Consider the following 72,089-nt stretch of genomic DNA (forward strand, 5'->3'; position numbering starts at 1 on the left):
AGTTCACCACTTCTCTGAACCTCCATCTGTTACAAATATCTCAGGACCCACTCTATTGGCAGTGACTGCACATATCCATCATCCAGCAGGACCTTCAGATCCTCACTGACAAAACAGTGTGACAATTTCCCTTCATTTAACATGCCTGGAGCAAATAACAGGAACCTTGCACAGCAGATGTAGACTATCAGCGTTTGACTGGGTGCACACTGAGGCTTTAAGGAGGATGCCGGTGCCAGATGTCTTGAGAGATCCGGGCAGGAGTCAATGCCTCCACTTGCAGGGAATGGGAAAACACAATGTCAAGCGACACTAAAGAAGCATGACAAATTGGGGAGAAAGCAATTTTGAGAAGATAGCATAAGAAAATTTGTTTGGGCTCATGGACGGAAACCATCCCTGAAATTCCAGAATTTTATTGAATTCAAATTCCACCACCTTCCATGACAGGTTTTACACCCAGAATGGGAAAACAGGGTCTGAACATAGAAAATTACAGCACAGTACAGGCCCTTCCACCCTCGATGTTAGAACATAGATCAATACAGCACGGTACAGGCCCTTCCACCCTCGATGTTAGAACACAGATCAATACAGCGCAGAACAGGCCCTTCGGCCCTCGATGTTAGAATATAGAACATAGAACAATACAGCACAGAACAGGCCCTTCCGCCCTTGATGTTAGAACATAGAACATAGAACAATACAGCGCAGAACAGGCCCTTCGGCCCTCGATGTTAGAACATAGATCAATACAGCGCAGAACAGGCCCTTCCGCCCTTGATGTTAGAACATAGATCAATACAGCGCAGAACAGACCCTTCGGCCCTCGATGTTAGAACATAGAACATAGAACAATACAGCGCAGAACAGGCCCTTCGGCCCTCGATGTTGTGCCGACCTTTGAACTATTCTCAGCTCGTCCCCCTACACTATCCCAAAATGTTGCGCCAACCTGTGAAATTAATTAGATGCCCATCCAACCTACATCATTCCATTATTATCCATATGTACATCCAACACCCATTTAAATGCCCTTAACTTCAGCAAATCTACTACTGTTGCAGTCAAACCGTTCCACATCCCTACTACTCTCTGAGTGAATAAACTACCCCTGATATCTGTCTTAAATGTATCACCCCTCAATTTAAAGCTAGGCATTCCTGATGAAGGGCCTTTGCCCAAAACATCAATTTTCCTGCTCCTCGGATGCTGCCTGACTTGTTGTGCTTTTCCAGCACCACTCTAATCTAGACTCTGATTTCCAGCACCTGCAGTCCTCACTTTTGCCCCTCAGTTTAGCCATCACCATCCGAGGAAAAAGGCTTTCACTGTCCCCCCTATCTAAACCACTCGTTATTTTATAAGTCTCGATTAAGTCACGTCTCAACCTTCTTCTCTCCAATGAAAACAGCCTCAGTTCCCTCAGCCTTTCCTCATAAGACCTTCCTTCCATACCAGGCAACATTTTAATAAATCTCCTCTGAACCCTTTTCAAAGCTTCAACATTCTTCCTATAATGCGGTGACCAGAACCGTATGCAATACTCTAGGTGCAACCTTGCCAGTGTCTTGTACAGTTGAAGCATGACCTTGTGGCTCTGAAACTCAATCCCCACACCAATAAACACCAACTCACCATATGCCTTCTTAACATCCCTATCAACCTGGGTAGCAACTTTCAGGGATTTATGCACCTGGATGCCAAGATCTCTTTGTTCATCCACACTGCCAAGAATTTTACCATTAGCCCAGTACTCTGCAATCCTGTTATTTCTCCTGAAGTGAACTAACTCACTTTTCTGCCTTAAATTCCATTTGCCACTTCTCCGCCCAGCTCTGCAGCTTTTCTATGTCCCACTGTAACCCACAGCATCCTTTGGCACTGTTTACAACTCTGCTTACCTTACTTTCATCTACAAATTTACCAACCTATCCTTCTACACCCACATCCAGGTCATTTATAAAATTGACAAACAGCAATGGCCGCAAAACAGATCCTTGCGGCACACTGCTGGTAACTGAGCTCCAGGATGAATATTTCCCATCAACCACCACCCTCTATCTTCTTTCCGCTAGCCAATTTCTGATCCAATTTGCTAAATCACCTTCAATCCCGAAACTCCATATTTTGTGCAATAACCTACCGTTTGTCAATTTTATAAATGACCTGGATGTGGATGTAGAAGGATAGGTTGGTAAATTTGCAGATGAAAGTAAGGTAGGCAGAGTTGTAAACAGTGCCAAAGGATGCTGTGGGTTACAGAGGGACATAGAAAAGCTGCAGAGCTGGGCGAAGAAGTGGCAAATGGAATTTAAGGCAGAGAAGTGTGAGTTAGTTCACTTCGGGAGAAATAACCTACCGTGTGGAACCTTATAAAAAGCCTTACTGAAGTCCATATACACCACATCAACCACTTTACCTTCATCCACCTGTTTTGTCACCTTTACGAAGAACTCAACAAGATTAGTTAGGCATGACCTACCCTTCACAAGACCATGTTGACTATCTCTAAGCAAATTATTCCTTTCCAGACTATTATAAATCCTATCTCTTATTACTTTTTCCAACACCTTACCTACAAGTAAGGCTCACTGGCCTATAATTACCAGGGTTATCTCGACTCCCCTTCTTCAACAAGGGGACAACATTTGCTATCCTCCAATCTTCTGGCACTACTCCTGTTGACAATGATGACATAAAGATCAGAGCCAATGGTTCTGCAATCTCCTCCCTGGCTACCCAGAGAATATGAGGATAAATCCTATCTGGCCAAAGAGTCATCTATTTTCAGGTCTTCCAAAATTGCTAAAACCTCCTCATTGTCAAACTCAATCCCATCTAATCTTGTAGCCTGTACCTCCATATTCTCACGAACGTTGCCCTTTTCCAATGTGAATACTGATGAAAAGTATTCATTAAGCACTTCCCCGATGTCCTCAGATTCCACACACAACTTTCCACTAAGATTGGCCCTAATCTCACTCGTCATTCTTTTATTCCTGATAATCCTATAGAAGGCCTTAGGGTTTCCCTTGATCCTATTCACCAACAAATTCTCATGTCGTCTCCTGACTCTTCTTAGCCCTCTCTTTAGATCTTTTCTGGCTAATTTATAACTCTCAAGCCTCCTGAGCCTTTATGCCTCATCCTCATATAAGCCTTCTTCTTCCTCTTGACAAGAGCTTCAACTTCTTTAGTAAACCATGGCTCCCTCTCTCGACAACTGCCTCCCTTATATACTTCTCAAGGACCCGCAGTAGCTGTTTCTTCAATAAGCTCCAAATTTCAAGTGTATCCATCCCCTGCAGTTTCCTTCCCCATCCTATGCATCCTATGCATCAGGGGCAGCATGGTGGCACAGTGGTTAGCACTGCTGCCTCACAGCGCCTGAGACCCGGGTTCAATTCCCGACTCAGGCGACTGACTGTGTGGAGTTTGCACGTTCTCCCCGTGTCTGCGTGGGTTTCCTCCGGGTGCTCCGGTTTCCTCCCACAGTCCAAAGATGTGCGGGTCAGGTGAATTGGCCATGCTAAATTGCCCGTAGTGTTAGGTAAGGGGTAAATATAGGGGTATGGGTGGGTTGCGCTTCGGCGGGTCGGTGTGGACTTGTTGGGCCGAAGGGCCTGTTTCCACACTGTAAGTAATCTAATCTAATCTAATCTAATCTAAAATCTTGGCTAATTGCATCGTTATTGTCTTTCCCCCATGTGGATTAATCATCTGGCCATAATCCCACTAGGCCATTGTCTCCCCTTACACACAATATTCCAGCTGACATTTGACATAACCTTCCTTCACATATACTCAATGACCCAATTAACAGAGCCTGGGATACTGTGTGTTCTATTAACTGCACTCTCCAACTGTCCTGCATCTTTAACAGCTAATAGACATATAAACACAGGTCTTTCTGCTCCTGCACATCCTTAGGATAGTATCCTTTAGTTCATAGTTTCTTCACATTATTTCTAGTAAAATCAATCACTTCACTTTTCTCTGCATTGAGCCTTACTTGCCATTTATCTACCCCCTCCACTGACCTGTCAGTGTCATTTTGAAATTTTAGACTGACTTTTTCGTAGTTTCATCATCTGCAAACTTTGAAATTGTGACTATTAATCCTGTTCTGAAATATTTTTACGAGAGGTTTCATTACAATGGAAGTCTTCAATTGCAGTTCTTATTCTTACAACCATTTTTGAACAAGAGTACAATGCTTGCAAATCCTCAGTCAGTTTGAACCAGCCATCAGGAAACATCATGACCAGTGCCTCTCAATTTCCATTGTCACTAGCTGTAATATTCTTGGTTGCCACTTGTCCAATCCAGGTATCTTATCAACTTTAATTCTCCTTATCAATTTTGAAGCATTTTAGAGTCAGAATGTCCTTCTCTATGAACAAAGACTGGGTAAGATCAATTCAACATATCCTTGCTTCCATGTGTTATTTTCCTTTTTGCCCCAATTCCTCCAAATATCCACAATTATTTTTTGCTAGTCATTCATGGAAAGTAGGCATTGCTTGCTAACATTTATTGTGCTTCCATAGTTGCCCTTGAGAAGTTTGTGGGTTTGGAAAAAGTGCTGTCTAAGGATTTTTGATGTATTTCTGCATTGCATCTTGTAGATAGTACACACTACTGCTACTGAGCAATGGCGGTGAATGGAGTGGATGTTTGTGCATGAAGTGCCAATCAAATAGACTGCTTTATCCTAGATAATGTCAAGTTTCTTGAGTATTGTTAGTGCTGCATCTATCCAGGCAAGTGGGAAATATTCCACCGCACTCTTTGCTGAAAGTGGACAGGTTTTGGGGAGACAGAAGGTGAATTACCACAATACTCCTAGCTTCTGACCTGCTCTTGGAGACACTGTGTTTATGTAGCTGTGTTTCTGATAAATGGTAACCCAAGGGATGTTCGTAGTGTGGCATTCAGAGATGGTAATACCATTGAATGTTAAGAGGCTATGGTTAAATTGATTCTTATTGGAGATGGACATTGCCTGCCACTTGTTAGCCCCAGCTTGGATATTGTCCATATCTTCTTGCATTTGAATGTGAACTGCTTCACTATCTCAGAAGATGCAAATGGTGCTGAACATTGTGCAATCATCAGCAAACATCAGCACTTCTGACCTTATGAATAAGGGAAGGTCATTGATGAAGCAATTGAAGATGGTTGGGCCTAAGACATTACCCTGAGGAACTCCTTCAGAGATGACTTAGGCCACAACAACCACAATCATTTTAGGTACAACAATAAATCAAATCAAATTTTTAAAAATTTCTTCCTATGTGCCAGGTATGACTCCAACCAGTGGAGAGTTTGTCTCTTGAATACCCAATGATTCAGATTTTGCTACTTGTTCACATGCAGCTTTGATGCCAAGTGCTGTCACTCTCACCTTATCTCTGGAATTCAGCTCTTTTGTCCATGTTTGAACCAAGGCTGTAATGAGGTCAGGAATTGAATGGCTCTGGTGGAACCCAAACTGGGTGTCACTGAGCACGTTATTGCTGAGCAGGTGCTGCTTGATAGCCCTGTTGATGACACCTTCCATCACTTTACTGATGATCGAGAGTAGACTGATGGGGCTGTTACTAGCCGAGTTGGATTTGTCATGCTTTCCATATACAGGACATACCAGGGCAATTTTTCACATTGTCGGGTAGATACCAGTATTGTAATTGTACTGGAATGGCTTGGCTATGGGAGTGGAAATTTCTACAGCACAAGTCATCAACTAGGGCTAATAAGTGGCAAGTACCATAAAAATGCCAAGCAATGACCATCTCTAGCATGAGGCAATTTAACCATTCTTGACATTCAATGGTGTTACCATCACTGAATGTCCACTACCAACATGCTTTGGGTTACCATTTACCAGAAACTCAACTACATAAAGTCAATGCAACAAGAGCAGGTCAGAGGCTGGGAAAATTGTGGTAACTCAACTTCTGACTCCCCAAAATCTGGCCACTGTCAACAAAGAGTGTGATGGAATACTTCCCACTTGCCAGGATAGATGCAGCTCTAACAGATTGTGCTGGAGTACAATTCTGCTGCAGTTGATGGCCCACAGCACCTGATGGGTGCCCAATCTTTGGTTGCTAGATCTGTTCAAAGTCTGTCCCATTTAGGACTGTGATAATGCCAGTACGATGGAGGGACTTTGTCTCCACAAGGACTGTGCAACGGTCACTCTTCCTGATCATGTAATGGACAGATGCATCTGAAACCAGAAGACTGGTAAGGATGAGGTCAAGTATGTCTTTCTCTCTAGCAGTTACAGAATTAGTTCAGACCAGTTACTTAATTAGCTTACCTCAAACTCTCCCAACAGAAACCTTGATTTGGCCCACACAACTGAAAGCCAACTTAACATTTATAGGCTGTAAAATTCAGTAACTTACTAATTGCAAGCAAGCAGAAATAGATTTTATAGAAAGAGATTGCTCCTTAAGTTTAAAAATAAAGCATATCTTTACCCATTAAACTTAGAGTAATTCACTCTGGCCAACTGCACTTCCAAACTTGAAGTTCCAACTCTGCAACTCCTCAAATGCTGTTCTGTCACTGACTTTCTCAAAAACTGTTCATATCCTGGTCATTCAACCTCATCCCCTGAGATTGCATTCTGCAGCACTTACTCATGGATACGATTCAAGCTGGTTTCTCCAAGCTGACCCTGACCTGGGTGTCTCCAAGGTGCAATAGTTCTCAGCTCCATGAAGGAAACATCGCTTGTGCTTGAGCACGCTCAGTTGCTGTGAACTAGAAAAAGTTGTGGGGATTCTTCTGAGGGTTCTTGATGAAGGGCTTATGCCCAAAATGTCAATTCTCCTGCTCCTCGAATGCTGCCTGACCTGCTGTGTTTTTCCAGAACCCCACTCTCGACTTTGATCTCCAGCATCTGCTGTCCTCACTTTCTCCTAAGGCTTCTTCTGAGCCTGTAAATACGATCTAGTCACCTTCGTAGTTTCTGAGGACTTCTCCTAAACCCTCATTGCCTGGAGATCGGTAACATTAGCATCTCTGCTGCCTGGATCCTCATGTGCCAATTCTGAACTTTTGGCTATCCAACAGATCGAACATAACAATGTTCCACTTCTACCAGCTCTGACAAACAAAATCACCTTTGTTTCCTTGATTAAAAATCTGACTCTGACCCTTGAACTGCTGTTTGATGATCCTCAAATTGATATGAGTGACTGACCAATACTCTCCAAGTGCATCCTGATCTTGTTAGCATGCAGACACATATAGTTTAAGCATTGAAGTCCTTGTGCTTAAAGATTACAATCTCCACAGGTTGCTAGCCCACACTGCACAAATGGATACTGTAGGGAGACAATAACAGAAGGTAATATTAAATTGTATGCATTTGCGACACGCAGAACAGAATGTCCCAGAAACATGGTGCCAGGTGACTAATGAATCCTGAAATTGTGAAACTATGTCACATGTGATATAAATGTGAGATGCACATTCTGTGGAGTTGAGTCAGGCTCTCAGACTCAAAAGATTTTATGTTGCATATCTGCTTAAATAAAACTCTTTGCTTATTTACTTCAGTCCCACAGATTCAAGGGTGGTTTTTATTTACTAAAACAGATGCAAACATAATATGGATTTAACAAGTGGAAACTAAAGGAGCTTTGAAAAGTTTTAAAAAGTTGTTTTGCCTCAAATGGATTATTGTAATATATTATTGGTGCCATACGAGAAAGGATGTGAAAAAATTCATAAGAATGGTTCTAAAAATGAGAGGATAGTGTTCTGTAAATGGATTGGAGAATTATGGTTAATTTTCAGACAATAAATGGTTTAAAATATTTAATCGTTTTCTGGTGTGGGATTTGGACATTGCTGGCTGGGCCAGGTGAGAGAAATTTAGCTAAATGTGATTTAATTCAAAATCATGTGAGGTCTACTTAAAGAAAATAGACAAAAGTTTCCCATTGGTGAAATGGCTGAAGGACCAGCCAGTACCAAATTAAGGTTAATTTGCAAAGACAAGAGACAACCTGAGGAAAAGCCGTTGCACGTAATGATTTAGAATGCACCTGGAGAGGCAAGATGACTGGGGCTTAGAAAAGGGAATTAAATAAGCATCTGAAGAGTTTGAAATATGAGGAAAGGACTGAGGAGTGAGACTAATTGAGCTAGTTTTGTCACAAGCCAGATAACATGACAGACTGAGTGATCTCTTTCTGACCTATAACCATTCTGTGATATAAAAGTTCATTGTCCTCTCTAGCAAACAGAAATACAGTGAAGCTACTTTCAAATTGCATACTTTATTTGAAAGTACCATTTCCACATAATGACATTTTTAAGCAACTTGTTTGTCAAGAAATGTTTCACTCTTAACTGTACTGGAGGCTGACTTTCCTTAGGCTTATGAGTCCATGAATCCTTAACACTGTCTAAGCAACCTCTAAATTCTGTGCAATTCTTAAGAGTTGGATTCATTGCCTGTGAATTCTTAGATAAAATTGATTCATTTACTTTCATGACAGCAACATTTATAAATAAATGATTTTGTTTGTAAACTGGATCTTGAAGAGACCTTTAAATGGCATCTATTGAACAGTTAGACCAAGAATGCAATAGATCTCACTTGTTCACTCATTTATTTTACTGTTACTTTTGACATCACAGTAGATAAAATGGCTGCACATTTAACATAACAGAGTAATCTGTATATCATGAGATGAGGGGTATCAGACACAGCAAGCTACATTGTTCCTGTATATTACATTGGTTTATTGACTTTTAAAAAAGAGCAGAACTTAATATATTGTGAGGATGTTTATTTCTAAATCAGTAGAGCTAGAAAAACTGATTCTTTTAAGAAAAGGTCTGTTGCCATCTCTAACTGATTTTAAGAATATTCGATGGGGAATTTTAAGAGTTTGTGAAAGTGGTATCAGAATCAATTATAATTTTATTGCCCAATGATAAATACTAATCTTTGATCTGGTACCGTCTCAGACTCATCCCTCCCCTTCCTAGACCTCTCCATTTCTATCTTGGGCGACCGAATCAACACGGACATTTACTATAAACCGACCTACTCCCACAGCTACCTAGACTACACCTCCTCTCACCCTGCCCCCTGTAAAAACGCCATCCCATATTCCCAATTCTTTCGTCTCCGCCGCATCTGCTCCCAGGAGGACCAGTTCCAACACTGAACAACCCAGAAGGCCTCTTTCTTCAAAGACCGCAATTTCCCCCCAGACGTGGTCGATGATGCTCTCCACCACATCTCCTCCACTTCCCGCTCCTCCACCCTTGAGCCCCGCCCCTCCAATCGCCACCAGGACAGAACCCCACTTGTCCTCACCTACCATCCCACCAACCTCCATATACATCGTATCATCCGTCGTCATTTCCGCCACCTCCAAACGGACCCCACCACCATGGATATATTTCCCTCCTGTCCCCTATCAGCATTCTGAAAAGACCACTCCATGACACCCCCCACCAACCCAACCTCCACTCCCGGCACCTTCCCCTGCATCCGCAAGAAATGCAAAACTTGCGCCCACACCTCCTCCCTCACTTCCCTCCAAGGCCCCAAGGGATCCTTCCATATCCCCCAGAAATTCACTTGCACCTCCACACACATCATTTACTGCATCCGCTGCACCCAATGTGGCCTCCTATATATTGGGGCGACGGGTCGCCTACTTGCAGAACATTTCAGAGAACACTTCTGGGACACCCAGACCAACCAACCTAACCACCCCGTGGCTCAACACTTCAACTCCCCCTCCCACTCCACCAAGGACATGCAGGACCTTGGACTCCTCCATCACCAGACCATAGCAACATGACGGCTGGAGGAAGAGCGCCTCATCTTCCGCCTAGGAACCCTCCAACCACAAGGGATGAACTCAGACTTCTACAGTTTCCTCACTTCCCCTCCCCCCACCTTGTCTCAGTCTCAACCCTCGAACTCAGCACCACCTTCCTAACCTGCAATCTTCTTCCTGACCTCTCCGCACCCATCCCCACTCCGGCCTATCACCCTCACCTTATCACCCTCACCTTAATCTCCTTCCACCTATCGCATTTCCAACACCCCTCCCCTAAGTCCCTCCTCCCTACTTTTTATCTTAGCCTGCTTGGCACACTTTCCTCATTCCTGAAGAAGGGCTCATGCCCGAAATGTCGATTCCCCTGCTCCTTGGATGCTGCCTAACCTGCTGCGCTTTTCCAGCAAAACATTTTCAGCTTTGATCTGGTGACAGTTGACCTGGAAGCAGTACCAACAACAAGTGATTTAAGATACAGAAACCATATGGCCGGAAAACACAGAAGAGTCATATGTAATGGAGCTGCAGACTAAAGCCAACCTGCCACAGCAGTCACAAACAGAGAGAAGATAGAACCAGAAAGAGGAACTCTCAGAATCCTTGTGAGAAAAATTAAATCTTTGTCAGGTTGAGGTCAATTTTTTTTACTGTGGAAAAGAAGACATGAGCTGAATGAACTGAATGACAAGGCCTAAAACCTGGAAAACTGTGTGTATCTTCATGCTCATGTTGCAGAGCCGGTTTCTCATATGGTCCTGGGACACATTTTAAAGTAGGTCCCTTTTTGTAAAAGGTGGTTCACCCTGGGAGAGATCAGTGCAGTTAGGGAATAGTCAGATGCTCCAAGGTAAGTGTGTCCTCTAGCCTCCTTCAGTGTTCAGTGCTCAGTCTGAGTGTGCACTTTTATCCCTGTGCCTGTGGTGAACAACATAATCGGTATATTCCCAACAAAGGTCGGGGCTGACAGCGGCAGCAGCGGTAAAGCTCCTCCTGCCATCAGAGGTGGCAGCAGCAGTGGGAGTGGCAATGGCAGTTACATCTCAGAGGAGGGTTGCTGGCATAAGACTCTTGATGAGGCGGCGGCCTGGCCTGGCAGTGGAGCTAGGGTCTTCTGGTTTCAGAAGACACAGAGCAGGGACTCCCCATCATTGAGAGGCAGCATGGTATACCAAGAATGGAGTCTCTTGGCATGATCGAGGTGTCAGCAGAGCCAGAGACACCTGGTTATTGATGAGGCAGCAGTGGCAGCTCCTGGTTGTGGTAGGCCAAGAGCCAGAGACTCCTGGTTATTGGCGAGGTAAGGGTGGCTTCAGAGCTGGGGCCTCCTGGTTATGGAGTGAACGTGGGTTTAGCAATTAGCATGGCATCAGTGATGGTGAAGAGGTGGGCTCAGTAGCAAAGGGATGGTGTCCAAAAATTGGCAACCCCTACACTGGTGGGTCCACCACAGGCAGCAGCAAGGAGGTGGAGGAGGAGTGGAGGCATAGGTGTCACTGGTGATCTGACTCAGGACTAACGGTGGAAGTGGCTGAACGAAAATAGACTATTTTTCAGTTATGTCTTTTTATTATTTTTATTCTTAAACTATTAAAAATTGTACCAGAATGTGGCAACATTTGGAGCTGTTCACTGTATTTTGCTGCTATTCACAGTAAAATGCAAGTGACAATAAATCATTCAAATCCATCTTGTGGACTCTAAAGAGTATTGTCCCTTCTCATAAGTGTCCAAGCTATTAATTGGGCTAATATATAAACAAAAAGCTCATAATGACTTGCGTGTAGGTTTTAGCACAATGCCCATTAATGTTGTTGCTGGGCCTGCAATCAAATTTCAGTACAAGTCAAGATCCATTTCCTTGCATCTAAACACACACTGTACTTACTGTCTTAATGTATCTTGAATTCCTACATTTCTAGTTGTTTAAGTCAATTAAATCATGACATAATTCTAGCACAGCCATGTGGAAAAGAAGGAGATTTTCTGTTCTGTTTCTCTCCATTTGAATCCCAAATGTTTGTATATGATTTTCTCCCTGATAGGTATGTTGGTTTCAACTTTAAATTTAATCTTTCTAGTTAAGGTTTTCTCTTTTGATATCGAATATCAACATACCAGTTTCCTTTTGGATTTCCAAATTGTTCTAATTGTCTCCATTGTCTCTGAGCCCTCTCTTATTTCATTTGACCAGACATTTACTCCTCCTCATGGGCTTAATTCATTCGTAATGTCTTTGGACAGAATTCTATATGGTGATCATGTGGTAAGAGCAGCTTTCTTCTTTAAAATTGAGGGTATCTTTCAAAGAGAGACTGCACAAAATAATTGGTGCAATGTAAGTTCTTGCCAGCTGGGCAGGCAAATAGTTTAGTTTATTCTTTTAAGGGATTTGAATGTCACTAACACTTGTTGCCTATCCTTTGCTGTCTTTGACAAGGTAGTGGTGAGCTGGTTTCTTAAATCATAGAAGTCCATCTGTGTAGGTACGTGCACTCTGTTGTTAGGTTTTTGAATCAATTGTAGTGCAGGAACAGTGATAGTTCTGAGTAGTTTGAGTTCTGAGGAAGGGTCACTTGACCTGAAACGGTAACTCTGATTTCTCTCCACAGATGCTGCCAGCATTGCTGGCAGACCTGCTAAGCTTTGCTAGCAGTTTCTGTTTTGCTTCTGTTTTGAAAGCATATTGGAATTAAAATTTATTATAATTCATAGATAATCCAGGGTTTATGATCTTTGATTGTTACAACTCCCACCATCACGCTTGTCGTACAATCTTTTGACACTAACCCCTTCCACTCTCTGTCACCCACAAGACCTTTCAGAGCTGCCACCTGTCTCCCTCTGACAGACATGCCCTTTTCCCCTTTGATTGCTACCATCCTACCTCAGTTATCAATGTCTGCTTTTCAGTTGTTGAGCAAAATTCCTCATAGAAGAAAAACCATCTACTCATTTTAAACTGAACAAAGAGACTACTTTGTTTGCTGCATGTCATATTTAAACATCATGAGTCTGAGGCACACATTTCTCAGCTGCTGACTGCTTAATTGGAAAGGTACCCGTAATTACATTGAGGTTGCTTTCTCATTAGCATGCCTAACATGCAAATATATTAAAAGTGGGTTTCTGATACTTGCTTTTGACAAATTTGAGTCTCATCAGTCCATCACCATTGAGTTCCATAGTTTCACCTGCACTGATATCATGAGCAGTTTCTGGGATCCTTAGATAGACAAGTACTGGACACCATACTGGAGCAATCTAGTGAACAGGTATTCATTATTTACATTGTACAGAGGCATAGTTCAACAGGATGCCACTAGAAACATCTTCTCTTGGTCACAATACCATATGATCTAACATCAGCTGAAATCACTGATGATGTGTCTGAAACTTAGCATATAGTCATTCATAACATTTAGATTAGATTACTTACAGTGTGGAAACAGGCCCTTCGGCCCAACAAGTCCACACCGACCCGCCAAAGCACAACCCACCCATACCCCTACATATACCCCTTACCCAACACTACGGGCAATTTAGCATGGCCAATTCACCTGACCCGCACATCTTTGGACTGTGGGAGGAAACCGGAATACCCGGAGGAAACCCACGCAGACACGGGGAGAACGTGCAAACACCACACAGTCAGTCGCCTGAGGCGGGAATTGAACATATAGCATATCATCAAGGATTTGACTTTTGGTCTCCTGTACAATTAAATGCCCTACCAGCCTCATTTTCCTGAGTAGCACAAGATTTTTTTTTTTGTCTGTGCTCTATCCTCTGAAACCTGCTTGAACACCAAGATCCATTTGCAGGTGGACAAACAGAAAACTATTCCATTTGTGAAGAACCCTGCTTTTTTCACAAATTTTCGATGTGTTCTGAATTGACAAACAGAAAACATTGACTGACCCAACCAGTGTAGTGATCTTTATGTTTTCCCTTTTGCTTCTTAGTTGGTTATTGCCATTTCGACATCAGGTTGCATGGACATTTCTTGGAACCTAATGATAGATTTAGATTTGGATTTAGATTTAGACATAATGATGTCATCATCAAGAAATTCTCATTCAGTAATCTCATAGCTCACTTTGGTTTCAAAGAGACATTACACAAAATAAAACTTTCTAACATATTAGTCACCATGCTTTCTGGAAAAGTATTTCCAGTGGGTTCTAAGGAAGATCAATATATCAAGTACTGTACTATTTTCTGAACAATACTTTATAGATGCTGTTATTTTATTTAACACTTCAGATCAAAATCTTCAATTACAAAGTCTGAATGTCACTGCAGAATGTATTATTTCAGATGTGCATCGTCATTATTGCAAAGTATCTTTTTTCAATTATTTCCTGAGCCAAAGCAATTATTGAACTTTTGAAATTGTTGAATGTTTCTCTGCAGTCAGAAGAAAAGCACTAGAGCTTGAAGGTTAGATGGGGAAGAAGTGGGTACATTCAATTCAATGAGAGTAGGCTTAAATTTAAAGTTACACGTGCTATTCCTACAGCAAATGTAAATTGATTGTAACATTGAAAAGTAAAGGACAGAAGACTTGTATCTAATAAAGGATAATTGGCCTCTGAACAACACAAGACTATGGAAAGTTCTGTAAGATCCAGGCCAATAAATTACTTGGTATAATTTATATAGATCACAGAGGAAAATGAAAATCTTACACACTTCAAACAATTAAAGTGCGAGAGAGAATGAGGCTAATTATTGTAGGCAATTTTAATTGCTCCTAAATTCATGATAATAATAAAAAGTATATTTTTAAAACCATTTTTTTAATGAGGCTGATGCTGGACTATTCTTTGACACCATACGTAATAAAGACAATAATTAATCAGGTTTTTCGATGTATCTGAGAAACCTTCACATGTGCAGGTTTTGGAAGAATGACTGAGGCCATTCAGTTGTGATAGTTATGGGGAACAGATAGTTACATATGTAAACATTTCCATAATTCTGACGAACAGTAACAGAATTTGACATAAAGGAGCCTTAATTATGAGATGGCAAAATAATGGAATCTGGTCTCCAAATGCCAAAATATATTTCTGAATCTCACAAAATAGAAATAGTCATCATAAACTATAGCCCCACAACAGGTAGGGAAGGTAACATCCTTCCCTAAAGGGTATTAGTCACAGATATAGATCTTTGTGACAACTGATTACCTTTTACTGAGATTAGCTCTCGATTCCAAATTAGCAATTGAATTGGAACCCTTGCCCTAGACCATTAGCCTTGGCATCTGGATTGTTAGTCAGTGACTCTACCATTATGTCACCATCTCCATAATAGGAAGATCAACATAAGAAATAGGAGTGGAATTAGGCCTTTTGGCCCAGTGAGTCTGTTTCATCATTTGATCATGGCTGATATGTTTCTCAACCCAAATCTCCTGCCTTCTTCCCATTTTATGGTGCTCACACTGCTATATATTCAATATGAATGATTGCTGTAAACTGTTCTTAATCACGAGTAGAAATGGGATGGTGACACAGAAGAGTACTCTGTGTCATAGAGTACAAAGAAGAGTTTTCAAAAGAGTGAATGTCTTTTTTTCACTGACTGAGGTAAAATCAAAATTGATTGTTCGGGAAAAATAACCTCTTATATTGACCATCCTTAAATTTAAAGATTGGATTCAAATCTTATGAGCGATATGGGACAATTACAAAACCTCTTAATGTGTGTTTATATTGTACAAATATACTTCCTCAGGTGGTAGCTCAGTATAGTCATTCTTATATTAATATTGGTTCAGTTCACTTTCTGGGTGAGGTACTGACAGTGTGCTAATTGTGCATGGAAAAAGATTAGTCTTGAGATGCTACAGCAGAGTTGAGTCATAAGTATCTTGCCTTAGTGTCACTTTCCAAGTCTGAGACTTCCATCATCCAGAAGGTTGGGTTAGCAGATTCATAGAATTCCACAATATGCATGTACCCCCCAACTCCCACACATCCTGACTAAGAACAATAATGCTGCTTCTTCATTGTTACTGAATCAAGATCCTGGAACTCTCTTCCTAACAACATTGTGAGTGTCCCCAGTAGCTTAAGATTACAACTCATCACAAACTTCTCCAGTGTAAGTAAATATCGGCAAGAAAACAGGCCTACTCAGCAATGCCCAAATTGCAGAAAAAATATTTTTAAAGCATCTGAAGGCTCCCTCCAGTACCTGAGGGCCCACTTCTGCCAGTTAATATCCCATATCTTGAGGACACAGTAGAAGATGTGCAGACATGCAGCAAATGCAGGAAAATTAACTGCTTGAAAAAGTTGGGAAAAGCAGACTTTTTTTGGCTAATAGGCACATTCAGACTGCACTGATGCAGGTTATCCTTTGATAAGAACATCTGGAGCAATAATCCTCTGCAAGTGTTTCTACTCTTCAACCATTACTCTGTCATAGTTTTCCTGTTAAATGATCGAAACCATTTCCAAAAATTATGATAAATAATAGCCCAATATTATTACTCTCCCTGAATCAAATTGTTTATTGGAGGTAGTGATTACCCACTTCTTTTCTGCCACATTCTGCAAGGACACCTGCCTCAAACTGAAGTCTCTCTTTAAATATGTTGACTGGGCATTTGCAATGCAATTGGCACTCGATCTGTCAGTTGAAGTGGAACTTTGAGGAGAACTAGGGCGAAATCATGATTTTTTTTAGTAATGGTAGTAATCCCAATCTCAGGAAGTTGAGAGAAATATGATTCTAGATAATGTACAAAGGACAGATTCATGATTCTGAACTTATGAACAGAAGTAACTATTTTGCTGTAAGAATTTGAAACACCTCAGGGATATAGGTGAAGATTTAAAAAGAATATTTGTCATGAAAAATTGTTTTTATTGAAACTTTTTCAATTTGATACAAGACTAGTATGTAATTCGAAAAGGAAACTAATCGATAACAACTCTACACATAAGCTGCCCTGAAAAAAAAATCATCTGGTTAGGATTTATGAAATATTGTATATATTCTAGCCTGTTTATATTCCCAGCTGGTGCTGATGGGAGAAAAAGTTTTAAAAATCAAATTCTGTACAACATTGAACCACAATGTACGGATGTAGAGCATTAGTCACGGATTGTTTAACAATTGTTAAAATCAGATTCTTTGATTTTCTGCAAGCATGCTATCCCAATTACAATGACCATTTTATTTCTGTCATTTCTGCTGCTAACAACCAGAGGTGAAATCTGAGAAATTACCTTGTCTAAAGAGTTCTGTAAGGTGATATTTTGAAAGTATTAGTGCTGGACATTGTACTTGGTTCTTCTCAATCTAATGCTGTCGATGATGATCTGAGAGTAGACAGTTTAGCATGAACCCCAGTGGAGTCAGAAGTGCCATTTCCATCTCCTGATCTTCTTTGTAATTGTGCTTGACTTATCAATTATATCTGTTGCTATCACACAATAGACTAATCCTTATCAAGTGCTTCTTGTTGTTAAGACTCAATAATTGTTTATCCTCTACCATTGCTTATTAAAAATGTGCTTCAACTCAACACAGAAATGAGTATTGGTGGTTGAATCCTAGAAGCTGTTAGTAGTTTTTACAGTAACATAGTGATCAGTGGTAGGGGACATTGCATAAATACTTCAAAGTAACAACTTTAGAAAAATGCCTGTTTGACAGGGGTGGGGGAGGGGGAATGTCAGAGTAAAGGGAATTTGCCGTTTTAAGTACAATTCCACTTTATGAAGACTCAGTTCAGCTGCCAGTACTTCAATTGGGTATCAGTCAGCAGCACTCATGGAAGCAGTAGGGCACATCAATACTTAGAATTGTTAAGAGGTATCAAAATCTGAAAGACAGTATAATATTTTTTCTAACCTTTTCAAATAGTTCTGCATTATCTAATGTGATTTTTGGATGGTGGCTCAGTGGTTGGCACTGCTGCCTCACAGCACCAGGCTCCCAGTTTCAATTCCAGCCTCGGGCAACTATCTGTGTGGAGTTTGCACATTCTCCCTGTGTCTGTGTGGGTTTCCTCTGGGTGCTCCGGTTTCCTCCCACAGTCCAAAGATGTGCAGGTCAGGTGAATTGGCCATGCTAAATCGCCCATAGTGTTAGGGGCTTTAGTCAGATGGAAATGGGCCTGGGTGGGTTATTCTTCGGAGGGTTGGTGTGGACTGGTTGGGCCAAATGGCCTGTTTCCATGCTGTAGGGAATCAAATCTAATTTCTGTTTTTTTTTTGAGTATTCGAGTGTTGCATTTCTATTAAAGAAGCTAAAATTGGGCTAAACATGGGAATCTCATTCTCTTTGCCTTCAACATTTTCAATTAAACTTTCAAAATAGTGTTAGATAACAGAATTTCTCTGTTCCTGTTTTATAAACATCTCTCCCTTCCTTGTAGTCTCTGAGGGAACACACTGCACTTGTACTACTACTATATTTTTTTGAGACCCATTCTCTTTCCTGATGCACATTTTTCTGAGGAATTCTTAAAGTGTTCCTATTTCTGCAATGGGTCTCCTATTTAACTTCCAATAATTGTCTTTACTGTGTCCAGTATTATTACAATGAAGCATATTATTTTCTTTATATCACCTTTTAGGTTCTAGCTTTTTGGCCTTTATGATTTTGGCATTTTTATGATTACTTTCTAAAGCTAATATCTTTTCCAACACAGATTTTCAATGTTTCCAAATTGCTTGTTGATTTCCATGTGACTATTTCCCTACATATCAATGTCTGTGTGTAATATCATAGTTATCTACCAGAACTGTCACTTCTTTAAATTTTGATAGAAACATAGAAATTAAGAGTAGGAATAGGCTATTTAGCTCCTTGAGCCTTGCTGTGCCATTTAGTATGATCATGGCTCAATGTTTTACCTGCTTTCTCCCTTGACTGCTTTAAAATCTAAAAATGTATTTACATCTTTCTTGAATATATTCAATGAATTGACCTGGAGATTTCCACAGGTTTACTTACCTCTGAATGAAGAGCTTTTTCCTCATCTCTGTCCTAAAGATCCTACCCTTTAGTAGAACCTTAGTTCCAACAAAGAAGAAGTCCCCCTGTAACTCGTCTATCCAGCCGTATTTGAATTTTACATGTTTTATTCATATCCCCTCATTCTTTTAAATTCTAGTAAATATAGGCCCAGTCAAACCAACCTCTTCTTATAAGAAGTCCTGCCATTCCTAGTATCAGCCCAGGGAATCTCCCCTGCATTTCCCTCATGGAAAGTATTATCCTTAGGTAGGGAGGTCAAACTGCACACAGTACTCCAGGACTTGTAGAATGGCAGTAAGATATCTGTACTTCTGAACTCAAATCCTCTTGAATTGAACATCATGAATAGCTGGAGCCTAAGCACTGATTCATGCAGGACACCACTAATCACTGCTTGTCATTCAGAGAAAGACACATTTATTTCCACTCTCTGTTTTCTGTCTGTTAGTCAATGCTGAATCTATGCCAATATATTATTCAATTTATGCACCATTAATTAATTTTGCACTCTAACCTCTTATGAAATACTTTACCAAAAACCTTCTGAAATTCAAAATAAACCATATCCCTGATTCTTCCTGATTTATTCTACTCTTTACAGCCTCAAAAAAAATGCCAGTAGAATTTTTAAGCATGATTTGCCTTTTATAAGCCCATGCTGGCTTCATCCAATTCTCTTAATAGTCTCTTAATAGAGAGGTCCGTTGGTGAAATACCTTTCAAATGTGGCCTCCATAAATTCAGGCAATCAAACACAGATTTCTAGTTCAATCAAATAGCTCATTGGAATCAGACTGACAGTGAAGGAAAGAGGTCTACGGGATCCAAGGAAATCTAGCTTGCATCCAGAATTAGCTGCATTGCAGGAAGCAGACATGATGGTCAGAGTGTTTTTGTGACAGGATGTCTGTGTCCAGGAGGGTCCTGTAGGGATCAGTGTTGGAGCCTTTGCTATTTATGGTGTACGCAATTTAGACTTGCATCTGTGGGGGTTGATCAGCAAGTTCATAGATAATATGAAAATTGGTTGGATGGTAAATAGTGAGGAGGATAACCTTAGTTTATTGGAATATATAGATGGGCTGGTCAGATAGACTGATAGAATTCAATCCAAAGGAGTCTGAGGTGATGCACGAGCACAGGACAAACAAGTCAAGGGAATACATGATGAATAATAGGACCCTGAGAAGCATTGAGGATCAGAGGAACCTTGGTATAAATGTGACTAGTCCCTTAAGTTAGCAGGACATGTGGATAAAGTGTTTTGGAGACTATTGGGATATTTGCTTTTATTAGCCAAGGCATAGAGTTTAAGAGCAAGGCGGTAATGCTGGAACTGTATACAATATTAGTTAGGTCACAGCTAGAAGAATATTGTGTGCAGCTCTGGAATGAACATTATAGGAGGGATGTGATTGCACTGGAGAGGGTGCAGAGGAGATTTAGCAGGATTTGCTTGGGCTGGAGAGCCTTAGTTATGAAGAGAGATTGGATTGAGTGGAATTGTTTTCCTTGGATCAGAGAAGACTGAGGGGCACAGGATTAAGATGTATAAAATTGAGAGGGTGGGCAGGTGTGATGATGCTGCTCCTTTAAGAAGGTTATGGTGTTCTTGGTATTTTTTTCGGAGAGGTTGTAAAAAACAGTTTCTGAAAAGATTGGGTTTCAATGGATTTTAGGGCCTGTTTGATTATAGCTAACAGTTACTGCCTCAGGCAAAAGGCTGGGAGTTGAATTTGGTTAGTTTAAACAGTGCTTGGGATAGCAATGGTTCTTTCAGTCACCAAGTTTTCTTGGGGTGGACGAAGTGACTTTGGGGGTTTTTACAAAAGGTGATTAAGGCCAAGCTGCTGAAATTCAGCTGAAGCTGTCTCCTTCTGTGATGAAAGGAGCATTTAAATTTGTTAGAAATGTCATCAGACTCTTTAGAGACAGCTAAAATTCAATTGAAAGTAAAGCAGCTTGAGTTACAGGCAAAAGAGAAGAGAAGGGCAACAGAAATGTAACAGTCGTCTGAATTGTGATTAAAAGCAATGGAAAGAGAAAAAGAGAATTGCTTTAGTGGAACAAAAAGAAAGAGAGAGAAAAGGAAGAAGAGGGTGTTTGAACTTCAGAAATTGGCACTTCGACGGGACAGTCAGCTCAAAAGGATGGAGATGAAAGCTGAAAGTAACCCGAGCGAGGATGAGCAAACCCAAGGTAGTGCAAGGCCTGGTGGGGATCTGTTGAAATACATTCAAATATTGCCTAAATTTGATGAGAAGGATGGCGAAGCCTTTTTCATCTCATTTGAAAAGGTGGCTAAATAGATGTGGTGACTAGTGACCATGTGGGTTTTGTTGGTCCAAAATCCTCATGTGAAAAGGGAAAGGTAGATGTTGATGAAGATCATAACTTACCACAGGGTAAAAAGGAAACCCTTGAAAGGGGAAGAGAAGTTAAAAAAGCTCCAGTGTTTTCACTGCAATAAAGTAGGCCACATGAACTCACAATGTCAGTGGGTTAGGAAAAGCACTGGGAAGCCAGATGAAGGAAAACAGGATAAGCCAGTGAATTTTGTTGGAGTGGTAATGGAAAACACAGTGGAGGCTAGAAAGCTGAACCAGCAAGTTGGTTAAGGAGGAAGTGCCAGATCTCCTTAAACCATTTTTCTGCGAAAGTATGGTTTACTCTCATAGGCCAGGAGCAGCAGGTAAAGAGGTTTCAATATTGAGAGGATCTTGTGTCTCTTAATTTATGATGTTGAAAGATGAGGAGATATGTACTTCTGAACGACTTTTGCAGAAAAAGTGCTGGTAATAGGCATTCACAGTGAGACAAGAAGCATTCAATTATGTAAAGTGAAGTTATAGTGTCTAGTGAAGAGTGAAGAAGTCATGATAGGACAACTGGACAAACTCTCAGCTCCAGGATTACAATTTGTCCTTGCGAATGATATAGTTGGTTCACAGATAGGAGTGCTGCTTACTGAGGTTGAAAAGCCAGTCAGACAATTGCAGGACATTTACCCCGGATTTTGACTGTGTGGTAACAAGGTCCCAAAGTCACCAGTTGAAACAGGAGATTTCAAAGAGCACAGATATGAAAATTGAAGTGGAATTAGCAGATTCTGTTTGATCAAGTTGTTGAGAAAAATTAGGAGCAAACATCTTTAGCTCAGATAAATTAACTGAGTTATAGCAGAATGATGAAAATTTAGGGTGATTGTATCAAAAGGCAGACACAAAAAAACGATCTGAATGTATCCCTGAATGTTATTATCTTAAAAATGATGTCCTAATGTGGAAGTGGAGACCATCACATATTCAGACAGATGAGAAGTGGGCAAACGTTCATCAAGTCGTATCTCTAGCGGGTTATAGAAAGGAAGTATTGCAAGTGACACATGTGCTATCTCTAGAGGGTGATTGAGGAATGAGGAAAACTGAAGCTAAAATATAAAAACATTTTTACTGGCCTGGACTGCACAAGGATGCTGCCTGACCTGCTGTGCTTTTCCAGCACCACTCTAACCTAGACTGTAGTTGGATTTTGCCAGACATGTCGGACATATCAGGTAATTGGAAAACCACAGGCAGTAATAAAACCTGTACCTTTAATACCTGTTCCTGCAATTGAGGAACTTTTTACAAGAGCTTAATTGATTGCATAGGACTCCTACCTAAAACAAAAAGTGGGAATCAGTATTTGTTAACAGTAATGGATGTGTCCATTAGATTCACAGAGGCCATTCCATTACACAATATCTTAGCTAAAAGGATTGTCAAGGAATTATTCACTTAGTTTTTCACTTAATACAGACTACCCTCAGACATATATTCAGATCAAGGGTCAAACTTCACATCAAAATTATTCAAGGAAGTTTTGGATAGTTTAGGAATAAAACAATTCAAATCTACTGTGTACTATCCAGAATTGCTGGGAGCCCTGGAAAGGTGGCATTGGACATTAAAGACCATGTTCAGGGCTTATAGTCAGGACTATCCAGATGATTGTGATGAGGGAATTTCATTTGTGCTTTTTGCGATCTGAGATACACCAAATGCATCGACCAAATTTAATCCATTTGAATTAGTTTTTGGGCATGAAGTGAGAGGAATGCTAAAATTGATTGAGAAATTAGTAAGTCAGAATTCAGAGATGAAGGGCTTATGCTCAAAACGTCGAATTCTCTATTCCTGAGATGCTGCCTGGCCTGCTGTGCTTTGACCAGCAACGCATTTTCAGCATTTAAAAGTATCACAGCATACAATGAAACACTAAGCAGACAAGAAATCAAAAACTCACAATTTTGCTATCGGGATTTGATTTTAGTGTTACTTCCGTGAATGGTAATCCTTTTAAAGCTAAGGTATAATGGACCTTATCAGGTCGAAAGGAAATTGAGTGAGGTGAACTATTTGATAAGGATTCCAGACAGAAAGAAATTTCAGAGTGTGTTAAGTGAATACACTCAAAAGGTATTTTGGCAGGGAAGGAAATCAAGAGGAGAAGGTGTTAATGTTTACAATGCAGAAGGAAGAGCCAGGTTCAGTGGATTCTGAACTGGATGTTCCTCAAATTAAATTGGACAATGAGGAAGTTTTCAAAAATTGGAATAAATTATTGAGTTACCTTCCAGAGGAAAATTGAAATGACCTGAAAGAGTTATTACTATCACGTGGGAAGTGGTAATCTAATAAACTGGGAAGTAGTAATCTAATTACGCATGATGTAGATATAGGGAATGCTGTTCCGATTAAGTAGCATCCTTATAGGCCTAACCTCTAAAGTTGGCACAGATTCAAAAGGAGATTGAATACATGCTCCAAGATGACATAATCGAAATGAGTTACAATGACTGGAGCTCACCTATGGTAATGGTGCCAAAACCAGATGGTACCCAATGATTATGTATGGATGATCGCAAAGTCAATGCAATTATAAAGACTGATTCATATCTGATTCTATGTTTGAAAAACTGTGTTGAATAGGTCAGATGAGCAACTTACATTTCTAAGTTGGACTTGCTCAGAAAGAGCGAAGGTACCTTCTGACAGAAATAGTGAAGACAATTTCGGCTTTTGTAACACTGAATTGACTGTATCAATTTAATGTTATGTCATTTGATATGAAAAATGTGGCAGCAACATTTTAGAGACTAACCAATAAGGTCATTGCTGGATCACCCAATTGTGTCATATATATAGATTATTTTCAGTCACACGTGAAAGGAACATTTGCAACATTTATCAGACTTGTTTGATCAACTTTGGAAGGCAGGCTTGGTGATAAAGCTGGCTAAAAGTGAATTTGCCAAAGCCCAAATCACCTTCCTGGGCCACGTCGTTGGACATGGACAAATGGCCCCATGGAATGCAAAAACAAAGATAACTGGGGAGTTTCCCAAACCATCAACAAAAAGAGCAGCACTACGATTCCTGACATTGAGTGGATTTTGTCAAAAATTCGTACCATATTTTAGTAGTATGGCTATCCACACACTGAATTGCTAAAGAAAAGCAAGAAGTTTCAGTGGACAGCAGACTGTCAGAAGGCATTTGACAGCCTGAAAGCTATGTTAACCACTGCCCCAGTATTAACTGTACCTTTTTATGCAAGGCCATTCAGAGTGGCTATCGGTGCGAGTGATCTGGGTGTCAGTGTTGTGGTCTTGCAGGAAGACAGCGAGAAGTTAGAAAGACCTATTGGGTTTTTCTCCAGGAAATTGAACATTCATCAGCAGAAATATTCGACAGTTGAGAAGGTAGCTTTGAGCTTGGTGTTGGCGTTACAACATTTCGAGTAACATGCCTGGGACAATCATAGACACTGATCATTACCCATTGAGGTTTGTGGAAAAATTTAAGGACAAAAATGCCCGTCTGTTTAGATGGAGCTACTTGTTTCAGCCATTCAATTTGAAAATTGTGCACGTGGCAGGTCGAGAAAACATGAGTGCCAATTCATTGTTGAGACTTGAATGAGGAACAGAGGCGTTTGGTAGTAGGAGTAAAATGGACTGAAACAAATTGTAGTACTACATGTTTGGATGATTATTGTCAATGTAATATAAGTCTGTTGTAGAATACTAACAATTTAGGTTAAAGCCATCTTTGGGTATTGATGGTTCATTTTTGTTTTTGAGAGTGGAGGCAGGTGTGATGCTGCTGCTCCTTTTAATAAGATTGTGTTTTCCTTGGTATTTTTTAAAGAGAGGTTATAAAAAAACATAGGTTCTAAAAAGTTTCTGTTTCAATGGATTTTAGGGCCAATATGATTATAACTAACAGATACTGCCTTGAGCATAAGGCTTTCAAGTTTTCCTTAAAAAAGTATAATGAAAGGGGAATGACCAGTTCTCCTGCTCAGTTTTTCCCTGGTTTGATTTGGTTTTAGTGTCTGGCTATTCACTGAAAGGAGTTCAGACAGTTTTGAAGCTGTTGGACCCAAAGAGGCAAGTCTATGCTTGTACTGTCTCTCCGACTTCTCCCCTGTAAAACTCTGTGTTTGATTTTACCTTTTGTACCAAGGATGTTTAGGGGGATTTTTGTAAGTATTTGGAACAGCATCATTAAGTTGGTATAATTCCTTGGAAGTTCAAATGGTTAAAGCTATTCTGTACTCTCTTCTCTGTTGTTTGTATTTCATTTTGTAATCTTGTAAATAAATTCTGTTTGTTTAAAACTAAGTGGCTTCACCAACTGCATCCCTCTGGGAATATCCACATTACACCTCTTTTAAACAACTCGCAAAGTTAGGGCCTTAGGCCATTTTCCTGAAATGATTTGAGGGGGTCTGGCCTGGTTCATAACACAGGGGATACTGGAAGATACCTTTCCCCTTGGTGGAGAGACCAGTGACAGAGTTGACAGGGATATTTTCATCAAGGAGGTGGGAATCTGAAACTCCTATCTATTAAGATTATAAAGGCAGACACCACCAAACGTTTAGGAAGCATTTAAAGGTGCACTTGTAATACAAAGGGCCAGAAAATAACATTAGAATAATTAAGTGGTTGTTTTTGACCAATGCAAATCCAAAAGGCCTTTTTCTGTGCTGTAAACCTCTGTCTGTGTCACTACATGATCTTTCAAAGAGATGGCTAACTGAAGTTTTTTGCGTTGTAACTAATTATTGATCCAATGAGGAAATTGGTTAAGCCATCAGAGATAGAGTACAATACATATCTTTTTCTATCTCACTCTGTCTTCATGTCCCATGTCCTAAGAATGCATTGACAACCTTAGACCTCTATTTCATATGCGAAGGTCCATGGTTATACTCAGCAGAGTATGTAGAACTGCCATTGCTTTTTGCAGGATGGCTGACCAGGATACTCTCCCACCATCGGACATATGGGAAGGATTTGCAGATCGACAGTCAACCTATTTGGTCATATTAATGATGCACCTTTCATGGCCATCAAATTCTGGAATCGACCTCAAAGCTCATGGCTCAGACACAGGACACAGAAACAGACACAGGCACAGCCCATTGCAAATCAACACACTCCTCCTTAGAATAGCTGCTATAATTGGCAAAATGGGACTTGGGGTGTCCTGCAAGATCCATGTTAGGTCTTCACCTTTTCATTGTATTTATGAGTGACTAATGGTGAGATAGAAAATTACATATCCTAGTTTGTCAAATTACATAAAAATAGGCAGTATTATAGTAAGTGTAGATGGAAGAATAAAATTACAAAGAGATATTAAATGATGAAGTGAATTGGCCAATTTGAGCCAAATTGATTTCAGTGTAAGGAAATGTGAGATCATCCACTTTTTTTAACCCAAAAAGGATCGAATAGACTACTGTCTAAATTGTGAAAAGCTGGAAGCAGTGATTTTCAGAAATAAAAGTTAATTTAAAATGTTTAGTGGTGACTTAATTGAAGTTTTCAAGGTATGATGGAAACTGATAAGGTAGTTATAGGTGACCAATTGCTGCTGGTTGAGGAAGCTAAGACGAAAGATTTGAACCAGCCTTGCAGAAGTGACATGAGGAAAAGCTCTATAGAATTGGAATTCTCTCCTTCTAATGACAATTCATATGAAGTCAATTCTTATTTCTTAATTTAGAATTGATAAGTTTTCATTAAACAAATGCATTTAAAAATGTGGGACAAATATATTAGAGTTAATGTGATGAGTTAAATTGCAGGAGAAAGTGAGGACTGCAGATGCTGGAGATCAGAGCTGAAAAATGTGTTGCTGGAAAAGCGCAGCAGGTCAGGCAGCATCCAAGAAACAGGAGAATTGACGTTTCGGGCATAAGCCCAATTTCACTGAATGCTGCAATAGTCATTTGGGCTCATTAACTTACTCCTGTTCTAAGTTTATGTTTCCTATGCTCCTTTGTTACTACTTGGATTTGAAGCAATTTCAATAAGTAACTAATAGTTACTTGTAGGATCAAAATTCTCCACATCTCTTTCCCACCTCCAGTTTTCTTTGACTTCCTGCCAATGAATAACTGGCTGGATCTTTGAACTTCATGGTTAATAACAATTGGAACGGAACTATGAACTAATGTACTTACTATAGCCTCTGTGGAATCATTAAGATATTCATTTTTAGTGAATCCAAATCTTCAAAATCAATTTTCTGAATTTAAGGTGCTTAGACGGCCACTCAATCTATACAAGAACTATGTCTCATTTAGTCATAGTATAGAGATGTACAGCATGGAAACACACCCTTCAGTCCAACCCGTCCATGCCAACCAGATATCCCAACCCAATCTAGTCCCACCCGCCAGCACCTGGCCCATATCCCTCCAAAACCTTATCATATACCCATCCAAATGCCTCTTAAATGTTGCTATTATATCAGCCTCCACCACTTCCTCTGGCAGCTCATTCCATAAATGTACCACCCTCTGTGTGAAAAGGTTGACCCTTAGGTCTTTCTTATATCTTTCCCCACTCAGCCTAAACCTATGCCCTCTAGTTCTGGACTTCCTGACCCCAGGGAAGAGACTTTGTCTATTTATCCTATCCACGTCCCTCACAATTTTGTAAACCTCTATAAGGTCATCCCTCTGTCTCTGACGCTCCAGGGAAAAAAGCCCCAGCCTGCTCAGCCTCTCCCTGAACAGCGCAGATCCTCCAAACCTCGAAACATCCTTGTAAATCAATTACATGCAGCATGTTAGAGTCTTTCCAAAATTGCTTTCACAGTTTGTATTCAGGCACTAGCAATGGGTTTGGTTGCACAGGGGCCTTGGTTTGTCCAGAATCTGTTTAGCAAGGATCACTCTCATTGTGATACTTTAACACCAACCATAAGATAGGTGGGGTTTGTCACAAGGAACTTACTTATGATTCCATGTTCCATGATCCATAAGATGTCTGTAGGAAATTGCTCCATATGGGGATCTGGGATGAAAGACAAGCATTAGATGGTTTGAACAGATCATTGTGGAGTAGAAAGTGTAGCATAGATAGTTATGCCAACTAGCAGATTTGTATTAATTGGTAGATGTGTGGATGTGGTATTTGGGAAGACAGAATGATTGGAAGAGGTGTTCAGTGGAGGCTTCCAATTATAATGGACATTGTTGTATTCAATCAATGTCCACAATCTGTGCTGAGCTGTGCCAAACTAGTGGACAATATTCTGCTGTGGAGAATATTAGAGCAAGTGCTGAGATTTGGAGTGTTGTGACAGCAGCAGCCCATATAGATCAGGTAATGTTGGCTAATAGGTTGTTTCTGCCTTTGACCTTTGCTGTTTTCTTTAGAATGAGTATCTCAAATTCATTCCAGAGTATATTGAATTGAGATCAATCTTTAGTTTCTCTTACCTATGTAAAGCAAACTTTTTTTTGGCACTGGCTTTGTGCAGGTGAAGAACAGTGCAAGTGAAGTACAGTGCATATAGTTTTGGAGGGACCATTTTTTTGCACCAGTTGTCAACTTTTGTTTAAGAATGACAATGCAGAAGGATAAACTTTGGATGGCATGTATCATGAGCAAAGGTAAATGGACAGGAAGAGTTTGTTGGCAGGTCAATTGTAATATAGTTGAATTGGTGTTCGCACCTAGCTTCATGGTAATCTATTTTCTTGCCATGGAACATTATAGTGCAGTACAGGTCCTTTGGCCCTCGATGGTTTCACAGGTCAGTGCATCAATCTGAAGCTGATCCAACCTAAACTATTCAATTTTCATCCATATGTTTATCCAATGACTATTTAAATGCCCTAAATGTTGGCGAGTCTACTACAGTTGCAGGCAAGGCATTCCACGCCCCTACTACTCTCTGAGTAAAGAAACTACCTCTGACATTTGTCCATATGTATCACCCTCCCAATATAAAGCTATGTCACCTCGTGCTAGCTATCACCATCCAAGAAAAAACGCTGTCACTGTCCACCCTATCTAACTCTCTGATTATTTTGTAAGTCTCAACTATGTAACTTCTCAACTTTCTTGAGAAGCTAATGAAAACAGCCTCAAGTCCATCAGCCTTTCCTCATAAGACTTCCCTACATACCAGGAAACATCCCAGTAAATCTTCTCTGAACCCTTTCCGAAGCTTCCACCTCCCTCCTATAATTTGGTGACCAGAACTGTCCGCAATACTCCAAGTGCAGCTGCACCAGAGTTCTGTACAGCTGCAGCATGACATCATGGCTCCAAAATTCAATCCCTCTACTAACAAAAGCCAATGCACCACATGCATTCTTAACAACCCTATCAAACTGGGTGGCAGCTTTCAGGGGATCTATGGACACGGACACCAAGATCTCTCTGCTCATCTACACTACCAAGAATCTTACCATTTAGCCCAGTACTCTTTATTCCTGTTGCTTCTTCCAAAGTGAATCACCTCACACTTTTACACATTAAACTCCATTTACCATCTCTCTATGCACTCATCCAGGTCTTTTATAAAAATGACAAACAGCAGTGGCCCCAAACAGATTCTTGCAGTAAACCACTAGTAACTGAACTCCAGAATGAGCATTTCCCATCAATCACCACCCTCCATCTTCTTTCAGCTAGCCAATTTCTGATCCAAACTGCTACATCACCCTCAATCCCATGTGTCTGTATTTTGTGCAATAGTCTGCCATGTGGAACCTTATCAAACACCTTACTGACATCCATATGCACCACATCAACCATTTTATCCTCACCCACCTGTTTGGTCACCTTCTCAAAGGACTCTTAGGTTTGTAAGGCACAACCTACCCTTCACAAAACTGTGTTGACTATCCCTAATCAACTTATTCCTTTCCATTTGTTCATAGCCTTCTCCATGTACTTCTCCTTTACCCAATGTTGACTCTGAAACATCCATTGAAACGGAGTTTTTGCCATATTCATGACTCAAGTTTGAAACATTCTGAACATCTTTAGGAGCAGGCCAACATGCCACATTATCAGAAGCGGCTGTGGGGTCCATTAGTAATATGCTTGTGATGACATGTAAATGCAAAAATATTGGCAGGCATCACATTGCCAGAATGTCATAGGGCAAATTTCCAGCAATGTCTCCATCTACAGCTGACAACTCCCACTGGAATCATTCTTGATTTCTCTTTGTTTTAGATGATGGCTGTTCCTTGTGATCATCTGAGCCAGCCATCGGATGTATGCTCTAGTGTGATTGAGGCGCCTGATTGCAGGTCTGTCTGAAGTGTATGATTTAGGAGGGACTGCATGTATTATCTAGCTTGTCTTTTGTCCTTAGCTGCCTGTAATGTTTGTTGTTCAAAGGAAGTAATGCTATTTCTTGAAACACAAACAGAAATTGCTGGAGAAAATCAGGTCTGGCAGCATCTGTGGAGGGAAAGCAGAGCTAACTTTAGGGTCCAGTGACACTTCTCCAGAAGTGATTGTAGCTCGGAAAAGGTATTTATGCTGAAGACAGAGACGTGGTTGTTACTGACCTGAGGTATCAAACTTGCAACAAAACCTTGTGTACAAAGCAGTACCTATTTCCACCTAATTGTTTATCCAAGACTTTTGTACCATGTTTATATTCCTTCTTAAAACACCTCTAGTTATATTGTTATTCCTTTGTTACCGATTAATAGTTATCTTGAAACAGATGTAATATGACTGACTTTTTTTTTACTCAAAATTGTGTTGTTACAGGGCTCCGATTCCTATTTACAACTCAAGGCTATTGAATCGTCCTCTCGTTATCAACGCTACACCATAAACCTGGTCCTCTCCAATACCGGTTAAGCTGCTCAGAGCCTTTGGCTCCTTTCCATTGTAAAGCAACAATCCTATTGCAGGCGTGTTCGAAACACGCAATGTTTGTCAAACCCTCATATTTGTAAGCACTTTTTCCTGGAGAGGGTCTCTTTAAAGTGCTGAATTCCAACTTCCTGTCGACGGGGCACAGGATGCACAAGTCATAAATATAATTCTCAGACTTCCCTTAGAGCTGGGGCGTGTTTGAGTTTGATCCCTTACAGTCGGGAAGCAGGAGTCAAGTGGAGACAAAGCTAACCAACTTGAGTGCCTCCCAGTCTGAGAAAGCTACACTAACGCAAATACCCTTGTTGGGGGACTCTTAACATGCTTCGTTCAGTGTTCATTGCACTTTGGTTACAGAACTATTTACAAAATGCAGGGGTTCGGTCCCAGGTAACACCACCAAACTTTTGCAATGCTGGAATGTGTTACAGTTTGCATTTGGATAGACGTTCCTTTCCACACGCAAAGAAACTATGCGAGGACAAGAGGGGAATCCTGAGCACCATGGAAAGTCCAGGTGAAGCCAAGAACATTCGGCGGCTATTGGAAAATAACGTGCCAGCCAAAGCACAACGGTATCACCTGTGGATAGGACTCCACAGGAAGGTGAAACAGTGTTACTATCGTGACAAACCGCTCCGTGGATTCTACTGGGTTAATGGGAATGACCATTCCACTTACAGCCCCTGGATTAGGGAACCTCAGCGTACCTGCACACACGAGAGATGTGTGCAACTTCAGGCGAATCTCCCAAACCAACTTCAATGGAAAACTTCCGCGTGCGACAAAGAAAACGATGGTTTCATCTGCAAGTACCAAATGTGCGAGCATCTCAATTTTGAATTTGGAGAGGTGGTGTATCAAAACCCCCAGCAGAGTGGGAGTGAGCTCTGGCCCGCTGTACCCGCAGGTTCAGTGGCTATCATCAGCTGCCCCAACGGCAAGTCTGTCCTTTTGAAATGTGACCGCGAGAACGGGGAAATCAAATGGTCATCTTCCAGGAGCCAGGCATCCATGTGCAACAGCTGCTGGAATGAGACAACTGGAAGCTCGTGTCAAAATCGCTGTTTTCAGATCGCCGGAGACTACTTCTGTTACTGTAACAAGGATTTTTCCATGGACCCTCTGCAAGGAAAATGCGTTCCAAAGGGAAATATGGAAACTGGCTTCAATGAATCGTCTAGAAACGGGTTCATAGGCACAGAAAGTGTAGCTGCCAATAGCTCAGCTTTCCCTGCATCGACATTAGCCACTAAATCTCCAACAAGACCATTCTCTCAAGCTGCTGAAAGTTTAACAGTTACATTTCCCCCATCTTTCACGGATGCAGAACAAGGAAAGCAGGAAGCGCATTCAAACGCACCCTTTCTAATATATCAGGTCATCATCGGCGTCCTGGTTCTGGTGCTGCTGGTCATGATTGTGGGAATAATTATTCGGGAACGGAGAAGAGGAGGCACCCACAAAGCAGCAGCCAGCGAGGATGGCCTGGCGCTGAAAAGCACAGACTCGGTTCCTCAGGTGAACGCCAAAGACTCGGTGGAAACTGTGAATGTTACAAACGAAAACCATTATGTTGAAACCACGTCAGCGAGTGAAAATGAAGTTAATGTTCCCAAGGAAAACGGTGAAATAAGTCGCTAGCACACTGAGGAGCCACGAGGAGGCGCTCACTCTACAATTGCAATCTTGCACCAACGTATGTGTTAACTTACAGGAGGCGAATATAACTATCCTATAACTGGGGTAATGCATAATTTATCTGGTTTAACGTGAAGGAAGCGTGGATTTTTATAATGGTTGTTTAGAAGGCTGGTGTGTATACTTTACTGAACAGGAAACACGAATAATGTCCCCAAGAGATAGGTGATGCCCTTGTATACCATTGACTGTACAATAAAGAATATCAAGTTAAACTGACTTTTGCCAAGTTGTTGCTGTGAGTTACTTAGCAACTTTAAGTAAATGATGCGATAGAAAAAAAATCTAAGTAATTTGTGCAAGAAAAAAGATTGCAATGACTTAGAAATAAAAGACACATGATCATAGAGTTGTTGACCATGCAAATATGCTAATAACCAAAGTCATTCACCAGAACGTGCAGTTAGTATTGTTGCAACTATCGAGACTGGGCTTATATTGACATTGATCAGATGAGTAAATGTCGTTTCCAGGAAACGTCAGTTTGGACGGATGCCATTAAAACGCTGCCGCTGTTTACAAAAGAATACAGCTGAAATCAATTGTGGCTTTGATTAAAATATTTTACTCTTAAAATACGAACAATGTTTAACACAGACTTGATCTCTAATATGTTAAAAAGTTAAATAATACTCGGTTCAAATAATATAACGGACATGGTCACCCCCCTATTTGAAGTGTCGCACTGAACAAAAGAGCTGAGTAGATAAATGTCAATAGACAACATCCCAATATATTGTAGCCACTTGTAAACCAAGCATGTATTCTTTCAACTCATCTTTTCATACCGCGTAATTTCACTTCTCCTGTGAGTAAATACACTGACCCCATTCGTTCATTTCTCAACAAAGAAAAGCTATGGAATCTGTGGACTTTTGAGCTTTGATTTGAGTCAGTAGTATACCCAGTGCTGGAAAGGTGAACTGAGATGATATTGAATACTCGGCTTCCTGTAATATGTTAACCGGTAAACTGTCCGAACGATTTCACTGGGCCTTTTAAACATCAAATGTGGCTGTTAAAGATTGAGTGTTCAAAATGGCAGCTCCTGCCAATCAGAAAGTCTAAAAGAGCTGAGAATGGGCCATCCACTTGGCTGAGTTCCAACAATAAAACCAGATTGTCACGTTGGTTAATGTTAATTTATATTTTAAAATGCGCGTGTTTCTTTGTGATTGCCTAAGCGCTGTCCAGTAAGGCAGATCTATATCATCACTGTCAATAGCAAAGCCTCTTAATTCTGCAGATTGTACGTTAACATGATTTGTTCTTAGTTCAAGTAGACTTGCTGTGTTTTTGTTTCTGATTCGGCAGTTCTTTCGGTTTTACTACCGGTGTTTGGCAATGTACAGATTAATGTCGAAAAGTTTGAAAGATACACCTCTCTCCCCCGTGAATAATACAACTTTAAAATTAGATTTTAAAAGGCATGAAGAGTATCTAGTTCGAAAAGAAAGGCCGCCTACAGGGCACGGACTGAATGAAGCTATAACCTTCTATAAGTCACTTATCATTCCATTACAAAGCTGAACAGAACCACCCTCTAAAAAGGTGTGATCATTCATTCACAATCAGCTTAGATTCTCGTACATCAAAACGATTTTCCCTCAAATTGGACTTGTCGAAAGACGCAATACAAATCCATTTTATTTAAAGACGGTACATTCCAGAATTGCTGTAATAATAATACTTCATTTCTGAGCGGAAGCGAAGGATAATCCGGAAGTGGTAATCTGCTGTTTCTTTCAGTACCTGTGCAGTTAAAATCACAAACTGGCCCTCAGCAGCCAGCCACTTTTCAAACTCGCCACAAGCCCCAAGGTGATACTGCACTAACTTGTGCAGTTCAATGGGAACGGGGTGCGGTGGAGTATTGGGGTTTCAAACGGTTACGAAGTGGCCCAGAGAGACATCTTTTGGAGAAAGCGGAATCCTTGTCCACAAAACAACCTTGGATCCCACTTGCCATTTTACCAGGAGCATCCCAGCGGCTTTCCGGCGCGACAATATTTGAGTTTGAATTGAGATACTAACAGTGATAGCTGACGGATAGGAAGGGAAACGGCGCTTACATCGAGGCCTTGATTAAACAGCAAATGTCAGTGCTCAGGCTTTCACAGCTTCAAACAACAGAAGGGAACAATTCAGCAAACTGCAGCAGAAAGCTGTTGAACAACTTTAGCCTCAGGGAGTGGTTTCCCCGGAGTTAAGGGGACTGTTTTGATTTGCCGTACAACTGCCTTCCTTGTGCTGACTCACAGGGTGGTGGTCCGAGAGGTACAGGTACCATTGCGGTACATGCTATTGGATTCCAACGGGTCCTGTTGAAAGTCTTCCACACTGTACGCCCTGCTCTTGAGAGCTGTGGCATAGTAATCTATGGGCTCCTCTGCAACACTGTCCATCCAGCGCAGGCACAGGATCCTCTGGAAGGATCTCTTGAAGTTGTCCGAGAGAAAGCCGTAGAGGATGGGGTTGGCGCAACTGTTGGCGTAGCCCAGGATGACGGCGAGCTGACTGACGGTGGGCTCCTGCTGGTCGACAAAGACATTGACCAGCTGCACAATGTAAAAGGGCATCCAGCACATCACAAACACCGTCACCACCATCATCACCATCAAGGTGATCTTCCTCTCGGACCTTTTGCGCTGCTGCCAGCCTGCTTTTAGCGCCACCACTCTCAGCTTGACAATGATGAGGATGTAACACAGGCAGATCGCCACCACCGGGATGAGGAAGCCCATTAAAAACGCGTAGACCACGAAGCCGGCCAGCCACCGCTTGGTGGGTTTCGGCATCTGTATGTTGCAGGAGACCGAGCCATCCGAGTTGCTGGCTGTGCCCGCAAAGATAATGATGGGCACGATGACCATGATTGAGAGCAGCCAGACGGCCAGGTTGACCAGCTTGGCTATGGTGGGTCTCCTGTAACTGGCAGCTTTGATAGGGTGCACCACCGCAATGTACCTGTCCATACTGAGCACAGTCAGGCAGTAGATGCTGGTGAACATATTGATGGCATCTACGCTGAGGACCAGGCGGCAGAGCAGAGACCCAAAAGGCCAGTGCCCGAGCAAGGTCGAGGTCACCAGGAAGGGCACGCTGAGCATAAGCAACTCATCGGCGATGGCCAAGTTCAAGATGTATATATTCGTGGCTGTCTTCATTTTGGCATATCTGAGGATCACATATATAACCAAGGAGTTCCCACAGAGTCCCACAAAACAGACCACTGAATAGATGAAGGAGATAAGGATGGCACTGCACTGGCTATCGCTTGAAGTCCCATTCCAAGTAAAATTGGCAGCATCCATGGCAGTATCCAGAATGGCCAGATGCCTGGCAGAATCATTGGGAAACATCTTGCCCGGTGCTAGCGTGAGCTTGCTCCTTGTCGGGTCGGTGCTCCGCCGGAGCGCACTGCCAAGCCCAGCCGCGCCTCCTGCAGCTCCCTTCGGTTTCCCTCTCCCCTCTGAGTCCTTGGAGTCGGCAGCCGCGCCATCCACCAGCCTTCCCTCACAGACAAGCTGCCGAGGAATGATTTTTTTTTTAAAAACCCGAGAACGATGAAGAGGCAAACGTCAGGAGCGGGGAGCTGGAGACTGGCAGGGAGCCGGCTCGGGCTGGGCGCCGCGGGGACAAAGCGGGGGGACCTGACTGTCGGAGCGCAGGAGCAGGGGCACAACACACTTCCACTAACAGCTTTCCTCATACGATTCCACACCAAGGACATCTCTCCGACTTCCTCAGGCATTGGTGCAAACTCGGAATCACGTGTACGCTTTGTCACTTAATACATGCAGCACTCTGCCTCCAAATGTGTGTGTGTGGGGCTGGTGTGAAAGTTTAATCCAAGTATGGCAGGATTCCAGAATCCTAGCATCATTTAATTATAGAAGATAAACTTCAACGCTCTAATAATTCATCTTCACCGTACTATAATGATGCTATTTCAATTCGTGCAAATCGATATAATATTTAAATTGTCTTGTGCACAGGTATTGCTAAATTAACTGGTTTTTGCTTTTCTATTTTACTTCCTCGATGTGTTAAACCAATGCGTCAACTCTTAGACGCCAAGTTCTGTTAATTAATGTCAACACCACATTTTCTCAGCGCTTTTTTTCAAGGTAGACAGCGAAATAGAAGCTGGAGAAGACCATATGGTTTTTGGAGCCTGCTCCGCCCATTCATTATGAGAGTGGGTGGTCATCTCATTAAATACCCGTTCCTACTCTCCATTTTGTGTTAAGCAGGGGACTGTCTCTGAGCTGTCTGGACCGCACAGTAGGTGTGTTATTAAAAAGAAAAAAAAGCCAGTTCCTACTTTTCTTTCATATCCTTTGATCCCTTTAGCACCCAGTGCTATAATCCAACTCCTGTTGAAATTGTACAATATCTTGCAAGCTACTATTTTCCGAGGTAATGAATTCCACAGGCTCACCACTCTCTAGTTGAAGACATTTTACCTCATCTCAGTCGTAAATGATTTACCCCACATCCTTAAACTGTGACCACTGGTTCTGCAGTGCCCCGCCATGGGGCGCATCCTCTTACATCTACCCTGCGTAGTCCTATTTGAATTTTATAGGATTACTTTGATAGGTAAACAGAGCTTTTGAAAGAGGAAATTTGCAATGTGACTTTGTAACCCTCCTTCTGCAAATTACTGAAGGACCAGTGATCTCAGTGTAATTCCATTCTGCAGAACAAATAGCAACATTTATGGGCGGTGTTTGCACGAGTTTGATACCGTTTTAATTTTCTGAATACAGTGCATGACACTAATTCAAGTTATATTTCAGCTAATTTAGCCTTCTGTTCAAATGCTTAAGTCAGCTGATAATACTGCTATTGTTTGTCTTCTCTTCATATTTATTGCATCACTGACCAGCTGGTTGAGTTGTCAATCTATTGTCAATTTAACTAATAACTTTAATTTTCTGTACATGATTATATGAGCAGAATTACTTTTATTTCACAGATGCATTTGGACATGTCTAGAACTCTAAAATATTAAAATATTTAGCACTGTTATTCACTTCCATTCTTAGTTTATTTCAATAAAAAGGTTTCAATAATTCAAAAATACGTATACCTGCACTTAAGGAATTTTGCAATGAATTTCAACTATTTGATACTGGAAATTTTTACATAAAATATATTCCAAGATTAAAACCTAGATATTACTATGGTGGATAGCAGTAATCAAACAATTTATTTATCAGATATATGTCGATCTACTATCTCAGGTGAACTATTAACTCAGTAAACAGACCTGCCCAAGAAAACAAATACAAGCATGAAAGTCAGGTGCATTTCCCTATCTTGGTCTCAAACTGTAATTTCTAGATTAAATATTAACAATAAGTAGCATTTGTCTTTTATAACTAAAGCTATATTAGTGCATCAATGGTGTTTTTATTTTACTTATTTCATTTTCAACTTATAGTTTAAATTTAAAGTATTTACGAAATTGATATGCACTGTCATAATCTTAATATGATGGTTTTGATTTTTTTTGTACCAATGCATACTTACTCCCTCTCCCATTTGAAAACTTCAATCAATAAACTTTTAGGATTTTGTTCAAACAATAAATCTTGACATTTCCCTGAGTATTCATTGTAGAAATATTATCTCCCATGTGTATTTTTTTCTACAGTTACCGAAATTTATCACTTCCTTTCATAAAATATCCACAATTTCTTCCCTTTAACTTTGAGACTCTTTTGATAGAGCTGCAACTGCCAACCAGTAAGCTCTTGGTAAACATGACAAATTACATAATTACAACATTTGTTTTCTTGTAGCCTTTAATGCAGGAAAATGTCCAACATGCTTTGTAGGAGCATAATCATACAAAAACAGGCACCAAGCTAAAGAAGGAGATACAGGAGTCAACAACCTGCTTAAAACAGAAGGTTGTAAGGAGGTCATAAAAAGTGTGGTTAGAATGATTCATATAGAACTTAAGGGAGGAGAAGAAGTGAGCCGTGATGCAGATTGAAATCACTAAGGATAAAAAGTCACTTGATATGGAGATTGAAGGAGAAAAGGAGTGAAAATATATCTTAATAAGAAATTTGGGCTGATGGGGTAATGGTGGAGAATTAATCTTTTAAAGCAGAGGTCAAATGTTAAGGGAGAATAATGTGCAAGAAGATTTGGGGGACAGACTGGATGAGAGTTGGTGATACAGGCAACAACCCTACTGTGATGCTTTGTGTGGGCTGCTGCTCGGCAGCATAGCCAGGCAGGAAGTTCTGGTTTTCTCCCACATTCCAAAGGTTAGGTGGATTTGCCTGGCATTAATTGCTCATAGTGTCCAGAGGTGTGCAGGCTGGCTGGATTAGCCATGGGAAATGCAGAGTTACGCGGATAGAGTCTGGGTGGGATGCTCTTTGGACGAGCAGTGTGGACCCAATGGGCAGAATGGCCTCCTTCCATACTGTGAGGATTCTATGACTCTATTCTACTCTATGATTCAAAGGCCTAAGGAACAATGTGTCATAGTGAACTACTTTTCGAAAGGATCACGAAGTCAATATGACTTCAATGAGGTGCAAGATGTTAAGGCCTATGGTCACAAGTCAGTAGACATACTGGAGGAGGATGTAAAGAGGGATTGTATCAGTCATGGCTTGTTGATAATGCTAAATCAGAATGTTCAAGCCCTGTTCTTGTGATTTGAGCATAAAATCTTGTCTGCAATTCAATCCAGTACCAAGTGTTGCACTTTCAGGGACCTTACCTCTTGAATTAGCTTAAAATTAGGTACCTCTGTCCCCTCAAGTTATGTGAGAAATCCCATTGTGCAATTTTTAAGAAGAACAGGGAGTTTTCTTTGATGTCTTGGTTAATATTTGTCCTTTAACCAACACCATAAATAAGTTCGTTGCTCATTTATTTCATTGTGATTTGCTGTGTGGAAATTTGGTTACCTTGTTTCTTGCATTGCAACAATGGCTATCTTGTGAAGTTGCTGAATTGCCTGCAAAAGGGACTTCATGATTTCAAGTTATATAAATACATGTCTTCCTATTTTCTTTTTACTCATCCATTTTGCAGAGTCCACAGGTGCCAGCAGTGAATGAATAAACAGAATGGAAAAAAAAATCTTAAACTGCCTTGCTGGGTGGGAGGATTGGTGTGAGAATAAGTGAGTTTCATTTTCATTTGTTTGCAATGAAATCATTAATATCTCTAGGAATATGCCTTGAGCCTGCACTTTTATCCCTAATATACTTCATGAGGATGGGTAGTTTATGAAAAATTACAGTGGTTTAAGTCAAAAACCATGGGGTCAACTTCTACAGCATTGACATTTACATGAATGCATATTGTAATTGGTCAAATCGAACATTTGCATTTTGCCACCTATGAAGTTGGCAACAACCTGCTAATGGCAATGAGATACATTTACAATGCAGAGAGTGTGCAATTATCAACACCAAGCTTCCAACGATGCCAGATCAGCAAGCAAATTAGCAGAATATCTGAATTACAGCATCCACAGTTCTTTCCATTTTTATTTAGCAAAATGTTCACTAACTGAGCAGCTGTAGCTCTCCAAACTAGAATTTGGAGTTCTTTTTCCTTTTGACGACATATAGACCTTTCACAGCTTTAGAAAGGGGTAGCTAGACCAAACAAAATTGGTACTATTTATACAACGGCAATTTCAATAACAGAGGCAATGGAGCCAGAAGTACATCTCTATCAGAATAAGATGGGCAAGTCGTGATTCCTGCTTCTAAGCAAGCTGTGGATGAATACCTCTCGTGATGAATACCATTGGAGAATGGTAACAGAAACATGAAGGGACATTGTTGGCATACGCAAGTGAGAATAAAGCCTGGAACAGTGGGCAGCAGAAAACTGGAAACATAGAGGAATAGTGGAGGGTGCTGTAGAGATTTGGGTGGATAAAATACCTGAAAGAGAAGAAACTAAAGCTGATATAGATTAGAAGTCAAAAAGAAAAGACAGAGGCAAATATACATCCTTATAGCACGTTGCATAGCCTCAGGACCTCACGAGTACTTTCCAGCTGATTTTAAAGTTGAAATGTAGTAGTGTGGTAGAACAGCTAATTTGCATGCGAGCAGGACTCACAAACAGAAATGAGATAATGACTGGATAATATTGATCAATATGTTGTTTGAGTAGCAACTATTGGCCAGAACGCCTGGGAAATCTTTACTATCCTTCAGTCATTTACATCTTGTTGCGCAGTCAGGGATTAACATTCCCAGCCTTTTGGCAATGAACTGATAAACTGGAAAACTCACAAAATGGTGGGAGGTGGGCATCAGGTGTGGTACAGGAGCCCATCTGCTGCCATGTAATTTTGCCACCATTGAGAATTAATTGAACACCCCCAGCCAGATGAACCACTTAAACAATCAAAGATTATTTCCTGCCTCAGCAGACATTTTTCCATATTGGGGCCGATCCATTGCTCAATGGGTAGACATTCGGGAGAACCTAGCAGCATCCCAGTGAGTTCTGAGGAGAATCCTCCTTGATGACCACTCCATGTCACAAGACTTTTCAGCAATAATTGCTGTCCTTGTGGCAACCCGACTGTGGATGTGCCATGTCTCTTAACCTGATTATGGGGGCCTGGCAAGTAGGCCCTGACTTCCCCAAAGTTGTTCACCTGTCTTGGAGAGCATTCCAGAGCTGATAAGCCACTGAGCTTCTGATTGAGTGCAGATCACTTTACTTCACTGAATCACATCCCTGGTGGCAGCCAGTTAAGAGGGCACAGCCATCCATGTTCCACTATCGACAAGCAGGAGGCTGGAAGAGCACAGCAAGCCAGGCTGCACCAGGAGGTGGAGAAGTCAACTGTCCTGGTACTGCCTGGCTTGTTGTGTTCATCCAGCCTCCTGCTTAACTACTTTGGGTTCCAGTTTTTTTTGTCTCTCTCTCTCTGTGTTCCACTGGCTGTCAGTGTGGTGTCAGTTCTTGTATTTATGTAACCATGAAATTTGAAGTAATGAAGTAGTAGTGGGGACTCACAACAGCCATGTCTCACAGTGTGGTGCAGTAGACCAACATGGTTCAGGTGACAGGAGCCTAGGAAGATACATTTAAGCAGAGTTACAACCTTTTAAAAAATCACAGGAAAAACAAAGAGCCAGCACAAAGCAGCCTGCCTTGCACCAGTTAAACCTGTAGATAAAATGTGCAGTTGGCTAAAAGATCCAGGAGGAGACAAGATTGTGTTTAAGTAGGACAATGAATGAATGAGGATAGAGATGCAACACATAGAAGCTCATAATAATCTGCCAGGTCCGTGAGATTGCATTCCAAGGCAGGGTTTGCCTATCTTTATAGCTCTTCTGTTTGAATTCCATTTGATATGCCTGGAATTTTTATTCATATTTTAATGTAGAGGGAGACAAATGAAAAGAGGGCCTGGAGGGTTTTGTAGAGGGAACTGAGCAGAAGAAATGACAATTCTCCTCAGGGTGGAACTTTTGTTGGGTATATTAAATGTACCACACAGTCTTCCTATGCCACTTTGGGCTTTAAGACCTTGCAGGGAATCTTTTGGCAATGCTTGACTCTGATAAAGATGCTAAAGAAAGACCTTGAAGTCCTCACTTCAGTTCTAAAAGTAGAAAAGTTCATCTTTCCATCAGATTTTAATGCAAGGGTTGGTCATAACTCCAACAACTAGAAAGGAAACATTCGCAAAAGTAGTGTGAGAAAGATCCATTTAAATTGTACCCCCGGTGACAAAGTGTGTTCAGTATTGCCTTAGTGCTATAACAGTCCTCTTCTGCCAGAGGCATCCTAGACAAAGCATTGGCACCCCCATGGTTAACCCATTGTTTTGGTCAAAAATCTAACTAATCACTTGATCTATGGGTCACTGATGCCTGCTGGACAGATCAATACCTTGTTTGTTTCATGGTAAACCTCTGCCTAGCACTAAGATATCTTCAGAACCAAGGGTCCAAAAGGAAGTAGATTAACGTCTGAACTGTAATGAAATTGAACAAAGGGAGTAATTACAAGTGCAGCTCACAATCAATTTGAAAATCTTCACGCATTCAACTCTCAGAATAGAAGGATCAAATAAAGTTAGCTGTAATACATCCCCATGTCCATTTAATTGGGTTCGAACTGCTTCACTGAAAATAATGCTGAAATATGTGACTTCCTGGAACAGAAATAAGCAGCCTTCATTGGTTGTCAGAACAACCTAGGCAGCATTCCAATCGAACCATGTTGACACCCAAGACAGATCTGGAAGGTAAAGAATTAGTGATGGAGACAGAAGTCCAACTGAACCAACAATATGTTGTCCATCAGGCCATGCAAACTTTTTTTGAAGATATGAGGGCCATCAATAGACCATGGTCAAATGGACAAAATCCTATTTGTTCACAGTATTCTGTCACTCTTCTTAAGTAAAAAAGAAGGTTAATTTGCCCGATTGCCCAATATTAACCATTGCTTTAAAAAATGTTTAGGATCTGGATCCGTGTCTTTCCAAACAAAATTAAACAGTTCTTCTTTGGGACATATCCTGTCAGTATACCAACCTCCACTCAATCCTGTCTTTAATTTTTGAACTATGTTTACAGACAAACTAATAAAGGGGGAGAACATTACCTCCTGCTTATCTTTACTGGTAATAACAATAACCCAAAATGGATGCTCTCCTAAGGTGAAAACACATGATATTATGAAGTATATTTTAAGATTTTGAGAAGTAGAGCATTTAGGAATTGCATACACAGGTATCATAATTAACCTTATGAATAAAGTATTAGTTCGTTCATTTGTCCATAGGGATGAGACAGAAATAAGATATTAAATAGGCCACTAAATGTAGATACTCACAAAATATTTCTGCAGATCACAGTGGAGACGAAGAAGCCAATTAGTGTTTCAGTGCTGGTGACACTGAAATGCTTGTCACAAATGGACTGTTATATCCCCGCCCTATATGTTTTGCTATGGTGAGAAAGTAGCAGAGAAAGGGGGTGCTAGTAGGGAGGATAGCAGGCTGACTTCCTTTGTTTACTTAATTTAATAAGTGTGCAAAGCACAATCATATCTAAATTCCATTGCACTACTTTGCTGAAAATCATAAATCCTTCGCCTATATTCTTGAATTCTAAGTAGCACACAAAGATTTTGATTGTCATGGATGTTAGATGGTGTAGTGAGCCATGCACTGGCCTTTAAAGTTTGAGGACAGAGAAAGTCCTGCATTAATTATAGCATCTTCCATGACCTCAGAACTGCCAATATGTTTTATAGCCAATTAATTACAATTAATTACAGTGAAAGTTGCAGGATACAGAGAAGCCAATAAGCATAGTCCCTTAAAAATCATTATGATAAGAACCAGAAAATCTGATACTTGTTGCTTTGGTTGAGAGCAAAGTATTGAACAAGAGAACAGGAATTTCTTCTAGGTCTGAATAAAAACTATGCATGAGATTGTGTATTTATAGCTAAATGAGTAATATCTCACCCAAAATACAGTATCTCCAACAATGCAGCATTCCCTTGGCACATGGTCTGACAAGTCAGCCCCAAGTAGGCTCAATTCATTTGACTCAGACTGATAATGAAATGACATTGCCAGGACTTGTGCTTCATATGTTGTGGTGATGACAGTAAGGTAATGATTTGGAGATGCCGGTGTTGGACTAGGGTGTACAAAGTTAAAAATCACACAACACCAACTTATGTTAGACTATAACCTGGTGTTGTGTAATTTTAAACACAGTAAAGCCTTGTAGCATTCCTCAATATTTAAGCCTGACATATTTCAGCACTATTTACATTGTCTAAAGATTCTGCTTTTCATTAAAGTATAGAGGTGGAAAGTTATCTGCAGAATAATTGGTAAACTCTTTGTCATGTTCATGTTCATGTTCAGGTTTTCTTATTTGTTCGTGGGAACTGGGCATTGCTGGCTAAGCCTGCATTTATTGGCAAACCTCAATTCTCTAAGATAAAGCACTGTATAGAATTGTGCCATGTGGCCTAAAACGTCTGTGCTTATGTTTATGATCAGGCACAACAGAGTGTGACTGTAAGTGAGGCAGGTAGGGGGAACCTGAGTTCAGGAGCCTCAGCCCTTGACCTTGTCCAACAGGTACGCGATTCTTGCTCCCTGTTCGGATGAGGAAAAGGGCTCTGGGCAGGATGAGCCAACTGACCAAGGCACCATGGTGCAGAAGGCCATTCAAGAGGGGGGAGCTAATAGACAAGTAGTGGTCATAGGGGATTTTATAATTAGGGGGACAGATAGTATCCTTTGCAAGCCGGATCGGGAGTCTCGCATGGTGTGTTGCCTGCCCGGTGCCAGGGTGCGGGACATCTCCGACGGCTTGAAAGGATATTTGAGCGGGAGGGGGAGGATCCAGTTGTTGTGGTCCACGTTGGTACTAACAACATAGGCAAGACTAGGGTTGAGGACCTGTTTGGGCATTACGAAGCACTAGGCAGGAAATTGAAGCACAGGTCCTCAAGGGTCATAATCTCCGGATTACTGCCCGAGCCACGTGCCAATTGGCATAGGGACAAGAAAATTAGGCAAGTAAACACGTGGCTAAGGGATTGGTGTGGGAAAGAGGGATTCCACTTCATGGGGCATTGGCATCAGTTTTGGAACGGGGGGATCTGTACCGTTGGGACGGTCTCCACCTGAACCGATCAGGTACCAATGTTCTAGCGAAGAGGATAAATAGGGTGGTCCGTAGGACTTTAAACTTCTGAGTTGGGGGGAAGGGAAAGTGAAAGTGACAGGGAGTATGGCGTTAAATGGAAAGATAAGCAGCAGGATAGCATGTGTCCAGGCGGATTTAAAATTGAGGCAGACTGAGAATGCAGAAAAAAGCAATGATAACTTAGGACATCATATGACTTCCAACATCTCTAATGATAAGGAAGTTAGCATTAAGGCACTTTACCTGAATGCTCGTAGCATTCATAACAAAGCCGATGAACTAATGGCACAGATAATAGTGAATGATTATGATGTGGTAGGCATCACAGAGACTTGGTTACAGGGGGGTCAGGATTGGCAGTTAAACCTCCATGGTTTTTCAACTTATCGAAAAGACAGAGAGGTGGGCAGAGGGGGTGGGGTTGCCTTGTTAGTTAAAAACAAAATTAAATCAATGGTATTGAATGACATAGTGTCGGATGATGTGGAGTCTGTGTGGGTGGAATTGAGGAACCACAAAGGCAAAAAAACCATAATTGGTGTTGTGTATAGACCTCCTAACAGTGGTCAGGACCAGGGACGCAACATGTACCGGGAAATAGAGAAGGCATGTCAGAAAGGCACGGTCACATTGATCATGGGAGACTTCAATATGCAGGTGGACTGGGTAAATAATGTTGCTAGTGGATCCAAAGAAAGGGAATTCATGGAATGCTTACAGGATGGCTTTTTGGAACAGATTGTCATGGAGCCCACAAGAGAGCAGGCTATTCTGGACCTAGTGCTTTGCAATGAACCAGACTCTATAAAAGATCTTAAAGTAAGGGAACCCTTAGGAAGTAGCGATCATAATATGGTAGAGTTCAGTCTAGAGTTTGAAAGAGAGAAGGCAAAATCAGATGTAATGGTGTTACAGTTAAATAAAGGTAATTATGAGGGCATGAGAGAGGAACTGACAAAAATAGACTGGAAGCAGAAGCTAACCGGGAAGACAGTAGAGCAAAATGGCAGGAGTTTGTTGGTATAATTGAGGACACTATACAGAGGTTCATCCCCAAGAAAAGAAAGATTATCCGGGGAAGGATTAGACAACCATGGCTGACAAAGGAAGTCAGGAAATGTATTAAAGAAAAAGAGAGATCCTATAAAGTGGCTAAGAACAGTGGGAAATCGGAAGATTGGGAAGGATACAAAAGCAAACAGAGGATAACAAAGAGTGTAATAAGAAAGGAGAGGATCAAATATGAAGGTAGGCTAGCCAGTAATATTAGAAATGACAGTAAAAGTTTCTTTCAGTACATAAGAAACAAACGACAGGCAAAAGTAGACATTGGGCCACTTCAAACTGATGCAGGAAGCCTAGTGATGGGAGATAAGGAAATAGCAGGAGAACTTAACAAGTACTTTGCATCAGTTTTTACAGAGGAAGACATGAGTAATATCCCAAAAATTAAAGGGAGTCACGGGGCTGAGTTGAGTATGGTTGCCATCACGAAAGAGATAGTGCTAGAAAAGTTAAAAAGTCTTAAAATTGATAAATCTCCTGGCCCCGATGGGATACACCCTAGAGTTCTGAGAGAGGTGGCTGAGGAAATAGCAGAGGCATTGGTTGGGATCTTTCAAGAGTCACTGGAGTCAGGAAAGGTCCCGGATGATTGGAAGATGGCTGTTGTAACCCCCTTGTTCAAGAAAGGATCAAGGCAAAAGATGGAAAATTATAGGCCAATCAGTTTAACCTCGGTTGTTGGTAAAATTCTAGAATCCATCATTAAGGATGAGGTTTCTAAATTCTTGGAAGAGCAGAGTCTGATTAGAACAAGTCAACATGGATTTGGTAAGGGGAGGTCATGCCTGACAAACCTGTTGGAACTTTTTGAAGAGGTAACAAGTAGATTAGACCAGGGAAACCCAGTGGATGTGGTCTATCTAGACTTTCAAAAGGCCTTTGATAAGGTGCCACACGGGAGGCTGCTGAGCAAGGTGAGGGCCCATGGTGTTCGAGGTGAGTTGCTGGGATGGATTGAGGATTGGCTGTCTAACAGAAGGCAGAGAGTTGGAATAAAAGGTTCTTTTTCAGAATGGCAGCCGGTGACGAGCGGTGTCCCGCAGGGTTCGGTGTTAGGGCCACAGCTATTCGCATTATATATTAATGATTTGGATGAGGGGACTGGGGGCATTCTAGCGAAGTTTGCCGATGATACGAAGTTAGGTGGACAGGCAGGTAGTACTGAGGAAGTGGGGAGGCTACAGAAGGATCTAGACAGGTTGGGAGAGTGGTCCAGGAAATGGCTGATGGAATTTAATGTGAGCAAGTGCGAGGTCTTGCACTTTGGCAAAAAGAATAAAAGCATAGACTACTTTCTAAATGGTGAGAAAATTAGTAAAGCCAAAGCACAAAGGGATCTGGGAGTGCTAGTCGAGGATTCTCTAAAGGTAAACATGCAGGTTGAGTCCGTGATTAAGAAAGCGAATGCAATGTTGTCTCTTATCTCAAGAGGGTTGGAATATAAAAGCAGAGATGTGCTACTGAGACTCTATAAAGCTCTGGTTAGGCCCCATTTGGAGTACTGTGTCCAGTTTTGGTCCCCACACCTCAGGAAGGACATACTGGCACTGGAACGTGTCCAGTGGAGATTCACGCGGATGATCCCTGGAATGGCAGGTCTAACATATGAGGAACGGCTGAGGATACTGGGATTGTATTCATTGGAGTTTAGAAGATTGAGGGGAGACTTAATAGAGACGTACAAGATAATACATGGCTAGGAAAAGGTGGATGCTAGGAAATTGTTTCCGTTAGGTGAGGAGACTAGGACCCGTGGACACAGCCTTAGAATTAGAGGGGGTCAATTCAGAACAGAAATGCGGAGACATTTCTTCAGCCAGAGGGTGGTGGGCCTGTGGAATTCATTGCCACGGAGCGCAGTGGAGGCCGGGACGCTAAATGTCTTCAAGGCCGAGATTGATGGATTCTTGTTGTCTCGAGGAATTAAGGGCTACGGGGAGAATGTGGGTAAGTGGAGTTGAAATGCCAATCAGCCATGATTGAATGGCGGAGTGGACTCGATGGGCCAAATGGCCTTACTTCCACTCCTATGTCTTATGGTCTTATGGTCTTACTCGAACCTTTCTCTATCATTCCTCACAAAACTTCAACAGTATCCATTCCCTTCTCCCTTCTCCTCTATTTTCTTACTGAGCATCCATTATGTTCTACTCCTTGTGGTTGAATTTTGAAACTGTGCTTTTGATTTAGATGTTTGAATCCTTTATCTAGATGAGAACTATTGATTCCAGCACTGACCCTTGTGGAACATCATTTCCTGCTGTCTGAATAATTACCACCTTATTTACACAAGTGCCCCATCATGAGGTTTAGTGAGTTATTTTAATTTTTTTTAGTTAGTTGTACCTTCTACTTACTCCCTCACTCTGCTTTAACATTTTTCACTGGTCTATTAGGTGATGCTTTATCAAAGGTTCCCTGAAATCTAGACTAGTACATTCATTACTCTTGTTTGCATTCTCTATACGTCTGAATTTCCCAAAATAATTTAAGCAATAGGAATCTTGGACAAACTGGAGGCAGAGGTGGCAAAGTAATTTTGGAATGTGCTCAGTATTGAACAAGTTCAGTAATTGGGTCTGCACTCATTGGAATGCAGAAGAATTGAGAGGCAATCTTATACAAGGTTTATACTGTGTCCATTTCTGGTCGCTCAGTTATAGGAAGGAAATTATCAAGCTGGTGAAGATTCATAAGAGATTTACCAAGATATTGACTGGTATGAAAGGTTTGAATTATGGAGAAAGGCTATGTCTTTTTTCACTGGAGCACAGGAGGTTGAGAGGCAACCTGATAGTTTATCAATAATGAGATTAAAAGTCTCACGACAGGTAATAGTCCAACAGGCCTATTTGGAAACACTAGCTTTCGGAGCACTGCTCCTTCGTCAGGTGATTGTGGATAATAAGAACGTAAGACACAGAATTTATAGCAAAAGTTTACAGTGTGATGTAACTGAAATTATATATGTATGAGAGAGGGTCTGAGGGTGTGTGTGTAGGTCTGAGGACTCCTGCATTGATGTCCTGGGTCTGCCATAGATGTTGTACTTTGGAAAATGCAAATTCTACAAATTGGCACATTAAGCAATTTGCAGTGCTTCATATTCTGAAATCGAATGTGTTCTGAATGAAGATTATTGATCAGAAACATTTACCCTACCTTGATAGATGTAACCTCACCTGCTGACTGCTCTGGCATTTTCTGTCTTTTTTTTGATATCTAGCATCCATGGTATGTTGGTTTTAGGCTTGTTTCATAAGATTCTGAAAAATATCGTATTTTTTCTTGAAAGCAACAAATGAAAGTTAACAAATGCTTAAATGACAAAGGTCACGTAAGACACAATTTCAGATTTCTAATACAGGCATTATAATTATTTTCCTTGAAAATGTATAGATTTAGTTTGCCTTGTAATGCAGAAAATACAATCACTATATTGAATAATTGCATATTATTATAAGAACCATGTTCAATTTATGACTACACATTGTACAAATGCTGCACAGCCATTACCATGATAAAAAGAGGTGCCTTCAATCAGGTCAATAGCAAAAAAGGTACACATTGTCTGAAAAGAGACCTTTGTGACTACTGGTGAAATGTGTTTTCTTCAGAAGTTTATCATGGACAATAGGATGAAAAGAACATATTGGTATTCATGGTACTTATATTTTGTATCTAGTCAGTGGCAAACGCTAGTATAATAGACACTGTAAAATACCACATTTTGCAGTAAACTTGTTGTTTGGGTACAGGTACATGTTCTTAATTCAGCTAATCTGAAAACCAGATTGTACATTTTTATAAACTGCCATGGATGGATTTTAGTGACTGAATGAGTAAAGTAATTTTGCAGTTTGTTTAGCTAGATGCTCTATCGATGCAATACCATGCTGTTTGTGTGTTGGTTTGGTCTTTTCCTGTGCTGCAATTGCTTTGAGTGACAATTGACCCCACACAATCTGATTCAGCCCGAAAACTGGCAAGATCCAAAATCTGGCACAGAAACCAGTTTTCAGACAATGAACCTGGATGTCCTATTTGCCAGTGATTTCATCTGATTTCTGTGTTGTCCTGTCCTGCTAATTGACACAAAGTTGGCATGGGTGTCCACAGCACTGGCAGTTCATGTTGTCATTGTTGGAGGTCTGCAGCTATGCGATTACTGGCTTCGTGTCAGTTGTTGAGAGCTTGGCGGAGATGGTCCTTGACACGCCCTGAATCAAATTTCAGAGCTTGCCTACATGTGGGCCATCTAGTTACAATGTTTTTCTAAGAGATCTGATCTGTAGTACACACGTCTGTAACGTTCTTTAAGAGTGCTCATACATCATTTATACTGACCAGCTTGATGTCACAGTTCCCTGAAGACGATCTGCTGGGGGTTCCTGTAATCATCAATACAGGAGACATGATCTACTATCTCATTTGATGTCTACGTCCCATAAGTTAGTTTAAAAAAAATTAATTTTCATGAGGAAGAGTCTCCATGTTAAGCCCATGTTGAGGAGGACCTTGTTAGTTATGATTTTGTCTTATTATCAAATTGTCATGACTGATCGCAGTTTTGTGAAAGCTGTTCAAAGCTTTGATGTGGTGTTTATAGCAGGCTCAGGTTTTTAAAGAATATTGCAAGATGGTAAAGGCAATGACCATATAGAGTTTGATTTTAGTCTTTAGTCTTTGCCATATTGCTTTCAGAGGCAATCATTGCTGGCTTTTTGGATTTGCACCTGGATAGCTTCATCACTAGTGACATCACGAGACAGTATACTACCAAAGTCTGAGAACTTTTCTATAACTTTGAGAGTAGTGCCATCATGGCTGTTTCTGGTACTGACTGAAAAATATCCTTGGCTTTTGAGAAACTGATTTGGAGACCAATGTGTATGGCAACCACATGAATTCACTTGTGAAAGTCTGGATGTCTCCCTTCTTCTGGAGAGCTAGGGCACAGTCACCTCCACACAGAAGCTTTCTGATTAGTGTCTCGGTGACTTTAGTGTAAGTTTACAGCTTTGGGAGATTGAAAATACTTAGGAAAAGATCTGATGAAGACACCTGGAGATGTGTAAGAGAAAGTGAGAAATGCAGATGCTGGAGATCAGAGTCGAAAAATGTGGCACTGGAAAAGCACAGCTGGTCAGGCAGCATCCAAGGAACAGGAGAGTAGACTCGAAACTTATGCTTGAAACATCATACTCTTCTGCTCCTCAGATGCTGCCTGACTGGCTGTGCTTTTCCAGCACCACAGTTCTTGACCTGGAGACATGTCCCTGGTGGCTTCTTTTAAGCATTGCATTTCCTCTGTTCACTGCACATATTTCCTTCTATGGTGAAATGGAATGTATTTAATTATCAGTGCTCAAACATGACATAAACCATTAATCTGTTTATAAGCTAAGATTGATTGACAGATTACTCAAGAACCTCGGGACATGAATTAGCTATTCAGCCCATCAAGCCTCTCCTGCCAGTGTGGATCCTAGCTGAACATCTCCTCAATGCCATTTACTATAGTTTCTCCATATCTCTTAATGTCCTTAATATCTATCAATTTCTGTCTTGAATGTTGATAGAGCTTTCACATCTCTCTAGGGTAGACAGTTTCAAAGATTCACCATGTACTGAGTGAAGGAATTCCTCCTCATCTCAGTCTTAAGTGGACTTGCCTTTATCTTGAGATTATATCCCATTTCTAGAGCCACCTATTCTGGAGAATAGATCCATTTTCCTCAATCTCTTTTGATAAGACAATCCACCATCTCAGGGGTTAATCTGGTCTACCACCATTACACTCCCTTTGTGGCAAGTATATCCTTCTGTAGATAAACAGACAAAAACTATACACAACTGTCCAGGTGAGGTCTCACCAAGGCTCCATACAACTGCAGTAAGACATCTTTATTCTTGCCGTCAAACACCCTTGAAAGAAATGCAAGTTTTCCATATACCTTTCTAATTGCATGCTGACATTTAGTGACTCGTGGACAACAATACCCAGATCCCTTTGGACTCAAGCATTTCCCACCCTCTCGCCATTTAAGAAATATTCTGCCTTCCAGATTTTCTACCACAATAAATAACTTCACACTTATTCACATTATGATCCATCCTGCCATGATCTAGGCCATTCACGTAACCTGTTTATGTCCATTTGAAGCATACTTGCACCCTCTTCACATTGTAAGTTCTCACCCTGTTTTTCATCATCAACAAATTTGAATTATAATTGGTTTCCACATTTTCACAGATTGTGACCAGTTATGGACTTAGCACCGATCCTTGCAGTACCTCATTAGAAACAAGCTGCCATCCTGAAAATGATCTGTTTATTCCTATTGTCAATTTTCTGTCTATCAACTAATTCTCAATTCCTACCAGTATATTCCCTCAATTGCATGGGCATTCATTTCATTGACTTATTTCCTGCAAGAGACATTACCTAAAGCCTTCTGAAAATTAAAGTACACCATGTCTATTGATTCTCCTTTCTCTATTCCTCAAGTAACACCCTCAAAACAAGTTTGTAAAATGTGATTTCTCTTTCCGAAATCCATGTTGACACTGCCCCATTTTGCTTTTATTCTCTAAATGTTCAGTTATAACATTCTTTGCGGTAAATGCTAAAATTTTCCCTGTTATTGGGTATTAGGTTATTGGTTAATATGTCTGGATTTTGAATACTTATATCTTTGTACTCTCTAGCAATTCCAGGACTCATTAGTTCAATGTAGCAAGATGCTTAATGAAAAGATATCAGTGGATGATGGAAACAAAGCAGCCTTCTCCAATTCCTCCATTTGCGAAAACGTGACATTCCCTATCATTCTTGTTTAACACTTTTTTGCTTAAATAGCTACTCAAAGTTTTTCTCCACCACATAGCCAGAACATAAACTCCCTGTTTAATGATTCATCAGTTGTATTTTAAAGCTCTTCTCAATCTGGGTTTGGAGGCATTATTTAATCATGCTCAAGGATGTGATGTGGAGACCTAGTCTCCTCCATGTCACTGCCACTGTTAAGTCCAGGGTAGGAAGACCTAACGCTAATTGAGCCTCTTATGTGGGAAATTATGAGTCTCATCCTATGTCATTGGTATTCAAACAGTAGGCGGTGGTGTTTAGATCTCACCTTAGTAGACAGTTTGTGCACTTAATTACTCCAGCTCAAAGTGTGTTTTGTGTCAGCAGGACTATACAATAACACAGGAACAAATTAAGACCTGACTGACAATAGACAGTAGACAATAGGTGCAGGAGAAGGCCTTTCTGCCCTTCGAGCCTGCACCACGATTCAATATGATCATGACTGATCATCCTTAATCAGCATCCTGTTCCTGCCTTATCTCCATAATCCTTGATTCCACAATCCTTGAGAGCTCTATCCAACTCTTTCTTAAATGAATCCAGAGACTGGGCCACCACTGCCCCCTGGGGCAGAGCATTCCACACAGCCACCACTCTCTGGGTGAAGAAGTTTCTCCTCATCTCTGTCCTAAATGGTCTACCCCGTATTTTTAAGCTGGTTCGGCACTCACCCATCAGCGGAAACATGTTTCCTGCCTCCAGAGTGTCCAATCCTTTAATAATCTTATATGTCTCAATCAGATCCCCTCTCAGTCTTCTAAATTCAAGGGTATACAAGCCCAGTCGCTCCAGTCTTTCAGTGTAAGGTAATCCCGCCATTCCAGGAATTGACCTCATGAACCCACACTGCACTCCCTCAATAGCCAGAATGTCTTTCCTCAAATTTGGAGACCAGAACTGCAGACAATACTCCAGGTGTGGTCTCACCAGGGCCCTGTACAGCTGTAGAAGAATCTCTTTGCTTCTATACTCAATTCCTCTTGTTATGAAGGCCAGCAAGCTATTAGTCTTCTTCACTACCTGCTGTACCTGCATGCTTACCTTCATTGACTGGTGTACACGAACACCCAGATCTCTTTGTACTGCCCCTTTACCTAAATTGATTCCATTTAGGTAGTAATCTTCCTTCCTGTTCTTGCCACCAAAATGGATAACCATACATTTATCCACATTAAACTGCATCTGCCATGCATCTGACCGCTCACCTAACTTGTCCAGATCACCCTGTAATCTCCTAACATCCTCCTCACATTTCGACCTGCCACCCAGCTTAGTATCATCAGTAAATTTGCTAATGCTATTACTAATACCATCTTCTATATCATTAACATATATTGTAAAAAGCTGCGGTCCAAGTACTGATCCCTGCGGTACCCCACTGGTCACTGCCTGCTATTCCTAAATGGAACCGTTTATCACTACTCTTTGTTTCCTATCAGCCAACCAACTTTCAATCCAAGTTAGTATTTTGCCCCCAATACCATGCGCCCTTATTTTGCTCACTAACCTCCTATGTGGGACTTTATCAAAAGTTTTCTGAACAGTCCAGGTACACTACATCTACTGGATCTCCCGCGTCCATCTTCAGAGTTACATCCACAAAAAATTCCAGAAGATTAGTCCAGAAGATATCCCCTTCATAAATCCATGCTGACTCTGACCTATCCTGTTACTACTATCCAGATGTGTTGTAATTTCATCCTTTATAATAGACTCCAGCATCTTTCCCACCACTGAGGTCAGACTAACTGGTCTATAATTTCCTGCTTTCTCCCAGCCACCTTTCTTAAAAAGTGGTACAACATTAGCCACCCTCCAATCCGCAGGAACTGATTCCGAATCTATCGAACTCTGGAAAATAATCACCAACACATCCACGATTTCTTGAGTCACTTCCCTCAGTACCCTGGGATGTAGACCATCAGGTCCCGGGGACTTATCAACCTTCAGACCTAACAGTCTCTCCAACAATTTTTGGCAAATATAAATTCCCTTCAGTTCAGGTCCTTCAGCCACTGTTACCTCAGGGAGATTGCTTGTGTCTTCCCCAGTGAACACAGATCTGAAGTACCAATTCAATTCTTCTGCCACTTCTTTGTTCCCCGTAATATATTCCCCTGTTTCTGTCTTCAAGGGCCCAATTTTAGTCTTAACCATTTTTTTGCCTTTCACATACCTAAAAAAACTTTTACTATCCTCCTTTATATTATTGGCCAGTCTACCTTCATACCTCATTTTTTTCTCTGTGTATTTCCTTCTTAGTAATCCTTTTTTGTTCTTTAACAACTTCCCAGTCCTCCGTTTTCCCACTTATCTTTGCTATGTTATACTTTTTCTCTTTTAATTTTATATGTTTCTTAACTTCCCTCATCAGCCACGGCCACCCCTGCCTCCTCCTAGGATCTTTCTTCCTTTTTGGAATGAACTGATCCTGCAACTTCTGCATTATACACAGAAATATCCGCCATTGTTCCTCCACTGTCATCCCTGCTAAGGTATTGCACCATTGAACTTGGGCCAGCTCCTCCCTCATAGCTCCATAGTTCCCTTTATTCAACAGAAATATTGTCACTTCCGATTGTACCCTCTCCCTCTCAAATTGTAGATTGAAGCTTGAGGTTATGCTGGGTAGCACTTCAGAGCAGAATTAATGAGGGAAGTAAATTTTTGTTCTGTGTCTCCTTGTGTTCTTAACAAAAACAACAACCATTTGTGTATTTCTGAAAAAGACATTTTTTGGGGAAGCTTTTTGGTCTTGCACTCACCAAGACAATTAGCAACCAATGGCAATGCAAAGGGAAAACAACATTTATATTGATTGTGAATAGAGTGCTTATTGTTTGACAAGTTATATATTTATTACATTAAGACTGGTAACTTGTATTTTTATGCCAGTATCTCACAGAAGTGTTCTCACGTAAAATTTGATACTGAGACAGACATGATATTAGGGCAGATGACTGAAATGTTGGTCAGGGTTAAGTCTTAGTGAATGTATATTAAAGGAGAAAAGAGAGAAAAAGAAGCAGAAAGTTGTAGGGAGGGAATTCCAAAGTTTAGGACCTTGGCAATTGAAGGCCACTAATGGTGCGACAATTTAAATGTTAGGTGCTCAAGAAGTCAGAATTCTAATAGTGCAGGTACATTGGCAGATTTTAGGGCTATAAGAGATTGTACAAATAGGAAGGTAGAAGTTATGTAGGGATTTGGTTATATTTATGATAAGTTTTAAGTTGAGAAATTAATTTCAAATCAAGGTATTGAGGTAGAGGCAGTAGAGTCTGAAAATGCATCCAGGAGTAGGGTTTGCATTGAGCTGAAACTGATTTATGTTTTGACTTGAATTCCAGTGTTCAGTATAGTGTTACAATAGGGTTTATTTTTATCCACATCACCGAAGTCAGCCCTTCGTCATGTAACTGCATCTACAGATGCATTGCTTCATATTCAGATAATACAAAACTTAACTTTTCCTCACCTGTGAAACTGCTTATGGAACCATCGTGAATGGAGATATTCTAGTCAAGTAGAGTTTGGGAAAGGTACAAGGCCAGAGTTAAGGAGAGGAAAAGATAGAAGTAGAGCAAGGAAGGAAGAATAAAATTGGAGTGAGGGTTAAAGAGGAGAGGGGAAGAGCTGAATGGAGCAAGGAAGAGAGTAAGAGGAATTGTACAAGTGAATGTGAAAGGATTGAGGACCGGAAGCAGGGGGAGAAGAGGAAATTGAAAGACTGATAAGGAAACCTGTTTGGGAGAAAAGAACACATTGACCTGGAATTGTTCTTGATGCAGGCTCTCCAACACAGTGTCACTAATAGATGTTTTTATATAAACTGGGCACATAACAATGGAAATAGTAACGTATGTGAAGACATAGCAGACATTGGAATTTCCAAACATTTTGGAAATAGATATTGCAGCCTGCTTTAATCTTCATATCCAATTGATTAATTGTACAGTTTTTCTGTGGCTCCACAGTCAGTCTCACAAAATCAGATTAAAAAATGACAAAGAGTTCTTGTCACTAATTGTGAATATAACAAAAGGAGCTGGCTACAACAGAGAAGAATATTAACAACAGAGAAGATGGAATAAGTAACCTAGGAGTGACATTGGTGGTTGATAAAATTTGAACTACCAGTTGGTTTTAGTTAAGAATGAGAACGAACTTAAGTGAGGGATCACAGTGAGACAGGATACTATGATAGTAATAATGCAATATGAGGAGCTGAAGTTCATAACAGGAATAAATTGTGAATTGGGACTAAGTTTATGATAATTTGCAGATTGAAGTTCAGGACCTGAATTATTTGTGATTAAATTCAGAAGGGAATAGACAGGAAATGGATTCTGTACATATTTCCTTTCATCCAGTAAGAAGTATAAATTTTTAATATGTTTCTGTAGAATTGGTTTATTGTATGATTACAAGTTAATATGAATAGTACTGTTACATTTGCAAAGTTTAATAAAGCTAAGCTTTTGTAGAGGTAATTTATTCAAACTAAAGCTACATGACCAAAATACTTTTATTGTTAATCATTAACAATGCTCCCTAATGTGACAAGATCAATTATTTTGTTTTCGAGATATTTAAATCGAAAACCCTCTCTTCGGCTTTCTTAGTTTTTCCTTGTTCATTTTCTTGTTGTCCAAAGCATGCAGCCAATGCTCCAAGGTCTTATATGTGAGGCAGCTTTTTCCATATCCATTTTCAGAATTGTTTATTGTAATTCAAAATGCACAGTGCCGCATGAAAATATATATTGAATCCACTGGTCAAAGATTATGGTGCAATAATGTTATCTGGGAATGGAAAAGTAGAGACTGAGACATTTCATTAATCCACAATTGGCATTTTATCAATAAGTACCATATTTAGTTCAGTGTTGTTAATACCATAGGTTCAAAATCAACTTGGGCTATTAATGGAGCGTGTCTTTTACATTTGGAAGCATGTCTTCCAGCAATTCTTGTTAAAGAGCGTTAAGAAGCAGGAATCACAGTATATTTGTAGCCTTTGAAGCTCCGAAATAATGATGCCAGTTTTGATTACTCAACTACCTTCCTGAGGTGAGGCAGTATAATCTGGATGGTCTGATATGTTGTCATTGTGTTGTTCATGTGTGATTGTCATTTTATGGAGGATCAAGGTTTTGGGCACAAGTCTCACCTGCTACTGATGGAGCAGTTCCATCATTTTTGCTTTGGACCATTTGATGACAAACCAAACTTAATTTGACCTAAGTACATTTCATCTCGATGGCATAAGAGAGATTTGGCAACAGTTAGGATTCTTTACAAGCCAACAAGGTGAAAGAGAGTGCAATTAATTCAAAGTAAACTAAAAAAGTATTCTTCTTTGTTTAAAGTCTTGTTTGACTAAGTTAACTCATGCTAACTATACAATAGAGTTGAACTTCTTCATCAATTTTTCATATTTGCAGCATATAAATGACATTTAAAAATACATTATTGAGGAAATCTATGTGAAAATCATTTCAGCTGTTTGGATTTCTTTAAAATGCTTCCCTCAGATTTCTTTTGTTTGAAATCCTTAGTGAACACTAGCCAAATATTCACAGGCATCATCTGCAAATGAGAGTGTGAAAACCAATGACATTGTAAAGGCAAGTATCCTGCTGCACACTCTGGGGAACCAAAGATGAGCTATATGACATGCAGCCCCTCAGGATAATCTGATTAAGGCACAGGTAACAGACTTAGGAGGTTTGAATAGTCTGGAAAGTTTTTTTTCAAATAAATGTTCGTAGTTAATAAATGATTTTTAACATTTTTTAACTGAGACCAGAAATCTATCTGAACATGGTGCTTGTTTCCATGCAATGTGAAGTAAAGGTTAAACATATATGCACTCTTAGGTTCCTTCAGGCATTTGATTGACTCTAATCTCTGACTCAACCGATGGTATTTTGCCTATTTGTCACCATTAAGTCAGAATTCCATTTACAGCTTGAAATTATTGGTTTGAAACCCATTAAGCCATTAGCTGTTAACTACCATCCTTATCAAGAGATGCTGATGAACAATGAAATTGCACTTGATGCTACTTCTTTAAATTCTCCATTTTGAATTTGTAACCATAAACTATAATTACGTTAACAGTTCCCAGAATGATAAAACTCTGTTGCTAAGGTTGCCAGGCTTTACCCTTGAACATATGGTCACACTATTTCAGAGATTAATGTTCTCCAACTGTTCCATGTCTAAGTTTGCAGACAGCGCAGTTATGAATATAAAACTGTCAGCCTGTCAGAATGATAGCATAACATCTCTGGAATATGACAGGGGTCCAATTGTATGAAATTCTTGTTTTGTCACAACTGATGAGAAAAATGGTCAGGTCTGATGAACAATGCTACTGATTGCCGGTAAGAGTTACATAACATGCAAGGTATAATGAATTAAGAAATATTTTAAATGAAGAGTTGTAAAGTTAATTAAATATCAGGATGACCTTTGGAAATTATTAAATTATCAAGTGTATAATAAGATATGGCTCAAAAGATGGATTTGAGGCACATGATCAACCATGACCTGATTTAATGCTATAGAAGGCTTAAGGCATTGAATATCCTGTTGTGTTCCTAAAATAAAGCTTTTAGAATATTGTCGTACTCTCTTACACATGGACAGTTACTGTTGGCCTGAATTTGCTCCTGCTATTATAAGGGAACTCTGGAATATAAGTTCAATATCACTGCATTTGTTTTAGTGCATAAAACTGATGTAATAATGCCAATTATATAGAGTGACAGCAAATACAGGTTCAGGAGACCAATAAAAAACCTTTATTAAATTCATCCAATAGTTTGGGTGTTACCCAAGTTGACCATAAGGCCATTTTAATATCAAACTTGACCTGACAATGGATGAATAAATCAGTTATGTATCAGTTTGAAGTGTCTTTTCGACTGAGTTCGCTAAATGTCTGCAATGACATGGTTGGTGCACCTTGAACTAATATAGTTGTGTGTCAGGTTCACTGTGCTTGACAATGGGTCCAAAGGCTAAACATTTTGGAGTTAGACAGTATTGTAAGTAATAGCTTGGAAGATAGATTGTATTGGGATTGATACAAAAGGAAATGGCGTTGAAGAATTTGAGAAATGGGGGAGATAAAGACATTTGTTGAAAATGATGGTGATCAATTCACGGGAATAGAGAGGGAATGGAAGTTGGTGAGCTTGTGGGAATAACTGTGAATAAAGTTAATTCATGTATCATTGAGGCGTTAGGTGGCTGAAGTCTGGGGATTGGCTTGTCTATATTCAGTGGCAGAGGGAATGGGCACAGTGGTAGGAGTTGCAGATTAGAGAATGGGACCCAGGTAGGTTATTGGAGGGAATGCATTGTCTTTAAGGGGGTGTCCCGGTAATAGTCACTCTGACTTCAATATGTGGAGGCTGGGCCAACAGGATATTGGCTTCTCAATATACAGGGGCTGCAGAGGTACAATTGGAGTGTTAATGGTTCCATAAAGGTGTGCAACTGATACTCAAGAAAGATGAAGGCTTATCAGAGGCACAGGATCATAACACATTAGGGAACATGAAGCATAGAGGATAATTCGTGGGATACCTGCAAGTCACTGCCCAGTGTTAAGTTGAAACTTGATTATGTTGATCCAAAATTCAACCAGACAGTAAGATTTTAGTATCAATAAACAGCATCCAAAGTGGGGAGAGTAAGTTTTTTGAAAGGGGGCAGAATTCAGAGCTAGAGTGTGAAGTCTCCAAAAGGATTAGTCCAGTAATCAGAAATTCTGTGATTATACAATGTGTTCTATTTGCTTTCAAATCATACAGAAGCAGAATCTTAACATTTCTCATTGTGCTTCCTGTTACTTGCCTGTTGGTGCTGCATTTGCAATAACCTTTGCTGGCTAACAGATTCCCAGGACTAAGTTCTGCATATTGAGTGCTGTATGTGCACAGTTTTTCCTGTCAACAACTCAGATAAGGAATTGATGTTTGTTTAACCATTGATATCCTTTTACCTGCGTTTCTGTGTTATCTTATTTCCTCCTCGCAATTTGGATGATGAATCTTGCATAGCAGATTTGTTTTGTACCTCTGCCATGCAGTAACACTTGGGATGATTTCATGTCAGCCCTGAGAATTATATCTCAGGGTGACAGTAAGGTAAGGTTTGGATTCTCCTTTGTCGCTCAGCATTTAATGAGGGTCCTCTTGATTATCTGGACAGCAGTTCTTTGAAGTTGTGTCCATTTGGTCAGTATGAAGATGAGGTTGAACATGCACTGCTCAGCAAACTTCTTGAACTTTGAGGTGAAGTGGGTTCCAACATTATTTTTTGCCCTTTCGGGACCATCTGATCAATCCTCCATAAAATGGGGAGTACTTCTTCATCTTGTAGATGAGGAATAGGCTTTGGGGAGTCAAGAAGTGAGTTACACATGATGACAGAATTTCTAGCCTTTGATCAGCATTTGTAACCACCTGTGATGACCCTCTGATTAAACCACCACCAGTCATCTCTGTCTAATAACAGAGATAGGACTATGGCAACTTTTTGTTTAGACGAATGGTTAGTTAGGTTTCTATTCAATGGCATCTATCAGGCTGTTAATGTTAGAGGATTCAGCAATAGTGATAACTTGATTTTATTAAGTTATAATTTCTCTTTTTGGAGATCGCATTGACTGACACATTTTGGGGGCATGTTTCTTGCCACCAATAGCCAAAACTTACATGTTGTTTTGAGTTGTTACACGTAATCATGGTCTGTTTTCTACCTGAAACATCGACTCTCCTGCTCCTCAGATGCTGCCTGACTTGCTGTGCTTTTTCCAGTGCCCCACTCTATCTACTCTGACTCCCTAGCATCTGCAGTCCTCACTATCTCCCTGTTTCATTTCCTTGACAGCTGCATAGCAACTGAACAACCATCAGTCAGTATTCCCATTTCTGATGTGTTGGAGCAAAGAAACAGCTTAAGCTGGTTTGATCTAAGACACTACCGTAATGAACTCCAAAGGAACTCCAGTGATTTCCAAAGTTGAGATGATTGACTTTCAACCGCAAATATTTTCCTTATTGGTAGGTATGCGACTAACAACTGGAGTGCTTTTCCTGATTCCCATTGGCTTTAACTTTCCTAAGGCTCCTTGAGGCTACACATGGTCAACTGTTCCCTTGCTGTAAGAGATAGTCACTAGTATCTCATCTCTCAAGTCAACAAAGACTGTTATCGATTTTTATAGATGCACCATTGAAAGCATCCCATCTGAGTGCATCACATTGTGGTGTGGCAACTGCTCTTCCCAAGACTGTAAGAAACTACAGAGAGTTGTGAAGACAGCACGATTCATCACACAAACCAGCCTTCCACCAATTAACTCCATCTACACTTCCTGTTGCCTCAGAAAAGCAATAAACATGATCAAAGACCCATCCATTTCACTTATATTCTCTTCCACCCTCTTCCATTAAGCAGAAGATATAAAACTTTGAAAACATGTACGAACAGATTCAAGAACAGGTTCTTTTTGCTGTTGTCAGGCTTTTGAATAGGCCGCAAATGTTAATTTTGATCTGTCTCTCTCTGCACTTTTTCTGCAGTTGTAACAATGTATTCTACACTCTGTTCTGCTACCCTGAGACACTTTGTATGGAACAATCTGCCTGTAGAGGATGCAAAACAACTCTTTTCATTGCATCTCGGTAGATGTGACAACAGTAACTCAAACCAAAGCAAAACTAAACCAAGGATATAAATTCATGTGGAGCTGAGTGCTCTGGCACATCCCAAACTGAAAGTTGGTGAGAAGATTGTTGTTGAATTACTGTCACTTGATAGCATCGTCAACAACTTCCATCACTTTTCTATTAATTGAAAGCAGATCGTGGGTAGTAATTGGCAATATTGAATTTGTCCTAATTTTTATGGATGGTGCACACTTAAACAATTTTCATATTGTTCAGTAGATGCCACTGTTGTGACCATACTGGAGCAAGTTAGCTACGGGCGTGGTTCATTTTGGTAATGTCTGGAGCAAGGATATTGCATTTAGTTGTCAATGGATTTGTTTGTAGCTTTGTATTCACCTCTTGATGCAAATAGCCAAGCAGCTCATGCTTTGCTGAATAGGTTCAATCTGTGGAGGAGACATCTTCAGCTCCACAGCTAGGATGTTGTCAATGTCCACAGTCTTGGCAGTATCCCATGCAGTCTCAGTTTCATGACATCAAGTGGAGTTAGTCTTACTGTGATGATGGGGGTCATCAGCTGATGCAAAGATGGACAAACCACTAGACATTTCTGGCTGAAGATAGTTATGAATGCTTCAGCCTTTTCTTTTGCATTGATATACCAGGTATCCCCATCATTCAGGACGGAATACCTGAATCCTCCCCTGATTGGTTGTTTAATTGTCCACCATCATTCACAACTGGGAATGTGACAGGATTACAGAGCATTAATTTGAAATATTCCTGTAGCATCTTCCTTCCAGTGTGCTGTAGCTTTACGGGTCCAGTCGAAAATTACATCCAACAAGCCTCATGCTCCAGCATACGTTATCTTGCTGCTTGCCAAAGTTTTGATTGGATGAGATACAGATGACTGGTATTTAAAAATGTTCTACAAATGTCATTGCATATCACTTGCATCTATATATTAAAGCCCAGAATTAGTCAGTTTTTAAATGGATTGTCAAAGACATCTCTTTAGCAAAGGAAGAATTTGACTTTTTCTACTAAAAGTGCAATTCTTGATTTTCTATGCCTTTGGGAATTCCATAAAATACTTTCATGAGCTGTCTGCCCTTATGACAATTGTCCCTATTGTAGCGCCATTTAATATATAGTGCAATTTGCTCTCATTCAGAACTAATCCAAATTATTTTGGATTGACTCTAAATCTTAGACATGTAGTCAGGCGTTCTTGCCTTGCAAGAATAATTTTATGTTTGTGCTTTGAATAAGAGAGCTATAAGATAATTAATGTCATGAATTACATGCAAAGAAACAAATAGAGCTAAGTTTTGGCAGAAGTGCACTGATTTATTCATTCTCAACTATGACGGAAAACTATAGAATAAGAAAATATAAATGAAGTAAGATAGGGTCATCTGATTAGGTCCATATTTAGGGATGGTCGTGGTATGACTGAGTGAGGCAGTTTTGGTGATTGAGAAGGTAGCCTGGAGAAACCTCAGCCTTGCAATTGTCCACATGCTCGAGGTTCTTGTGGTCTGTATGAATGAAACCGGGGCTACAGGTTAGATAGATGACCTGAGATGGCATTACTGTCAAGAAGCAATTCTATTTGGGGAAGTAAATAGGAATATAATGCTAAAAGGGGACAATGTAATCAGAAGGTAGAGCTTTGCCATCATTCTTGATGACCATTTCAGATTTACAGCATTCTGCAATGTTTAGCTTTTACTTAAATATTCTTATAGAACTTGACATGGTATTTGTGGAGAGGTTGTTTCTCCTTCGACAAGAAGGCATGATCATAAAGTAAGGGCTCCCCATTCAAAACTGAGGTGAGGAGGAATTCTTCTCAAAGAATGATGAATCTGTAGAATTCAGTCAGAGCCTCCTAACGCTAAGTCAAGATCAGCCCCTGATACCAGTCCAGAGGTTTGTACACAGTCAGTCCGCTCCTTGGTGTGCTTTGAGTATGGATGTTCTCCATATAGGGGATAATGAGCCGAAGTCAGGCAGCCCACCACCAGTTTGACTCTGCCCTCTCATGTCCTGTTTTCCTCCTGTAATGAGAGAAGGGCAGGTATTAAGTGAAAAGCACAGTAATTGCTTCTGTTTCAGGTTGGGAAATGTCCCGTGTGAGTCAGTAGGAAGCACAGAGGGCCTTCAAAGGTTAGGGATTTGAGTGGGTGATAGCAAGTGAGGAAAGGTGTTGTATCACACAGTGAAATTGGTAGAGCATGAGCCAGTTATAGCAAGGATATTATTAAGCTCGAGAGGGTTCAGAAGACATTCACCAAGATGTTTATGAGTATAGAATGTTTGAGTTATAAATAAAAGTGGATAGGCTAGGACTTTTTTCACTGCAGTGTAGGAGGTTAAGAAGTTTATAAAATCATGAGGGGTATAGATAGGGTTAATACCAGGTGCCTTTTCTCTAGGATGGGGATTTCATGTTTGGGGGCACATTTTTAAGGTGAGAGGAGAGAGATTTGAAAAACACATGAGGGGCAAATGTGTTACACAGAGGGTGGTGCACATGCTGAATGAACTTCCTGAAGATGTGGTGGATGTGGGCACAGTTACAACATTTAAAAGACTGGTAGATAGGTACATGAATCAGAAAGGTTTGGAGGTATATGGGCCAGGAGCAGGCAGCTGAGACGAGTTTAGTTTGGGATTATGTTCAGCATTGACTGGTTGGACTGAAGAGTCTGTTTCCATGCAGTATGACTCTATGATTGTGACTCTATGTGAAGTGGATACAGAAGCTGAGAGAATGAGCGTGAGATATTAGACAGAAGCTGATGGTAGTTTTCCTGGTCATGTAGAGAAGTTAATTGGCCTTCCTGTTACAGACTGAGACTGTTCTAAGCTGGAGGGTGACATCAGAGTTGTGGCCTCTGCTGCTGGTCTTAGAGGAGGAAGAAGTCCACTCTGCACCATCCTGTCAATCAGGATCTGCAGGTCCCTTCTTGCACAGTGAGGCTCCAATTTCCCCCTGTCTGCCATGTCCAGGGCAAATGTCAAGAACTGTGCAGGCCAACTTCGAGTTGACAAATATTGTTTGAGTGCACAACAGTTGTAAAGTGGCATAGGTGTAAGGAATGCTAGTGAATTCTGGAATATTTGCTAAGTAGCAAATCATTCTGGGAATGGCGAGTTGTCGAATGAAGCTGAAATTGGATGTGAAGGATGACATGGGGGTTGAGTAGGTAGGTAATGGTGCAAGTTTGGTAAGATCCAGTGAGAAAACTCACTAGACCTGCAACAAAATCTCTCCATAATACCCAAAACATCTCAAACTTAGCCAAAACAATACAAGACTCAGCCCAGTGTTTTATAAAAATGGTAGATTCAACAGAAATTTTTTTCTGTGAATCATTATCAACCTGATGCCAATTTTTCAACATATGATAGCATGCCAACTGCAAAAGAAGCTGAAAAGACATAAATCATTCATAGTTCTGAAAATATCTTGAAGGTCATGGAGAAGAAGGGGCAAGAAGTTTCCTTTTTTTTGTACAAAAGGGTAAAATACAGTATTTCTCAAATTTAAAGTATTTCAACAAATGCTTGAGAATAACTTTTGCAACCAAAATGGAAGAATTATTCTGAAACATTTAGAAGTTTTTCAATTTTAATTAACAGAAATTAAGAAATACTCTGAAATGTAAACTAAAATAGAAGTTAAAAATCTTCATATAAACAACAAAGCTTTGAATAATAAAGCTTTATTCCCAATTAATCTTCTTTATCCAGTAATGAGAGAAATTATTATAATCTTTAGAAAACTTGAAGTTTCAATATTAATACAATTGAAGTGATTAAACAGCAAAATTAGTACATATACAAAAGAATTGGGAAATCTCTGCACAGCTTTCAAGGAAATCATCAAAATGAAAGAAACAGTGGCAGTTAGATATAAGATATTACACTTCCAATCAGATTTAAAATTCTCAGACAGAGAATTGAACTGGACTATATGGAATAGACAGTTTGAGATACAGAACTAATTTAGGATTATGGATGAAACTCAGAGAACAAGTAAATATATTTCTTCTCCCTGTTTGTCTAGTCACAGTACATACTTTAAAACAATTAGATTAGATTAGATTAGATTAGATTAGATTACTTAGTAATCTAATCTAATCTAATCTAATCTAAAGTTATAACAACACATAAACAGGAAACTTTGAACAATATGCAGTTTCATCATGCCAAATGAAACTTTTGTAAGAAAGTGGGACACTTCCAAAGTCAAAAGCAACCGTTGAACCACAGAAAGTGGTTAACCCTTACAGCACAAATCTTTGGAAGTCAATCCAGTATAACAAGACATTTCTTCAGGACAACATATATCATTATATAATGAAATGTCAGCTTTGGAAGATATGAATTAACCTTTCTTGGGTACTAGATGACTAATCTGAACCAGATATAACAGATCACACAGGTTAACAGTCATCTAATTTTAAACTTGACACTGGAGAAGATTTTCCCATTGTATCTGGTAGAGAACAGCAATGAGAAGGGAGAATGTTTCAAGATCAAAGACATAATAAGAATACTCTTAAAATACAAAGCCAATGATATGTACAGCTGGTATATATTATCAGGAACAAACACTTATAACATTTGAGCAGAAACTTCACTTTTAAAATGCTACAGTATGTTGAAGAAACTGAACCATTCAGAAACCAAATACCATTGATCAATATAACGTTACTGAACAAGAGGAAGACTTTGTAGGCATCAGAGATTGTTTGCTGAAGCAAAGAGAAACAAAGCACACCAATTATGATAAATTACGTTAGTGCCGGACAATGCTTCCTAACAAAGAATCAGAAAACCTGGCGTGGTGGTTCAGTGGTCAACAACGCAACCTCACAGCACCAGGAACCTGGGTTCAATTCCATGCATAGGCAACTGTCTGTGTGGAGTTTGCACATTCTCCTCATGTCTGCATGGGTTTCCTCCAGATGCTCCAGTTTCCTCTCATAGTCCAAAAGAATGCAGTTAGGTGGATTGGCCATGCTAAGTTGCCCACAGTTATCCAGGGGTGTGCAGGCTAGGTGGGTTGATCATGGGAAATGCAGGGTTACAGTAATAGAGTCGGGGAGTGGGTCAGGGTAGGATGCTGTTCGGAGGTTCGTTGTTGACTTGATGGGCTGAATGGTCTGCTTCCATACTGTAGGAATTCTATAATTCTATGAGCAACACCGTGGTTTAGTGGTTAGCACTGCTGCCTCACAGCACCAGGGACCCAGGTTTGATTCCAGCCTTGAGTGACTGTGTGGAGTTTGCACGTTCTCCCTGTGTCTCCTCCGAGTATTCCAATTTCCTCCCACGGTCCAAAGATGTGAAGGTTAGTTGAATTGGCCATGCTAAATTGCCCAAACTGTTCAGGGATGTGTAGGTTAGGTGCATTGGTCAGACGTAAATGTAGAGTAATAGGGTAGGGGAGTGGGTCTGGGTGGGTTACTCATCAGAGAGTCGGTGTGGACCTGTTGGGCCCAATGGCCTTTTTCCACACTGTAGGTATCCCATCCCATCCCTGATTCAATCCCATCCCATTCCATCTCTGATTCACATATTTGGAGGAATTATTCAATTGTCTGCCAAATGCAGACAAGTCTTCAAAAAGCAGATCATCAGATCTCCTTGGCAATATAGCCACCAGGAGTTAGTAGTAAACTCACGATGCAGGCAATTCTGCTGTTTAGAGGAAGCAGTATCAAAATATCACAGTCAGTTTTTCTGTCTATGATTGGACCTGATAAAATGATAGGATTATCCAAAAAAAATCTGTGCACAAAAAGAAGGATCACATATGTGCACTGTCATAGACTTATGCAGCACGAAAACAGACCCTTCAATTCAGCTTGTTCACACCAACTTCCCAACTGACCTAGTCCAAATTGCCAGCATTTAGCCCAAATCCCTCAAAAACTTCCTATTCATGTACCCATCCAGATGTCTTTTAAATGTTATAATTATACGCACCTCCACCACTTCCATTGGCAGCTCATTCCATACACACATCGCTCTCTGTATGAAAAGTTAGCCCTCAGATCATTTTATTCTTTTCACCTCTCATCTTAAACCAATGCCGTCTAGTTTTGGACTCCCCTACCCTAGGAAAAAGACCTTGGCTCTTCACCATATCTGTATCCCTCATTACTTTTTTAACCTCTATCAGGTCACTGTTCAGTCTCTGTTCCAGGGGAAAAAGCTCCAGCCTATTCAGCCTCTGTAGCTCAAACTCTCCAGTCCAAGCAACATCCTTTTAAATCTTTTCTGCACCCTCTCAAGTTTAACCACACCCTTCCTACAGAAGGGCGACCAGAATTGTATGCAGTTTTCCAGAAGAGGCCTCACCAATATCCTGTATAGCCGCAACATAATATTCCAATGAAATAACTCCACAAAGGCCGATCAGTAAGTTGCCCTTTATTTACATGTGCATAGTACATGACACTGACCCAGCTGGTGCAGAGGCAGCTCCTACAGTAAGCAGAATCCCTAACTCTCCTGGTTATATCAGTCAGCCAGCGATCCCTGATTGGACCAGGATAACAGCCCCAGTCAGGGAACTCATATTCTATGAGTCATGGTTTGGAGTTGCCGGTGTTGGACTGGGCTGTACAAAGTTAAAAATCACACAACACCAGGATATAGTCCAACAGGTTTAATTGGAAGCACACTAGCTTTCGAAGCAACGCTCCTTCATCAGGTGATTGACAATCACCTGATGAAGGAGCGTCACTTCGAAAGCTAGTGTGCTTCCAGTTAAACCTGTTGGACTATAACCTGGTGTTGTGTGATTTTTAATATTCTATGAGATCTACCTGGCTGACCTTGTTCCATCACTACACTCAACCCCCAGACTGTGTTCTGATCAATGAAGGCAAGCATGCCAAATGTCTTTTTCACAACCCTATCTGCCTGCAACTCTGATCTCAATTGTGATGATGTTGCTCCTTTAACAAGGCTACGCTGTCCTTTGCTTTTTTTTTCAGAGGCTTCATAAACCCAAAGACTCCAGGAGGTCTAGGTGTGAAGGGTTTTAGGGCCAGTTTGATTGTAGCTAACAGATACTGCCTCTGACAAAAAGGTTTTCGAGTTTGAAAAAAAAACACTTGTACAAGGAAAGAGGAGTGGTTAGTTCTCCCAGCTCAGCTTTTCCGTGGTTTGATCTGGCTGTTCACTGAAAGCAGTCAGTCTGTGTGAAACTGACCCAAAGAGGCAGGTCCGTGCTGATACTCTGTCTCTGACATCTCCTCCGTAAGAACCTACATTTGATTTTACCTTTTGTGACATGGGGTGTTTATGGGGATTGTTGCAAGTACTTGGAACTGCATCATTAAGTTGGGATAGTCTGTTGGGTTTTCAGAAAGGTTAAGTTGTTCTTCATTCTACATTTGGTTTGTGTTTCATTCTGTAATCTTGTAAATAAATTCTGTTTTGTTTAAAACTAAGTGGTTTGAATGGCTGCATTCCTCCTGGAATATCTGTGTTCCACCTGCTTAAAACAACTAGCAAAGTTAGGGTCTGGCCTAGTTCCTTGAAATGGTTTAAGGGGGAGGGGTTGGCCTGGCCCATAACAGATTGGAGGCTCTTTGCTGGAATTGTTCTATAGTTACAATTGGAATTAGGATTGTTAGACTCAAAGGCTGCGAATGATAGATGTTCGTGTCTTTTGTCCTGGGTGTTGTATTCAGTTGCTTTAAATAGTGCTTGGGATAACCATGGCTCTATCAGTCACCAAGAGTTTTCTGGAGGTGGAAAAAGTGACTTTGGGTAGCTGACAAGCTGGGGTTGGAGATGCTCCTTCTGTGAGGAAAGGGGAGATAATTACAGCAATAGCTCAGCATCTAAATTTGCTGGAAACACCATCAGAACCTTTGGAGATGGCTAAAACCCAACTGAAAATGAAGCTGCTTGAGTTAGAGGCAAAAGACAAGGAAATGGCAACAGGAATGAAACTGTTTGAATTACAACTAAAGCAGAGAGAGAATAAAGGAAGAAAGAGAGGGAGAAACAGGAAGCAGACAAGAAATCAAAAACTCACAATTTTACCGTCGGGGATAAGGTGTTAGTGTTGCATCCAGTGAATCTTTAAAAGCAAGGTTTAGTGGACCTTATCAAGTTGAAAGGAAATTGAGTGAGGTGAACTATTCGATAAGGACTCCAGGCAGACAGACGATTCACAGAATGTGACATGTGAATATGCTCAAAAGGCATTTGAAAGGGAAGGAAAGCAAGAGGAGACTGTGTTATTGGTTACAATACAGAGGGAAGAGCCAAGTTCAGTGGATTCTGAACTGGATGTTCCTCAAATTAAATTGGACAATGAGGAAGTTGTCAAAAATTGGAATAAATTATTGAGTTACCTTCCAGAGGAAAATTAAAATGACCTGGAAAAGTTATTAGTATCACATGGGGAGATACGTAGAAATACGCTGTGAGGTATAAGAGAATGATCAGAGACAGGGTAGGGCTGATCAGGGATAGTGGAGGGAACTTGTGCCTGGAGTCTGAAGATGTAGAGTAGGCCCTAAATTAGTTTTTTGTTTCACTAGAGAGAGGGACCTTGTTGATAATGAGAACATCATGGACCAGTTTAATAGGCTTGAACAGATATTAAGGAAGTGGATGTGCTGGAAATTCTGGGAAACATCAAGATAAGGAAGTCCCCAGGTTGGGACCAAACATATCCAAAGTTACTATGGGAAATGAGGAATGAGATTGCTGCGACTCTGGCAATGATCTTTGCATCTTCACTCTACACGGGAGTAGTACTGGATGATTGGAGGGAGGCGAATGTTGTCCCTCTATTCAAGAAAGGGAATAGGATGGACTCGGCAAGGTGGCAGCGATTCTGTAGAACTGCTGTGGACAGCTCTGCCTAACAGCTAAGGCATACCGATGTATTTTGCCATCCCTGGCCAAGTTATGTGGCGGAATTATTAGGTTAAAACCTTACAGAACACGTATTTGG

The 72,089-nt window shown here is 40.6% G+C and overlaps 2 protein-coding genes across 2 annotated transcripts; one reads left to right on the plus strand and one right to left on the minus strand.

Annotated features, from left to right (window-relative positions):
- The first annotated feature begins 31,227 nt into the window (after positions 1 to 31,227).
- On the plus strand, positions 31,228 to 32,959 carry clec14a (C-type lectin domain containing 14A). The gene has a single exon (XM_060829059.1). The coding sequence runs from the start codon at positions 31,360 to 31,362 to the stop codon at positions 32,680 to 32,682; it is 1,323 nt and encodes a 440-aa protein (XP_060685042.1). The 5' UTR covers positions 31,228 to 31,359; the 3' UTR covers positions 32,683 to 32,959.
- A 2,035-nt stretch (positions 32,960 to 34,994) lies between these two features.
- Positions 34,995 to 36,101, minus strand: sstr1a (somatostatin receptor 1a). The gene has a single exon (XM_060829061.1). The coding sequence runs from the start codon at positions 36,099 to 36,101 to the stop codon at positions 34,995 to 34,997; it is 1,107 nt and encodes a 368-aa protein (XP_060685044.1).
- Between the last annotated feature and the right edge of the window lie 35,988 nt (positions 36,102 to 72,089).

The sequence above is a fragment of the Hemiscyllium ocellatum genome, chromosome 8 (assembly GCF_020745735.1).
Source record: "Hemiscyllium ocellatum isolate sHemOce1 chromosome 8, sHemOce1.pat.X.cur, whole genome shotgun sequence".
NCBI lineage: Eukaryota > Metazoa > Chordata > Chondrichthyes > Orectolobiformes > Hemiscylliidae > Hemiscyllium > Hemiscyllium ocellatum.

What these genes read in the sequence shown, in the direction of transcription:
- clec14a (XM_060829059.1), top strand. Translation starts at nt 31,360, where the DNA reads ATGCTTCGTTCAGTGTTCATTGCACTTTGGTTACAGAACTATTTACAA.
- sstr1a (XM_060829061.1), bottom strand. Translation starts at nt 36,101, where the DNA reads ATGTTTCCCAATGATTCTGCCAGGCATCTGGCCATTCTGGATACTGCC.